The sequence below is a fragment of the Mustela nivalis genome (genome assembly GCF_964662115.1).
Source record: "Mustela nivalis genome assembly, chromosome: 3".
In the NCBI taxonomy this organism is placed as follows: Eukaryota; Metazoa; Chordata; class Mammalia; order Carnivora; family Mustelidae; genus Mustela; species Mustela nivalis.
Genome location: NC_139022.1, coordinates 175,086,239 through 175,158,327, shown reverse-complemented (window position 1 = coordinate 175,158,327; position 72,089 = coordinate 175,086,239).

Genomic DNA, 72,089 nt, shown 5'->3' with positions numbered 1-72,089 from the left:
AAAGGAAGTGCGAGCAGCAGAAATATCTGTTCTTTATCCTAAAATACTAAGAATATTATAATAATAAAGATAATAAGATGATTACCCAAAATAGCTTCCTTAGGAAAAAAAGGGGACTAGTAGAGATAAATGATGTGAACAATAGATAGTAATGTGAGCTGAGAAGGCATTTCTCGATATCATATCCTCCAAATTTTGGATATCGGTAAAGCTTAAGATATTTAGGATTGGGGGGCATCTGGGTGGCTCAATGGGTTAAGCCTCTGCCTTCGGCTCTGATCATGGTCCCAGGGTCCTGGGATCGAGTCCGGCATTGGGCTCTCTGCGCAGTGGGGAGCCTGCTTCCTCCTCTCTCTTTGCCTGTTTCTCTGCCTACTTTGATCTCTGTCAAGTAAATAAATAAAATCTTAAAATAAATAAATAAATATATATATATATATATATAGGATCGGGGCACCTGGGTGGCTCAGTGGGTTAAATGTCTGACTTGGGCTCAGGTCATGATCTCAGGGTCCTGGGACTAAACCCTGCGTCAGGGTTCCCAATCGGCAGGGAGTCGTTTGCCTTTCTCCCTCTCCCTTTGCCCCTTGCCTTTTGTGCACTTTCTGTCTCTCAAATAAATAAATAAAATCCTTAAAAGAGATTTAGGATCATATTAATGAAACAGTTGATATTTTTTTCCTTGATACAAGATGCCGGGCTGGTGTTATCCATCTTAGTTGCACATAGTATCTCTCTGTAAGTGTTTCACGATGAAAAGAAGAAGGAAGCAAGGAAGGAGTGAATGAATGGGGAAGTGGGCACTGTTATGCTTGCATTCTTACCAACAGTGTAAGAGGTTTCCCCTTTCTCCACATCCTTGTCAACATTTTATTGTTTCCGGTCTTGTTATTTCAGCCATTCTGGCTGGTGTAACGTGGTATTTCATTGCGGTTTTGCTTTGTATTTCCTTGATGCCAACTGATATGGAAAAATTTTTTGATGTGTCTATTGGCCATTTGTGAGTCTTCTTTGGAGAAGTGTCTGTTCATGTCTTCTTCCCATTTCTTGACTGGATTATTTTCCATCTCAGGGTGGTGAGTTGAAGCCCTGCATAACAGTTTTGATGAGCCTCTGTATCACTACCCGCTCCTGTCTCCTCCCTTCCACAGACCTGAACCTGCTCTTCCTGACACTTGGTCCAAATGTGGTGCCCGTCCCCACTGTGTGTGTCAGAGAATGAAGATTTAGGGATGTCCAATGTCAAGCCTGGGTCTAAACTCTGGTTTACCTATCTCAGAGCCTCAAATACAAAGTCATCAGCTCCTGGCATTGCCCATATTTCTCCTCCGTTAGAATAAAGGTGTGATTGTCTGTGGACGGCCCCCATAGGGGGTCTGCTCCTGCCACTTTCTCCAGAATGCAGCCTGGAATGAGTGGCGACTTGTAGCCACACTGGAGCACACTAAGAGCCTCACTGGAATCAACAGAGCCTCTGCCGCCCTGTAAGCAGCAGGGACCCAAAGGTTGAAGGAGGAGCCGAGGAGAGGGTTTCTCTAGCTTTCTGAGCATTTAAGAGAAACTGTATGGCTTTTAAGGGTGTGTTGAAGGCACTTGTACAGTGATAGTCATAAAAGAAACCAAAATAACCTGCTTTCTAAGAAGCTGTCTGGTAATTGAGGAGTTAGGAATGCATCTGTCCTCCTCATTTTAGTAGACCTAGCATCTGCTTGCTTGCAAATAATTTCAACAGGTGCAGAAGTATCACTGCATTTTAGAGCCATTATGCAAATTTTTGTGACTACCTTAAGATTGGCCTATAAATGGACTTCAAGGATCCAGCAAAATCCAAACAATATATGCACTCTGGCAGGTGTCTGTGAGTACATGCATTCCCCACCCCCCACCCCACCCCCAGGGAAATAGTGCTTCAACATCATTATCTCAGGGTCTGGGTCAAAAAAGTGTTTCAGGCACAAGTCTGGAGTGACAAAGCACAGACAGACAACAAACACCGTAACTAAATGGAGCGGAGTAAACCCCTTCTTCCAGCAGAAAGCCAATATGCAAATGCAGAAGGAAGGTCAGGAAATTGGCATTTTGCAGCCATCACAGCTCCGGGTGCTTCGAAGCATGACTCATCAAAGAAAGCTAAACTCCTTGATGGAAGTTTGATGAAGAAAGAGTATATGTGCTCAGCCTTAAAGAATCTTCACAGAGATTCCTTCCTACGTATACAAAAGGGAAAGCAGTCACTGCGGCAGAGGACACCTCTTGGACCAAGTCATCAGAGGGCATGTCACTGACAACGAGCCAAGTTGGCCGCACAGCCTTTGAGCTAATGCACAAAGATACCACCTCCTTTCTTGTGCCCTAAATGCACTACCCAAATCCGAACATGGGGGAGCATCACGTTAATGCAAAACCTTGGCTCCGTAATCCCAAAAGATCAATGTCACAAAAGACAAAGTAGATAAGAGAAATGTTTCAGATCAAAGGAGACCCAGGAGTCCTGTTGAGTTCAATGGAAGTGTGATCTGGACTGGACTCTGGATTAGGAAACATTGCTACAGTGTACATTATTGGGACATCTGATGGAATGTAAATATGAATTGTGGTTTATACAGTACCAGGGTATCAATGTGAATTTTCCGACTGATAATTGCGTCCTGGTTTTGGAAGAGATGCTTCACAGAAGTAGTTAGACCTGAAAAGGCTCAGTGTCTCTAATTGACTCTGAAATGCTGCGTCAAATACTAAAAATTTCATCATCATTATTATCACAATAAAGAGAGAAACAAGCATAGCACCAGCGAATGCAAATGAACGGGGCTCGGAACCTCACCGTACTGTTGCTGCAACTTTCCTTGGATGCTGAAATTTTTCAAATAAAAACACTTTAAAGAAAGTAAACAACTTGACCTGGTCCTTCTCCCCCATGTTAGAGGTAAAAATCAGTCTTATAGCAATTAAATAAAACATATCACTTTGGGGAAAGAAGCTGCATTTCCCAAGTCCCCCCAAAACTGCTCTTTCTACCTTCCCAGACAGATGGAAAACTCATATATGTTTATTTTTAAAATTTATTTTAAAATAAATGCAACCTAGGTCACATTGTCCACAGGCTGGCTCTGGTCTTTAATTCCTCTTAATGAATTTAAACACTGTTTCTTTCCTAAGTGGGGAGGATGCGGGATAAGCTCTTTTTACTTTCTTGCTCCCAGTAATTGGGAGACACTAAGCTCATTCTATGTACCCCCAGCTTTCAAGTTCTGCCAAATATATGTAAAGCAGGCAGATTTTGCAGGAACTGAATATTGCTGAATGTTGTCCTTCTTCCTCAAAGAGCCTGTGACAATAACAAAGAATTTAGCTCAAACTCATGACATCCTGCCTGCCCTCCCAAGAGTCAGCCCTTGGGTGTTTGAGAGCCTTGGAACAGTTGACTTGACAAACTGTGCCTCAAAACTCCTACTGTCTCTTGGAAGGGACAAAATGGGCCATGTGTTTCCAGAAAGAATGTTCATACATTCAGTTATGCCTGCAGTAGAGTTTCCAATGGTGGAAACAGGAGTTAGGCTAAACCCGAGCTATTCGGGTGCCTAAGCTAGTTCAAGGTATGTGACAGGACAACATTCCACAACAAGGCCTGCTCAAATTAGGTCAGATACATCAAAGAAGCTGTCCCACTTGTTACTGTAGTTATAATACAGTGTTCAGGGAACAGACTCTAGAACCAGAAAGTGTCCATATTCTGAAATGCCAGTCACTAGCTCTGTGACCCCGGGCAGCTCAGACTAACTCTTCCAGTTCTTCCCTGTAAAATGGAAATAATAACACAGAATTCTTGATTTATGCCTTAAAATGTCAGTAACTGATAGTTTGTCAAACAGTGGTGGTATTTATGTACTTACTTATAGCCTACCTTGTTTCAACAGAAGATCACAATAGAACAGATGGAAAGGAAATAAATGAATCAATCTGAGGGGAATGGCAGCAATTTTTCTTCATAGCTTTATATCCCATCCAAGTCTAGTAAAGGAATAACCAAGAAATTTCTGTGACCACACTTGAATAGTTTTAGCTGATTATGCATCAAGAACCCATTATTATTTAAAATACATTTGAAGAAAACACAAATTTTCTTGGTTTCTTTTTCCCCCATACTAAGCTAACACATAAACCTCCCCATCTTTATGGAACAAAGCCTTCATCTTTTGGGTTTTTTTTTTTTGTTGTTGTTGCTGTTGTTATTATTACTATGTCCAATTAGCCAACATATAGTACCTCACTGGTTATTGATGTAGTGTTCAATGATTCATTAGTTGCGTGTCACATGTAACATCATTAGTTGCAATGAACACTAGCTCATCACAACACATGCCCTTCTTAATGCCCATCACCCAGTTCCCCCATGCCCCCAGTACCCTCCCTTCTGTAACCTTCAGTTTGTTCCCCAGAGTCCAGAATCTCTTATGGTTTGTGTCCTTTCTGATTTCTTCTCATTCATTTTCCGTCTCTTCCCCTATGATCCTCTGTGTTATTCCTTATGTTCCACATGTGAGTGAAACCGTATGATAATTGTCTTTCTCTGTTTGACTTATTTCACTCAGCATAATCTCCTCCAGTTCCATTAGTGTCATTGTAAATGGTGGGTCTTCATCCTTTCCGATGGCTGAGTAATATTCTATTATATATATGAACTACATCTTCTTTAAGCCTTCCGTCTTTTAAGAATTTATAGTGGAGTCATTGTTTCTGGTTCATGCTTTAAATTCTTTATCATTAATTGTTCCAACAAATCACAAGGAAAGGCTCAGAGATGTTGTACTAGTTGTCCTAAATCACGGTGAGAAGATGGTGGATTGGAACCCAGATTTCCGTTATCCCAATGCCTAAGTTCTTTTCAGTTGTCTTGTTGCCTTGACTCTTTCTTTCATTCATTCTCCCTTCACTCTTTCCTTCACCCCCCTGAACCGCTATGCAGAAACCTAGCTTATCCTCAGTGCTCAGGGAGATTGGAGAGGACAGTAGAGAGGACCCCTTCCCCCCATTCTTGTCTCAAGTATCCTCACCTCCCGGTTGCAGCTTGGGGTGGGAGGAGCCTAAGAAACCCATGACAAGAAGTTGGGGAACTAAAGAAAATATAGCCCAAACTTGATATAACTCTTTGAATGAAAACCAGGGGAGCAGTAAGTTTACGAATGAGGTGCTCTTAGACATCCGTGTTTGAACAACTGTTGTCTTTTCTGCTCTGTTCGCCTTTTTCCATCCTCAGGGAAAACCTAACACTTGTCAAGGTAGGACCTGGCTCACTTACCCTGGCACCAGCATTGAGAGGTACAGGCAGGCACTGGTGTGAGAGGTGGGGGTTGCTGGATAAAAGTCATTAATTTGGAATTTTAAGAAGGTAGTGAAAGAATTTGTTAAGAGCAATCTTGATCCAGTGTTTAGCACGCTGCATCAAACTCTTGAACGTTACCTGTGGTGAGCAGAGTAATCCCCTGCTAAAGACATCCACGTCCTCCTGCTGTTTCCTCAAAGGTTAAAACAGAAGTAAAAAGAAAAAAAAAAAAAAAACCCTCAAGATCCAGATTACAGCGTATAGCCCTCCTAATACATGATTTCTTCCTCATGACATTTTATGCCATGATTTATGTTCTCTCGTCCCGCCTACCTTCCCAAATAAAGCCTGAGCTCTTTAAGGAAAAATCTGTCTTATTCATATTCATGCATCACATAGAGCTCAAGACAAATACTGAATTAATAGGCACATGGATTGATTGTAAAAGAACAGCAGATTGCAAGAATTGACAGGGGAATTGGCTTTTTGGAAAGAATTGTCTTTGAACAAATGTAGACCTGCTTATGTTTTTAATGAAATAAATGAAACTCCATAAAAATACCATGCTAAAACTATCAGAGAAACACTGTGAACCCCTGAAAACTCATTTTAAATTTTATTTTATTTTCTCAGTGTTCTAAGATTCATTGTTTATGCACCACACCCAGTGCTCCATGCAATCCATACCCTCCTTAATACCCACCAGCAGGCTCTCCCTACCCCCCACCTCCCTCCCCTCCAAAACCCTCAGTTTGTTTCTCAGAGTCCACAGTCTCTCATGGCTCATCTTCCCCTCCAATTTTCCCCAATTCACTTTTCCTTTCTTTCTCCTAATGTCCTCCATGTTATTCCTTATGCTCCACAAATAAGTGAAACCATATGATAAGCAGAGTACTCTCTGCTTGACTTATTTCACTCAGCATAATCTCCTCCATATTGATAGAAAAGTTGGGGATTCATCCTTTCTGATGGAGGCATAATACTCTATAGTGTATATGCACCACATCTTCCTTATCCATTCATTCTGTTGAAGGGCATCTTGGTTCTTTCCACAGTTTGGCGATTGTGGCCATCGATGACAATTGGGGTACAGTTGGCCCTTCTTTTCACTACATTGGTATCTTTGGCGTAGATATCTAATAGTGCAATGGCAGGATCATAGGGTATCTCTAGCTTTTTTTAAAGATTTTATTTATTTATTTGACAGAGATCAAAAGTAGGCAGAGAGACAGGCAGAGAGAGAGGGGAGAGGGGAGAGGATCCCCGCTGAGCAGAGAGCCCAGTGCGGGGCTTGATCCCAGGACCCCGAGATCATGACATGAGCTGAAGGCAGAGGCTTAACCCACTGAGCCATCTAGGCACCCCTGGTAGCTCTATTTTTAACTTCTTAAGGAATCTTCACACTGTTTTCCAAAGTGGCTGCACCAACCTGACAAAATCCAGCATCCGTTCCTGATTAAAACACTTCAAAGTATAGGGATAGAGGGAACATTCCTTAACTTCATAAAATCTATCTATGAAAAACCATAGTGAATATCATCTTCAATGGGGTAAAGCTGACAGCCTTCCCTTTGAGATCAGGAACATGACAAGAATGCCCACTCTCGCTACTGTTGTTCAACATAGTACTAGAAGTCCTAACAACAGCAATCAGACAGCAAAGAAAAATAAAAGGTATCCAAATTGGTAATGAAGAAATCAAACTCTCTGTCTTTGCAGATGACATGATACTTTATATGGAAAACCCAAAAGACTCCATCCCCAAACTACTAGAAATCATACAGCAATTCAGTACTGTGAAAACTCATTTTTATATGCTTTTTTAACCCCTCATGCGGACCATCCTTAAAAAACTGAGGGAATATTCTTTTGATGGCATTCTAAGAGTCCAAAAAGACTGGGAAATCCAAGGTTTAACTGAGGGATAATGCAAAGCAGCATCCTCATAGTCTTTTGCTGCCACCTATGAAAACATTTCTACCCCACATTAAATAATTCTCTATTTCTATCCACTGAATTGGGGTTTTTGTTTCCACATGTGGCTTCTGGGATGGTCAGCAGCATGTGGTGGATGTGAGTGCTGTCAGCAGGCAATCCCATCATCCTCTGTCCTTTCTGGCTCTGCTCCACTCCCAGGATCACTGGTTTCCACACTGGGCTGCATTTCCCCCCACGCAGCTGGCTCCTGACCTCATTCAGTCCATGGAGGGAAACAAGGAATGGGAAGAACAGTACAGCTGGGGTATTTCTTTTTTTTTTTTTTTTTTAAGATTTTATTTATTTATTTGTCAGAGAGAGAGGGAGAGAGAGCGAGCACAGGCAGACAGAATGGCAGGCAGAGGCAGAGGGAGAAGCAGGCTCCCCGCCGAGCAAGGAGCCCGATGTGGGACTCGATCCCAGGACGCTGGGATCATGACCCAAGCTGAAGGCAGCTGCTTAACCAACTGAGCCACCCAGGCGTCCCAAGCTTGGGTATTTCTCACCCTCTGTCTCAGCCCATGCCCAGCAGACAGGCCTGGGCACATGTCTCCTGCCCTCAGCCTCCTGGACCATCACCTCCCCAGGCTGTCCACTGTCTGCTGCTGCCAATCTCTGCCTCCCCCCACCCCCACAGTCTTCTGCTGGCTTCCTGACTTCCTCCATCATCGGCTTACCAATCTCCTGAATTAAAGTCTTTCTGTCGTACATATTTAGAGTGGTTCTTACTTTCCTGGTTGGACACTAACAAAGACAGCAGCCATAATTCCCCAAAGAAAAGAAGATAGAATGAGGTTGACAAAGGGCTCTAATGGATACATTTCATTACAGGTTGTGTCATTTCTTCCATTTTAAAAGTGAGGAAAGAGGGACTCCTGGGTGGTGGCTCAGTCAGTAAATGCCTGACTCTTGATCTCAGGTCAAGTCTTTTTTTTTTTTTTTAATTCAATTAGCCAAGATATAGTACATCATTAGTTTTTGGTGTACTGCTCAATGATTCATCTGTTGTGTACAAGACCCAGTGCTCATCACATCACATGCCCTCCTTAAAGCTCACCACTCCATTATCCTATCCCCCCACCCTTCTCCCCTCCAGCAACCCTCTGTTTGCTTCTCATGGTTTGTCTCCCTCTCTGATTTCTTCCCATTCAGTTTTCCCTCCCTCCCCCTGAGGTCCTCAGCACTGTTTCTTATGTTCCACATATGAGTGAAACCATATGATAATTGTCTTTCTCTGATTGACATATTTCACTTATATAATATCTTCAGTTCTATCAGTGTAAATGGTAGGTGTTCATACTTTCTCATGGTGGAGTAATATTCCACTGTATGTATATATATAGAGAGAGATAGATAGATACAGCTATATATAGATATAGAAATATAGGTATATCTATATACAGATATATCTTAATATATGTCTTTATCCATTCATCTGTTGAAGGACATCTCAACTTCTTCCAAAGTTTGGTTATTGTGGACGTTGCTGCTACATTGTGAACACTGGGGTGCAGGTGCCTCTTCCTTTTCACTACATCCACATCTTTGGGGTAAATACCCAGTAGTACAATTTCTGGGTTCTAGGAGTGCTCTATTTTTAACTTCCTGAGGCACCTCTACATGGTTTTTCAAAGCGGCTCTACCAGCTTGCATTCTTACCAACAGTGTAAGAGGTTTCCCTTTTCTCCACATCCTTGTTAACATTTTATTGTTTCTGGTCTTGTTATTTCAGCCATTCTGGCTGGTGTAACGTGGTATTTCATTGCGGTTTTGATTTGTATTTCCTTGATGCCAACTGATATGGAAAAATTTTTTGATGTGTCTATTGGCCATTTGTGAGTCTTCTTTGGAGAAGTGTCTGTTCATGTCTTCTTCCCATTTCTTGACTGGATTATTTTCCATCTCAGGGTGGTGAGTTGAAGCCCTGCATTTGGGTGAGTAACATTCCATTGTACACCGGGAGGAGGCTACTTAAAATTTTTTTTTCTTTAAATAAATAAGATTTTAAAAAGATAGTAAGCAACTTGTTAAAAGTGACATGACCAGTTTTTGGTGGGGCCGGCAACGGAGTACACAGTGCGATTTTCTCAGTAATGATGTGAATGTATTAGGGAAAGAGATGGGAGTGTTGTAAGAAAAAACAGGAAGTGGAAAGGCAAGGGAAATGTTTGCTCTTGCTCGTGTTTCAGATCTCACTTTTGCTGTTAATACAACCTCCCTTGAGGTAAGCACCACTTGCACAGTAGAGATGAACACGCTGGCTTGGAGAGATTGGTTCTATACCCAAAGTCACCCCACTACTATGGGACAGAACTAACAAGGAGGTTGGCTCTGCTCTGATTTTCACTGAGGCATGGATTTTGCACTTTGTGAAGATTTATCTCCCTGATTTGTAGAAATACAGATTCAATGTAAGGACATTTCCCTCCATGAGATTTTTCATCTGATTAGTCATTCTTGTGGGCTGCGATGTGGGACACTGTTTCAATTTTCCCCTTCTATGGGCTATCTGTGTTTTTCAACTCATTCATTCACTGAATCTATCCTGAGTCCATTGTATGGGGTCTTAGAGTGCAAGAGCAGACAAGGCCGTTCAAGACAGAGGTCTCCGTGGGTTAAATAATCTTAGATTAATTTCAGCTGCGGATAACAATGGTCAATCAGGGTCTTTAATGCCACTGTACTTGTGTGTTGGTACATTATTTAGCAAAAACAAACAAACAAACAAATAAAAACAAAACAAAACCCCCAAACCAAACCAAACCAAACAACAATCCCTCCCCACCCCAAAAAAAACACTACTTCACTGGGTTGATAAAATTTGGTGAAGAATTTTCTTATTACCTGTTTCTTTGTTGTGCATAATGCTGAAAGCAGTTATGTTCATGATGTGATTTTTTTTAAACCACTTTATTGAGGTATGATTGACACGTGCAAAGCTGTACATGTTTAATGCATACAACCTGATGAGTCTGGGTAAAAACCCATGAAATCATCACCACTATTGGGGCCACAAACATATCCATCACTCCCCAAGTTTCTTCCCACTCTGCGTATTATAATATTTTTTAATGTGTAGTAGGAAGCATAAGGTCTCCCTTTTTAGAAAACATTAAGTGTATAACACACACAGTAATCTAAAGGCTATACTGCATGGTCGATGGTCACAGAGTACAGTTTTCATTACACAACATGAAGAACTTCCAGAGATCAGCTCTACAGCATGATGGGATTTCCAACATGGTAATAAAGCGTACCCCAACCACAATCTCCTTCTCTCTCTCTCTCTCATTTCCTCTAAGGAGCATAGTGGCAGGGATATGACCATCGGGCACTAATTCCACTAAATTCTATAATTTCCCAGCCTATACTCTTAAAATACAAATTCTGGGGTGATCAGCCTGCTGGGTTACCAACTCACCAACATGGTTCTTTTCTATACCCTTCAGTTTATGGCAGCAAATGTCAAAAGAGTCCAAATACATTGACTGCTCGAGAACAAAAGGGGTTATAAATAGGGAGGAAAAGACAAAGAAATACCTTTTTTTTTTTTTTAAGTAGGGTTCAGGGGCACCTGGGTGGCTTAGTCAGTTAGGCTCTGACTTTTGGTTGCGGCTAAGGTCTGACCTCAGAGCTGTGGGATGGAGCAGCAGGCTCTGTGCACAGGGGAATCTGCTTGAGAGTCTCTCCTGTTCCCTCCACCCCTTCCCCCTGCAATGCTCTCTCTCTCTCTCTCTCTAAAGAAAAGTAAAAAAGAAAAATAAAAGTAAAAAAGAAAAAGTAGGGTTCATTGGCTCGAACTTGGGACTGAGAGGTTGTAAACTCTTCTCTCCCTCATCTGCCTCCACCTCACACTCTACATAGACAAGGAGAGTGAAATGCAAACACTCATGTGACTCCTTTTTCCCCATTTGTCACACAGCCTCATAAACAGTCCCTACCCACCAGGAGCTACCGTCTATCACAGGCAGGAGAGAATGAGGCAGCCCTTGCAAGGTTCATCGTTGAATGAACAATTAGGTGGAGCCCTCCACACTCTGCTTCATCTGGTGATTTTGATAAGACATTGATTTTATTGATTTTTTTAATATTTTTATTGTATGTAAAAGTAAAAAAGAAACGATGTTTGGGCATACGATGAGGCAGTAAACACAGACAATGATCAATCCAGGCAGTGGAGAAGGGGGTAACTATTATTCCAGATCAAATAGATCAGCAAGATCACACACCCATGGAGAGATTAATCGGTAAGATCGATGCAAAACTCTGCAGGTGAAAAAAGCTGTCAATACCATTCCAGAGGCGTTTCCACAGACTTTTCTTTTGAAACACCCACTGTTTATTGAAGGAACAGAATTCATCTGCCTTTCTGCATGCTGTGACAGAGAAAGGTGACGTTGTAGGAAGTCTAGAAATATTAGTTCAAAGAGTATGTACTGGGGAGAATCTTTGTCCATGGAAGTCACTGCAGACCTTTGCATCTTAAGATTTTTAGTTAGAAATGGCAATATGGGAAGAATGAATTATTTTACTTAGATGATTAGAGTCTACAGCTGTGTGCGTATGAATATATAATTATAACATTAGATGTGTGTGCAAAGGAAATATTATTTGTAATTGTTGCCATAATTATTTATTTCAATGCCTTCTGTTAACTCATCTGAGATGAAGGATGTGAAACCCCTGGAACTCTTCAATGTCATGTCAATTCATGAGACTCACTGGTCAATTTCAGATGAAGTACACAGTGGTGATGAGCAAAGAAAACTTCCAGAACTCCAGTCAGGACTGAGTCTTTTTAGAACAGGAGCTTGGGGAGAAGTCACCCCTGGTTGCCCATAAGGCAGATCTCCCTTCCAAGCATGATTCATTAATCTCAGCTGGTTGTTATATTTGTGTTAATATTTAAATATTAGTAGTATTCCCACGAAAAATCTGGGTATTTATCTCCTATTGAAAAGCAAGTTTTGGCCACAGGTACTCTCATTTTTCTATGTGGTCATTACTGGCTCTAGCCAAACAGTCTCATTTTGCTGTGGTCCCCAACCTGCCCCTTGTGATTCCCTTAACTACCTGTTCCTCTAGGAATGTAAATCTGTGACCCTTTGCGTAGGGATTGGACTTCAACGCTGCAAGTTTAAAAACTTTAACAAAATTCATAAAAAGTTGGACCAAGCACAAAACATCTATATCTCAGCATCCAGAGAGCCTACCTGGTAAATAAAATGCCTGTTTGTTAACTTGCCATAGCAATATTGACCAAATTATCTTTGTCAAAGGATCTGTGATTTCTGTCCCAAGCACACATGTCAATAAGAGAATCAAGCTGACAATTTTGGTGAGCTCAAAATGCAGTGCTCAGATCATCGTAAAGACAAACTGTTATATTGGGATGTACCATCTCCCTGCAAAATACAAGAAAGGATGTTTGTCTCTTTGTGCTGTATGCTCAGGAAGTGGATTTCAAGATACCTTAGCATAGATACCAAGATCTATGAAGATGGCTTTTAAAAAGGGGGGTGGGTCACTGTCCTGTTCCCCAACCACCACTGTCACCAACACACAGTGCACACTTAGAGCACTTCTCTATTTACACATATTCCATGTGAATTGGCTGTCTGTGTGAGGGGAGAGAGTTTACTTAAACCTGAATTCATCAGGAATCTGGAAGACCACATGATCAGACATTTTTTTTCTTCCAGCTTAATTGAACTAGAATTTACATATGACAACACATACAGTGTGTTGACTGGATACATTGATATATTGCAAAATGATGACCGCTATAGCATTGGCTGGCACTTACATCATGACCCATAGTTACCCTTTCTTTCTTATGGTGAGAACATTTGAGTTCTACCCTCCTAGAAACCGTTCAGCACATCATACAGTATTATCAACTTTAAACACCACGCTGCACGTTGGATCCCCAGAATGTATTCATCCTCACTGGGAGTTCGTGCTGTTTGACCACCACCTCCCCTTTCCTCCCTTACCTTAATCCTTGGTAACCACTGATCTGTTTTATGTTTCCATGAGTCTGGCTTTTTAAGATCCCCATGTGGGTGACATCATATGATATTTGTTGTTCTCCACTCTTCTTGACATTGCTGAAGACATATCATCAGTTGAGAAGGGGTTTTCTGTGCCATAAGATGGATTGCACCATTATACCCCAGCTGTGCTTCCCAAGAACACTCCCTTGGACTCCTGATGGAGATTTGATAAACATCTCCGTCCCATCGGTTACACATAGAAATGTTCTCTTAGAGCAGAATGCTCTGCGGATAACTGGGCCTGCATTTTAAATACTGGTTCCTGCCATGAGTGTTTCAGAGAGTGACCATTTCTTAAATCTCTTGCATCTTAGGGATTATATACATATTCTAGAATATTTATTTGCAGAATGTGCAGAGTTCAATAAGATCATCTTTAAGAGGAGAAAAGCTGCTTTCCACCAGGTGGAAGGGTTAACTTGGTATCTTTTCCACAAGTTGGTTTATGTCTTGCACCAAGAAATTTATAGGAATTTACTGAATTATGAAGCTAGTGGTTGCTTTTAACACACTCAAAGGAAGAAATCCTAAATTTTAAAATGTAAACATGTTTATTTGTACATATAATCAATATGTTTATGGGTATATATTTATATATGTATAAATCTTACATATTTAGATTAATTTATTTTTTGGAGAGAAAGAGCATGGGAGCGGGAGGAGGTGCAGAGGGAGAGAGCGAGTTCTCAGACGCCCTGCGGAGTGTGGAGCCTGATACAGGGCGAGTTCTCAGACGCCCTGCGGAGTGTGGAGCCTGATACAGGGCGAGTTCTCAGACGCCCTGCGGAGTGTGGAGCCTGATACAGGGCGAGTTCTCAGACTCCCTGCGGAGTGTGGAGCCTGATACAGGGCGAGTTCTCAGACGCCCTGCGGAGTGTGGAGCCTGATACAGGGCGAGTTCTCAGACTCCCTGCGGAGTGTGGAGCCTGATACAGGGCGAGTTCTCAGACGCCCTGCGGAGTGTGGAGCCTGATACAGGGCGAGTTCTCAGACGCCCTGCGGAGTGTGGAGCCTGATACAGGGCTGGATCCCACAACCCCGAGATCATGAGGAAATCAAGACTTGGACGCCAAACGGACTGAACCACCCAAGCCCCCCTCTACTTATTTCTTAATGAGAAAATGACGCGCTTTGTGCGCTTTTATTCAAGGTGGTGGTTTGCTGCTGGCAGTAGTAGTAGTGGTGACAAAGGCACTGACATTTCTCAGCCTTTTCAAGGCCTCGGAGAGCAACAGCATGACCTTTAGAAGGGAAGCTGATTCCAGGGTAGCATAAGTAAGGCTCACATCGTCATCTTTCAGATTCGGCCACGTTCGGCTTTTCCTCTGAAAGGTTTTTCAGCTTGTAGTTCTTTTAACCCCTTCAATATCATTCTCTCCCAAACTGTGCATTTGTCTCCATTGCTGTGTCAATGAGGGGGAACTTTGGCAAAAGAAGTACCTGGGGTATCCAAAGGATGCTCCTGGAGCTTCTTTTAAGAATTGAGCAATTATTCACAACATTTTGCCTATAGTATATAGAATGACAGTCAACCTGCTTCAGTATGAGTTCCTGTAAACTAGATACTAAGTAATTTAAATACCTCTTATTCTATGTACTATCAAAAGTTAATACATTTCACACAATAGATAATGACATTCAAATGAATTTTGAAAATTAATATTAATTATTATTTTTTAAAGTTTTTTTTCTTTATCAGAAAAAGAGAGAGAGAGAGAGCATGAGCACAAGCAGGGGGAGGCCAGAGGGAGCAACAGCCCTCTTCTGAGCGGGAAACCCAGGGCAAGGCTCAATCCCAGGATGCCAGGATCACGCCCTGAGCTAAAGGCACACCCAGGGGTGCCAGAATTAATGTTAATTATATAAGTTCATGTTAAAAAGCTTGTTTTCCTCAGACACATTGATTTTCCATTAGCATACCTATTCTCATCAACATCAAACTCATTAGAAGAATGAAGTGTAGCACAGTTGAAGAATTACACCTCAGTCTTTTAAGATATTTTTCCTAATAAAAGTGTCTTTTTTACCATCCACTTTTTAGCAAGGGGAAACAAGTTACTTTTTGAGGTCAAAATGAGAGTTTTTATCCCAAACATATACAGAATCCAAGATATTAATAAAATCGAAGTGACTAAAAGAAGATATTCCCTTCAACCTCACTGAGGAATGTCAGGTAAGAGCCAAAGAGAGTGCTGTTGAAATAACACAAGAACAGCGAGGCTTCCAACAGCTTCATGTTGCCTCACCAGAGGAACTTGGAAACTGGAGGAAAAATGCGAAGTGCATCTCCAACTGCCTTCTCTGGTTTCTTCCTGGCCATTCTTTTGGTTTATTTAACATTGTTTGCTTTAAAAAAAAAAGTCTAGGGAACAGAGATGTGGAGACTTTCTCTTCTAAAAGCCACCCCTGACTCCTTTCAGCTGTTATGCTCCAGATTTGTATTTTCCTTGAGGGAATCCTTGGCATTTTTTTGCTAAAATTCCAAAGGATTCAGAGAAAAACAATATATATGCTGAAAAGTACTTGTTCAGATAAGAGTTGGGGTTTAAGCAAATGATCCATGTTAATATTAGAAAATCCATTCTATTCAGCCACTCTATGTATTCGCACATACAGATTCTTCTAGATGTGTTTAAAGTGGACTAAGTCTTGTGGAAAGCCTTTGTGAAGCTGGTATTTAACTCAGGGATATTAATAAATCAACACCCAGAATCATCAGCCGGACCAAGGGCTTTGGCTTTTTAAGAAAAAAGACTTAGCGTAATCCAAGTCAGCTTTTCTGTCAGGATGTGTCCGCACAGCATGTGACAGACTTGGAAGTAAGTTTCAAACGTTGTGGCCTTTGTTCAGTGGGATTTAGGAATGTTTGAATTACTCTGTGCATTGGGGAAATCAAGTATGATAACTCAGTTGGATACTGCTGGGATTGAAAAAGATAATCCTCTACCAGTATCGGATCCAAATGGAAAATGTGCTAGACGTGAATGTAGATAAGACGAGGAGTTTTATTTGGGTTCATGTCTATCCATTTCTAAATTGACCTACCAACCGTACTGTCACTTCTAAAGGGGGAGAAAATGGGAGTGTGCTGGGAATGTTGGGATCAAGTGGATCTCCTGAGCGAAAGGAGAAGTGGTCTATTTTCTCTTCTTGAGCGCAGCAGAGGAAGACCTTGTGGGAGGGACAGACTCCCAATCCCCCTGGTTCATTCCGTTAGCCTTGTACATCACTACTAGAGTAAAGGGACACATATGTTCTGGTCACCTGAGAGATCAATCGTGTGTAGAGCCCTGAGATATGCACAGCATCATAGGCTATGATCACAGCATCCAGAGAGCAGTCGGGACCATTCTCTGGTGTCCCTGTGGCCAGGACATGTTACTGGGTTTGTTGGGAGAACACCGGTCAGCGACCAGTAGATGAGCTGTGTCAGGAGAAGTGTTCAAGGTAAAGAATGGTGGATTGTGTCACTGGATTTCGGATGATCTAATACCCCCCTGGAAGTACAAACCCTTCTTCTATCAGTAACACGTGGGTAGTCAGTTATGCCGCCATCTTCTTGGGCGACATTTGTGGGTTAAGTCTTGAGGGGAGAATATGACTTATCTGAGAGAGAAGTGGGTGTGATGACAGTTCAGGCAGCAGAATCAGCAGGTCCTGGGAGAGGAAGTGTCTCACCTGCTGTCATGGTGCGGGTTTGTCCATCAAAGACTTTCCTCATTCTTTCTTTCCTTCAGATATCTTGTCTTCTTCCTTCTACTTAACAACAACAACAAAAGGTAACAACTTTGTCCATATAAGAATTTAAGTTTTGCTTTTTTTTTTTTAAATAGAGCCTTAGAAACATTTATTTTGTCACCAAGAAAATCACTGATAATTATCTTAAAGTTACTGATGTTGCCATATTTCAGAGTTTGGGGTTTGGAGTTAAAAAGATCTCAGTGTGATTCTTAACTCTGCCATTTACAGGCAAGGACCGCAGAAAAACCATTTCCCCCACTCTCCTGTCCTCCTCCTCTTTCCCCCTCTTAAGGGGAAAATATTCTCTCAAAATATTCTTTAAAAATATCTTATTTCTTGGGGTACCTGGGTGGCTCAGTGGGTTAAGCCTCTGCCTTCAGCTCAGGTCATGATCTCGGGGTCCTGGGATCGAGCCCCGCATCAGGCTCTCTGCTCAGCGGGGAGCCTGCTTCCTCCTCTCTCTCTGCCTGCCTCTCTGCCTACTTGTGATCTCTCTCTGTCAAATAAATAAATAAATACAATCTATTAAAAAAAAGAATATTTTACTTCTATCTTTTAGGAAATCTCAATTATACAATATGGTGTTATCAGCTATAGTCCTTGTTAATAGAAATGCATTGTTAGTAGAAATATAAGACAGTATAGCCCTTTGGAAAATAGTTTGGTTGTATCTTAAAAATTTGAATATAAATTTACCATATGACTTAGTATTTTGACTCCTAGCTTACCTACCCCAAAGTAATGAAAACATATGTTCACACAAAGACTTCCATGTTAATGTTTATAGCAACATCATTAATAATAAACAAAACGTAGAAAGATCCAGAAGTCCACTGACTGGTGCATGGATGATTTACCCGTGCAACGGGATGGCAGTCAGGAACACAAGGAAACGAAATACTTACACATGTCAGGATATGGATGAACCTGAAAAACACGACATCAAATAAAAGAAGCCAGACACAGAAGACCACATTTTGTATGATTATTTTTAAATGAAATGTCCAAAAAACACAAATCTACAGGGACAGAAATTGCTTTGTTGAGTTCCAAAGGAGGAAGGAACAGAGGTTAACTACCAGTAGGCATGAGGCGTGTAGTTAGAGCAATGGAAATGTTCTAAAACTGGCTTACGCCATCCGTCGTCCACCTTGGAAAATTCACTAAAAGTGATCAACTGTAATTTAAAACAGGTGAATTTCACAGTCTGAAAATCATACCTCGATAACACTGTTTTAAGAAGTTAATATAATCTGGGCACCTGGGAGGCCCAAAGGTTGAGCATCTGACTCTTTTTTTTTTTTTTTAATTTTATTTATTTATTTGAAAGACGGAGATCACAAGTAGGCAGAGAGGCAGGCAGAGAGAGAGAGAGAGGGAAGCAGGCTTCCTGCGGAGCAGGGAGCCTGATGCGGGGCTCGATCCCAGGACCCTGAGATCATGACCCGAGCCAAAGGCAGCAGCCCAAACCACTGAGCCACCCAGGCGCCCCGAGCATCTGACTCTTGATTTTGGTTCAGGTCATGATCTCAGGGTCGTGAGATCAAGCCCCCTGTCTGCCTGTGTTCAGTCAGGATACTGCTTCAGATTTTCTCTCTCTCTGCCTCTCCTCCACTACACTGTCCCTATCGCAAAACAAATGGATAAATCTTAAAAGAAAAAAAAAAAGCCAATGCAATCAATTGAAACTATCAAATCCTATGAGTAAATTCACTGTAAAGATTAGGTAAAAGATTGATATACAAAAATCAATAGTTTTTTAATAAATCAGTAATCACCAATTAGAACCTTTAGTGGGAAAAAAGGCCCCAATCTCAAGAGCAGCAAGTACTTTCTGCTTCAGTTTCGTCACCTATCAACAGAATGATTGTATCTGCCTTGTAAAGCTGTGAGGGTTACGTGAAGTAAAATTTGCCAAGTGTGAGTAACAACGTCTGCCGTATTAGTGAGAGCCCGTAATGTTATAAAATGTTCATATTCATCCACAAGATATGTAAGTGTGAATATTTATTGTAGCATTTCCCAGAAGGGAAAAATTACTCAACATTTATTAATTTAAGAATGATTATATAAATAATGCTGTTACCATGGGTTCTATATAGTTCTTTTTAAAGAATGACATAGATCCCTATGTTTTACCCTGAAAAAGATCTCAGAGATATATTATTAATTGGAAACCACAAATTACAGAATGACAGAAATGGGATGATTCTACTTAAGTTAAAAACATGTTGTGTGTAAAACAAAGAAAAAAAGAGACAGACCAAAAGGCAGACTCTTGACTACAGAGGGGAGGTGGTTAGGGGGGTGGGGGAAAAGTGAGGAGGGTGAGCAGTGTCCTTGTCCGAGGGAGCACTGAGTGATGTTTAGAATTGCTGAATCCATGTATCGTAACGTCTGAAATAATACGACATTGTCTGTGAACTGCCCTGGAATACCACACCTGCCACATGTGTACGCATGATAAATCAGTAAAGCGATGAATTCTGAAATGATACCAACTAATCTGGACTGTTGGGGAAGAGTTGGGGAGGGGTTTTAACTTTTTATTTTGCATGTGTGTGTTGAGTAACTCTTTAAACCTAGGACTATATTCAGTGAGTGCGTATGATCAAACGGGACAGGGGAACAAACGGGCATTCCCACCCACCTCAACGAGCAGGGTGCCGCGACCGAATGGGCCTTGGTATACCAAGAACCGCACAGAGAGCACAAGACGTCTTCCGATGTGTTCAGTGGGTCTTGTGAGTGATGGCCCGTACACTTCTAGGAGCTGACAAGATGGAATCTTGCCTCACGGGTGAATTTCAGAGCCACAAAGAACAGACATCAGACACATTTGGGGAACCCAAAGCTGCGGGGATATTTGTCTGTTTTGTATTTTCCCAAATCGAGTAAAACCATTCCTTTCAACTTGAGTTGCAAAGATGACTTTTGTTCAGAAACTGGAAAATGAGATTCATATTAGAAGAACACAGCTGTCAAGAACTTGCTTATTATACAGAGTTGTCCAGAGTTAAATAGAATATTCTTGCTCCCATATGGGGTGATCTGGAAAGGGAGAATCTAAGAGATACGCAGATATCAACAAAAGCCCAGCTTCCATTTCTCTGGCTTTGATCTAATTTGAAATGTTCTGAGTGGTAGAACTCCTATCCGTCCTCCTGAGAGCCTTTCTATTAATCAAATATTTCCTATAATCAGGAAACATTTCCTGAAATTCAGTCTAAATTTTTATCTTTCCTATGGCATTACGTAATTTAGTTAATTACATTACCCTATTAGCAGATCATAAATGATACTTATCTGGTTACCCATTTAGTTGTTGTTGTATTGTGACCATGCGGACCTATGGCTAATGAGAAACAAAGTGACCACCGCTTTCAAAATGGAAGACACAGAGGAGCAGATAAACAGAAGACGGAGTTCAGTATGATTGTGCGCCTCAACAAAACCCCACCCAGATCTATGCATGAAGAGGACACATATCTGACCAGAAAAGTTCTGCCTCAACAAGCAAACTCTTTGGTTACTTATTTCTGTTCGCCCGAACTCCTCCTGCTGGTTATTAGTAACTGCTAGAGGGGAAGAACAAAGAGAAAATAAGAAGCATCCGTTTTAAGACCCTGAAACCAATAGCAAAAAATTCATTTCCTATTGCTTGCACGTCATACTAACCTTAAGTTTGCTCAGACATGAATGAAAAGTTAGCCTCTGAAAAGGCAGAGAAAAGATACAATTCTCTCGTTATGCTGCACAGGAAGAAAAAGGCCCCAAGGTTATGAGTCACATGGACTGTTCTGGGAGCAGGTGCCTGCAGCAACTGTTTTCCAGTTGGTGGATGATAAAAGCAGGAGATGGGAAAATCAATACTTTGGGCCAGTACTGGTTACAGTTCATTAAGACAGCAAGTTCGGGACAAGGGAAGGAAAAATATGCCTGGCCTCTGAAACATCCAAATCAAGATTCCCCAGGCTCCTTCCTTCTCTCCTGAGTCACCGAGCCTCTTTAGTCTTTGACCCCCAACAACGGGAGAGGTAGCATCACTTAATGGGCGTCTGGGCGTCTTTCACTTGATGAACCAATAAAAAGTCATACTGAGAAATCCTAAAAACCCAACATGCCCCATGAGGTCACAACTGCACCACCATGTGATCCCAACATGCCCCATGAGGTCACAGCTGCACAACCATGGGATCCCAACATGCCCCATGAGGTCACAACTGCACCACCATGAGATCCCACCCATGTTCCCTTCTCTCCTCCACAATTCAACATGCTCCTTGAATTTCATAAAAATCATGGGGAATGCAAGGACATGTGGTTGGCTCAGTCAGATGTTTAACTGACTCTTGATTTTGGCTCAGATCATGATGTCAGGATCGTGAGATCGAGCCCCGCGTCAGGCTCCATGCTTGGTGTGGAGCTTGCTTAAGATTCTCTCTCTCCCACTTCCCTTCTCTCTCTAAAAAAAGAAAATCATGATGAGTGCATTTTTAAAACTACTTGAATACATGTTTTTTAATGTTATTAATTCACAAATTCAGAGAAAGTGACTTAACTCATGAGGTGCCATGAGTCAAAAAGCAGAACTCTTGGGTGGGCAGACCTCTATCAGATTCTGTTATAGAGAAATAAAGAATCTGGGACCACAGTGTCCCGGACAGTGTTTGGTGTTAAAAACAGAGGCCAGCAAACACAGAGGATGCCGGCCCTCAAAGCACTTCTGTGACGTGTATGCGAGTGTTGAGAACCGCATCAGAGATTTCGTGTGCGGGGGACTACATCTTAAAAGGAAAGCCCAGGGTGACTTTGTATTTCCCTTTGTAATCAGCATTAAAGACATTTAAGAAGTATTAAATCGAGGTAGCTTTATTTAATGCTCAAGTCAGTCTAATCTCCTACCTGTCCACCTCCCACTGCCTTCTTCCAGCACATCCACTAGTAAGGATAATTCCTTTTAAATTAATTTCTCTGTGGGCACCGTTTCTTTCCTTGATACCAATGCATCCTGCTCTGTGAGCTCTTAGACTCGAGAGCATTGTAATCAACGAAGGTACAATCAGCTCCACCCAGTGCGGAAATCGGATTATGTAGTGTGGGGGGGAGACTCTGCTCCCCTGAGCTGTGCTCTAGGAGCAAACTCAACAATGGGGACCCTTCTCCCATGTCCAGCCAGGGTATTTGTGGAGCCCGGAGAGGTTGGGACCTCGATTTGGGAGAGTCTGAGTAGAACTTCCCTGGGAGGGTGGGTCCGGGAGCCACCAGAGGGTTCTCCTGAGTGGCTGGGGTGCCTGTGGGAACAGAACACTTCTGGAGGAATCGCGACGCTGGGTCTGGAGGAACCACCCTTCCAGAGATCTCTTGTGGGCCATCTGCAGAATGTCCCAGTGTCCAATTCCTGTCTCCTACTGTCTTTATTCTGTGGCCCGGCCCTACCCTGGGGGACACCTTTCCTGGGGTCCTGTAATCTTAAGTGAAGGACAGTCAGTAACGCATATGTGCGGTGCCTTTCCGGAGTGGATATTTCTAGATTCTGTCTCCACGGCTTGCGACCCTCCATCTTACAGGGCTTATTCCAGGGGACTCTGAGTCTCTGATCTCTTGGTGGCACCATCATCACCAGGGAAGCATTTCCTAAGGTCCTCTTGCCCAACACAGTCTTTACTTTTTCTTAGAGAAGAAATCACTGTCACATGATTTGATGAGCAGAACTTTCATCCGTGTCTTATAAGAGCGTGGTCTCACACTTTTATAAGAAAACATCAAAGAAGCTCCCAACAAAGGCCAACACTGGGCCTTACAAAAGCAGAGCAGAATCACGTTCTCCCTAGATGAGAACAACTCTGTTGTTAGAGACCACCCTTTTCCCCTGGTCATTCTCCCCCGGATCTTCTATCTGCTTCTCATCCACAATCTTCCATCCCGTTTCCTCGTTCCACCCGTCAGGGGGTGGCAGGGGCCAGCTGCATCCGTAAAAATGTCACACACGTCTCGAACAGAATCTTTCCTAGCTTAGCCCTCAGAGTTCCCAGAACACTCAAAAAAAGCGAAAGTCCAGCCCAACCTGATGATTTTGGAAAACCCAATTAAAAAATAAACTGTGATCTGGAGAAAGATGAAATGTATCCAGCAAACACTAATTCAGCTCTGTCACTGGTAAAAACAAAAGGATTCATGGTGAATCAAAATACCTCTTGCTACAGAAATTGTTCTGTCTGCTTGGTTGAACATGGACTGACACCTTCTACAAAGTTTAATTGCCTCTATGGCTTGATCTCTGGGATTGGGTTTGCTGTTTGTTTTATCACAGCAGTAAGGTACACCGTGTATTCTCCTGGCCAGGCATATCTCGTTTCACCAGCTAATTGTTGAGATTGGGGAAAAGGTCAGCTAAGCTTATCTAAACACCGACTACAAATAAAAAATTTTTGAATGAGTTCTTTCCTACAAGATGGCATAAATCAAAATGCATACTAATTATAAAATATCTTAGTCTGCCTAATAATCTCGCCCGAGGAACTCACATTTCAAACATAATATTAAGGCCCTCGTGACATTTTTATTCATGTTTTACAGATTAGAGAGTATGTGTATGTATGTAATCTTATTTACTTTTAACACCATTGGGGGGGGATCATTTGGAGATAGGTAATATTATTTTCTTGTTTTATTACAGATGGCAAAATTGTAGTTTAATCAAGGTACGTAACTGACTCACAAGCATTTAGCCGAAGGGGCAAAGCCAAGTGTATGTTATACCACATTGCCTATCCTGAGTTCTTAGCTTGACCAGTGGGTAGTTCGTGGACTCATAATGAGTGATACACACAAGAGAAACAGATGGACTCTTGATATTGTATCTGAGGCTTGACCCCCCCCCTTTTCTTTACGGGCTGGAACAGCATTACATCACGCCCAAGGCATCAGGAGCCCATAAGCAGCACCGAGCGAGAACCCCAAGTTACAGAGAAAGCGCGGAGGTGCCATCCCCGCTGTGTGTATCTTCGTGGCACATGAGACCAGGAAACAAACCAACGGTTTCGGCCATCTCGAGTATCATGATGCAGGAGGACGCAGATTCTCAAAACTAAGAATTTTTCCATCTCTTTTTTTGTTGCTCAAATTTAACAGATACAGAATTTGAAGGCATTCAATGCAGAGATTAGAGACGGTCATCTTTGTATATTTTCTGAACGACGTTCTTCCGCCCATGAAGCTGCCTGTGTCAGAGGTACACAGAATATTCTGATTGGGTCTGCTCCCACTCCTTGGTTCAGTCGCGGAAGGACGAGGCTTGTTCACCCTCTGTGCCAGTTCTGCTGGAACGTTGGCCTGACTGGGACGCCTGAGTGCTTCATTCAGTTAAGTGTCTGCCTTTGGCTCAGGTCATGATCTTAGGGTCCTGGGTTCAAGTCCCGCATTGGGCTCAACGGGGAGCCTGCTTCTCCCTCTGCCTGCTGCTCCCCTCACTCATTCTCACTCTCTAATCAATACACAAAATCATAAAAAAAAAAAAAAGTTGGCCTGATCCTGAGGGTAAAAACAGCTATCATTTGTTGGAAATTAAGCTCTGAGAAGGTTTGTGAGGACAGGGAGGTTTTTTGTTTTTTTTTTGTTTTGTTTCCTTATATTGCCTCTAAAAGTGCCTGGTAGAAGATACGGTGGGGTATGTACGTTTTGGTTAGAGTAAATATCTAACTATCTGTCTATCTGCTCAAATCTGACCACCCTAATTTTAAGGGGCATGTATGGAGGAGATTTATTATTGCCCCTCATACTCATTCTCCCCATTCCTCCCTGTTCAGAAAGCCTTTCCTTTTTATCAGAGCACCTGACTATTCAGAAGAAACACTGCATTTCTTCCTTTCCCTGGCAGCCAGGTTCTGGACAGTGAATGGGACGGGGAATGTCCTGCCCCCGTTCAGGCCGGTCTGCCTACTGCCTTCCTGCTGCTGGGGGTGCCTGTGCGATGGCTAGAATGCTGGAGCCCATGACGGGGAGCCGCATGTGGGGGACAGTGGGGCAACTGCCCAGATAGTGTCTGGGATCCTGACAACCGCGGTGCTAGGAGCAGCCCCACAAAGATGCCCTCTGGATTCTTTCACACTAGAAATAAATAAGCCCATCCTGAATAAGCCACTGCTACTCGGGGTTTTTACCACTCCCAGGGAAAACAAATCCTAGTGCATACAAAGGAACCATCATACAGATTAGTGATGGGGAAATGAACACGTCTTTCCAAAATAGATTTATAAAGTTAGTGAACAGTTGGGCTAACACAGCATTTTATTTTATTAATATATTCTTAGTTTTGTGTTTCCTGAAAATAAGCCGAATGATGTGTTGCTCGGGCTTGTAGTCAATGCCCGGGGGTCCCTAAGAAACCCAGTCACTCAACTGCATTGGATGGTGGAGGGCATCTACAGAGCACCTCAGTGCGTCTTCTCAATCTGACTCCTGCTTCAGAGCTTTACTCTTGGGTTTGGAGGAAATTCAGAAGACCAGGGCTGTGCTTTTTCAGAGCATGGCAACGGGCCATGCTACAGAATAATGATTTTTCCAGTAATCTGACATGCTTTGTGTGAGCAAACTGAACCCTACCCAGACTGCAAGAACCATCTCGACCCTAGTGACCCCATATGCTTCTGTTGCTCTATCTACCTTGTGATAATTCTTAAGGCCCGTATGGGATTGAAATTAATTTCATATATTTATTTATTTTTTGCTTTCCAAAATTTTAATTTCTTACTCAATAAGCAACTTAGAATAAATTTATTAATTTTTTTTTCTTTGTATTATGTTATGTTGGTCACTATACAGTACTTCATTAGTTTTTGGTGTAGTGTTCCACAATTCATTGTTTGTGTAATTCCATTTAATTTAAGGTAAAACACCATAATAAATAAGTTTTTTTTCACCACCGCCTTTGTCATGATTTTCTTTCCTCCAATCACAAGGGGGTTGTTTCCCATCAGTACTTTTTCCTTGTTGAGAATTACTGGCTTCGTCTTGAGATGTTCAGTTGTATCGTAGACTGCCTGTAGCTTCCTCCAGCTCAGCCTTTTCCTGTTTGAAGCAATCAAGCTCCTCCTCCCCATCTTCTCCATCCTTGTCACACCGGCTCCCTGTCCTCTGTTCCTCATGCTGACGAATCCACCATAACCATCTCAGTAACCTGAGCCAGAAACCTGGGAGTTAGTCAAGACTTCGGGTTCTACATTCACTTGGTCAGCAACTCATCAGCGTCAACCCACCTGGCTCGCTTTTCATTTTTTGGCTGCTCCCTTATTTAATTCCTCATCACTTACCTGGACACAGCCTCCAATCTGAGCCCATGTCAGTCTCTACTCCAGCCTGCAGACCCAGAGTCCTGTCTACGATGGAAGTCGGGACTGTTCACCTCTTAACTCCGAAGCTGAACAAGGCTGAGCAGAGGACCTGGCCACGGCCTCACTCTTTTGCCTCATCAACCAGCCTTCCTTTTGTAGCCTACACTTCTGTCTCTATGGCAGTGTGCAGCTGTGGCCAGCTGGGACATGGACTTTCGGCTTATTAGGTCTGCGGCCACCTCCATATGCTCATTTTTATGTAGATGGCCTTCAGAACTCTGCAGAATGGGATATTTGGGGACATTCTCTTGACCCCTGACCCTGGCTAGGTGTCAAGTATTAATTCATGGAATCTATTCAAGTAGATCGTGAGCAATATCTTAGCTGAGACCTCACTTCCCCTCCGTCTCCAACATCGGTATCCGAGTGACATATAGAGAGCTCTTGAAAGTTAGTTGCTTGAGTGAATACGTACACCTCAATTCAAATCACCCAAGTCCCTTAAGACAGAGCCATGGATTATAAGAATAGGATTCTTCCTCTCCATTCTCCACTTATCTATTCAACTGCAGAAAATTAAAAAAAAAAAAAATGGTCCATGCAGATAGACTAACTCATTTCTAGAGAATATCTGCTTTTCTTAAACACATAGTGCCTTCAAGTTCTACCTGATATTTCTTCTCTCCAAAACCTGGAAAAGGGCAACATTGAAACCGTGTTCTTTTTGTTGTTGTTTGTTTTGTTTTATTTAAAGCTTCTAGCTTTGTGTGCAGATAATTCACAGATAATTAAAAATTGAACATTAAAGAATTTCTTTCTTATGGTCCAACCACACATGGCATAACCAAAATTATTTTAACAGTTGATCAAGTACTACAAATCTAAAGAAAAGAGAGAGCGTGACTAATTCTATATTGAAAAGGAAGTGAAAAGGAGTATGAAAGGAGTTTATACTGCCTACTTTACACAATGTTATGTGTCAGACATTGTGTGGAGGTTCGCCAATGTTGAATTAAATCCTCTGAGACAACCTGTGAAGTAGTTATTATGGTGAAGTAGTTATTATTAGTAGCTAAACTACAGTTTAACAACCAAATACAAGGAGTTTTGGAGAGATATACAACCGTGGAGACAGGCTTACTCTTTCCAGTTAGTACCCGGACCACAGAGCCATTGTGAGTCGTGGGGAGTCCTTCACATTAAAGCCATGGTAGATGCTTGAGATCATAATTGTCTGTGAACATGTTTTTTCTTTAATTCCACTAGCTAAACCACTTGTTTTCATTTAGTCACGCAACCTTTTTAAACCTAAACTTTTTATTTCAGAAAAGCGTTGGCTCTACTGGAAAATGATGAGGGTTGGAGAATTCTCCCACACCCTCTACCACATTTCCCTCTAGTATTAGCATCTTAGCTCAGTGACGTATACTTGCCACAGTGAGCCGATATTGAACCGTTTTTATTAACTGAAGTCCACACTTTTTCCGTATTTCCTTCATTTTCACCTGATGTTCCTTTTTGGTTTGGGACCCCCATCCGGGACCCCACATTACATGGAGTCATCATGTCTAGTTAGGCTCCTCTCCGTGGTGACCATTTCTCAGACTTCCCTTCATCAGACGACCTTGACTGCCTTGGTCAGTATTTCACAGAACATTCCTCATTTGGTATTCATCTGTTTTTCACACAGTTGGTATTTGTCTGTTTTTCACATAGCTCTTCCACCAGTGAAACATGAGGATGGAACCGAACGTGAAACGGGCAGCTTCCGTATCCCCAGTGCCCATGCTCGCATGTGCAGAGGAGCTTACATCGTGGACCTTCTGGAAGCCATACAGAATATAAAGACGGACAAACACTGTACCAGGGACTATTGTAGCTTGGCCCAGTAGGGACACGTTTCAGAGAGAGCCTGAGCAAGGGCGGGCGTAGGCAGTCAGCAGCCTTTTCCTTTCAAACACGTTAGGGCAACCATATGTGCTCAACAAGAAACATGACAGTTCCTCACAGCTGTTATCAATCCAAACACGCATTCGGACTTTTAAGTCCTTTCTTCTCCCATTTCTTATTACATGCCTATAATGCTACTGAACGTCAACGGCTGGGTGCTGAGTAAGAGAGCTCTTTTAATGTTCCATTGCTCTCAGTTTTAAACAACTCAGAATTTTTGAGTGCTGGTGATTGCCCTTTGGGTTTGGAATCTCTAGAAATGAGAGGTGAAGGAAATGTTCAAAGACTGTGGCAGTGAGTTCAGGATATCCTGCTTGTCCTGAGGGTTTGGGGGACTCTATGGATTAATGGCTAGAACTCAAGGAAGAAGTAAAGTAGGGCAGTGTCACGCATGCTAGCAAGACAGAAGCTAACCTGCTCAATGGCAGAGAGCTGGCTTTCAATAAACATTTGCCGATTTGAAGACACAACTGCCCCGATTTTATAACAACAACAGCAAATAATAAGACAAACACTTATTGAAAACGTGCTATGGTTCAGTCTCTGTGCCAAGTGCCTTCCAGGTATGCTTTTCTTTAATCCTTATGAAACCGGTGCATGGCAGGTGCTGTAAGTTTTCCCATTTTAAAATGAGGAAGGGGAAGCTTGCGGAAGCAGAAATGACTTGCGGAAGGTCACACAGCCAGTAAGGGGTGAAGCTTCTGGGAGCCGCACTCCTTCCCAGAGAATATTGTTTACTCTCCAGGTAGGACCAAGGCAGCTGATCAAGAGCACAAACGAAGGGCGAGGGAAACTCCTTGGAAAATCTCACAGCACAGAGATGAACACTTCCTTCCAGCTCCAGAACTAGGGAGCCATACCGTTAGCCGAAAATGGCTCCGGAGCTTTACTCAGCTTCCAACATCACCATCCAAAGACCCAATTGACCTGCTTTTCACAGAACATGTGTGTCCCACCCCAAATCCTGGATCATTCTCTGTACACAGTCTTGAAATTTAACTGTTCTCAATTTTTGTAAAAGACAAACAAAACTTCTTGTAACATTCCATCATTAGCTGAGTGTCTGTTCTCTGACCCATTTTAAAGTCCGATGTGAGAGGATCAGATGCCTGGCAGGACAGCCCAAGGCTCTGAAGAACCCAAATCTTTCATGTCGTAGACTACAACCTAACCCATATTTGCTTGTCACACAGAAAATTGTATTTTCCATTTTCTGCTTGCTTAGCATAAACTGTTGGCTGGTTTTCACATCTCACTAGGGTTAATAATATTATTAACCTTGCAGTTCAGTCTTAATGGAATACAAAGGGTGGTAATTCTTACTACTATCAAAACCCTAAATTGATGGGCTCCGAATCTAGGCTAGTTGAGTAATGGCCGTCCCCACCCATAAAACTTGGAGAGCTGTTTTGCACACTGCAGCGGGTGAGCTGTGATAAGTGAGTTTCCACACTTGGAAACATTATGCAAATTTTAATAGCCAGTGCAATCATTTGTAATAAATTTGGCAAAACGAGATGCTCTTTGTTTAATATTCGAGTGCATTTAAAAAACCTGGCATCAACACAGGAGGAAAATTTGCTCTTGAGATTCAGTAGAGAGATTCAGTGTCACAAAATCATTCCAGAAATTTCAAAACGGTTTCTTTGTGTGCAATGCCAAGAAGTGCCTCCCTTTAAAACCTTCCTATGAAGCTTCATCCCAAGTCTCCTATATATTGTTCTAAGTTGCACAGACATCTCTATTGTCTGGAATGTTGGAGCTCAAAATTATGTTTCTTTTGAAGCACTACCAGTTACCTTCGGTGTTCTGTAGATCTTCCTATATGTGCCCATTTTTGTCAAATTGCCATTCGTAAGAGGAAGGTACAAGGTTGTGCTTAGTTTTACAGTTCTGAGCTCGTAAAGATTAAACTGGGCTTCCTTTCTGAGAGCGCAGACTGGCTGCTTTTGTTTTCTTCTTTCTGTCCTTGCCCATCCTTCATAATGCCCCGTCCTCCACAGAAGCCTCATGGCCCACATGGGTGAGGTACTGAAGTCAAGCCTGAAATGTGCACTTTCCTCCTACTGTAGCTACACACACACACACACACACACACGAATCAATTTGCATTAAATGATTTAAAACCCAAAAGTGTGTTTGATTTAGCTACAGATGCTTTTTTTCTGGGCTTCTGAGTATAATCAGATATAGTGATCTGTTCAAGATAGAAACACTTTACAAAGAGGGAAAAAAGCAAATAATAGGCAAGACAGGGAACTAAAGTCAGCAGAGATGCGTGGAGTCCAGCGTGCAGGCAGAGCGCGGCCCCGCAGAGAAGCAGGAGGGAAAGAACAGCACCCGCTCGTCACAGGAAGTTTGGCTCGACGGTGATGGGGACGGAGATTTCTCGTTTTTTCTGTTTTCTCAGTGAGATCAGGAACAGGACCATCAGCTGAGGCTAAGGAGAGAAGTTGGTGTTGAGGTTTAAGAAGAACAGGCCTGAACTAGTTTCTCTGGGCCTGTGAAAACAATTCTTAAAGGAAATATAGCGTGACTTCTGGGCAGTGCTAAGGATCTATTTAGAATTTGTGGTCATAAATGAAAAAGCAAAAGCACTCATCATCACGAGGCATTTTTCTCAGTCCACATCAAGCTTTTCAGGTGCAGGCGCAAAGAATATGGAGAATTGGATTTAATCACTGTCGAGATTCTGCCAGGTAAATCTGGAAAAATCACAAGTTGGTACCATGGCATCCAAGTCTTGGGAGGAGGACACAGAAATAAAAAGTCAAACCAAAACCCTGAAGACCCCAATACCAACAGAGACTATTAGAATTGGGGTACAATGGAGAGTGGTCAGGTTCAATTAATAAAAATACAGGATTCAAGTTAACTTGAATTTTCAAATAAAATAAATAATATTTTAGTATGATTGCTCCCCAAATGTTGTATGGACATGGTTATTTTTTTTAAAATTACCTGAAAATGTGTGTCTAATATTCAAATTTAACTGGGAATCCTGTATTTGATCTGAAGACTCTGGCCCAAGAGAAATTGAGTTGGGAGGTCATTGTCTGAGAACCAAAGTCCTTACTGAGAGGACAGGCAGTGATCTGAACACTGGCTCCCAAGACGAAGGTGTAGGGGTGGCCTGGTCATGGCGGAGAGGCTTAGTGGAGTGCTGGGAGCACTCCAGGAACTAGAAGTCCAAGGCTGAGAATTTAACGGACAGGAAGAGTGAGAGATGAATCAGAAAATAGTCCTGCTTCTCATTTATTCTTAGAAAGCATGGGCTATGGGTTACGCGCCCCAGTGGCTCAGTGTGAGACTCTTGATTTTGGCTCAGGTGGTGATCTCGGGGTCCTGAGATCAAGTCCATACTCCCCACTGGACGTGGATTCTGCCCCAGATTCTTTGTCTCCCTCTGCCTGCTGCTATAAATAAAAAATAAAATAAAATAAAATAAAATAAAATATAAAATTGCAGGATATAAATGAGCAGATTTTATATTTTATAACATTTTTTGCACTAAATGGTTTCGTTCTTTGCTGACCTTGGCACCCTGTCACAGACTGCAATCAGGGTTTGTGTTTTAAGCAGACAGCACCTCCCCATTTTGTACAAGCATAGGCAGTTTGCTCAGGAGAAACTTGTCTCTCTCTCTGTGGCTTTAATCCAACAAAAGCATTTAGGATCCAACCACTGTGATTCCATACACGTCCTGCAGGCCCTTGTCCCACTGGAGCTCAAAGCTCAGATTTGGGAGACAGAGGACAGCAGGAAAGGTGCCGGTGACCCTTGGCGGAGTGTGGTTATTTGCGTTTTGGTGATTATTTGTTGAGTAACCATTTACAGAAATAAATGGAAATGCCACGTGATCTCAGGAGCTGTGGGTGCCAGGGAGGGGGGCCTCTGTCCTTCAGTGTTCTTTTCTAAGCAAAAGTTGTGACTGAGATACACTTTCTGGATTCAAGCTAAGAATTCCAATCTTTCCTTTTATGTCCCCAGTAGCTGAGTCCTCCCTTCCAGGGCGGTGCCGCACGGAAGCACCCACACCCAATGCGGACGGGGAAAGGCCCGTCTTTGTTCCATGGCCACTAACCCAGGACTCATCTGCAGTCCCAGGGAGATGAGAACCAGGAGCTCCAGGTGGTTCGGTGCCCCCAGGCCACACCGGGGTTTCCGCTCTGGTCTCCTTGGCTTGGAGGACAGCATGGAAAGTGTGTGTGTCCCTGTCCCACTGCCCCGCAGCCCCTCACCAGCCTCTGCGGGGTCCAGAGTTGCACCCCGCCAGCTGGCCTCGTGGTGTTGGTCTGCGGGGCCCCATCCTAGGCCCTGTGCCTGCTCCCTCCGCTGATGGACAGGGGGGTATGGTGGGGGGTGGAGGGAGGGGTGGCCGGGCTGTGACCCGCGTGGGACTTGATCCCTCTGTGGTGCCTCTGGGTTGCTTGCAGGTGTATGTGTGTATGTTGGGGGGAGGGGCCCGTGTGCACCCCCGTCCGGACGGGGGTGCAACCTCACCACAGCCATGGATCCTCGACCCCGGGGTGGGGGCGTCCCACGGGATGCTCTCAGAGCCGCGCTCCACGTCGAGCTGCACAGTGGAGCTCAGAAGCAGCATATGCTCCGTAGGAGAAATATTCTTATTCTTATGAGAATAAATGCCTGGAAGACAGTAGGGAGGGAAAGGAGAATGGAAAACCAAGCCCGGAAAGCCAGGCTTCTCTCCCCAGCCCTATTTTTAGATTTGAGTTGCTTATTAAGGAGCCGCGTTCTGTAAGGCCCGGCTGGGCGCTGTGAGCCCCATGCTGGCGCGCGCTCCCCCATCTCGGCTCCCCCGGGTCCCACCGCTGCGACCAAGCTCTCAGGTGCCCGCCCCGCTTCCTGTTCCAGATGCGATTTCTGGGACTAAGTGTCCTATTCCTGAAAAACACGGAGTTATTTGATCTTCAGTCACTGCGTGGAACTGCCATATCTCCGACGACATAAATCACTTAAAATTGGCTTTGACCATCAGCTGGAACCAAGCAGTGCTTCCTTCTGCTCACCCCCCATTTTGGAGCTCAAGTGTACTGTAATTAAGGCCATTATGGGCCACTTGGTTTGGGAGGAAAGGGGGAGACACTGAACAAGTGGTGAGTGAAGTGGCTGAAATTTCAGAACCGCTCCAGCAGCCGGCAGCTCTGGGACATTATCACCATTTTTTTTTTAATATTTTATTTATTTGACACAGAGAGAGAGAGAACACAAGCAGGAGGAGTGGCAGGCAGAGGGAGAGGGAGAAGCAGGGCTCTCCGCAGAGCAGGGAACCTGATGTGGGGCTCGATCCCAGGGCCCTGAGATCATGACCTGAGCCAAAGGCCGTTGCTCAACCAACTGAGCCACCTGGGGTCCTGACATTAGCACCATTTTAAAGGATGCTTTATTCGCACGTTCCTCCTGACCATTCAAAGCAAGTTTCTCCCCTCAGGAGACCCATACCTGGTTTCCATTGATTTTACAAGTTACGAATACAGCCGCTTTCCAAAATCAGCACTTAGGCTTTGCTCAGTTTCATAGGGATCATCTGGAAATCAAGTACAAAGTTTACGCGTTTAATGGAAATTACGCTTGCGATAAGAGGCCACGACTTGGCCTTGTGTCCGTGGACAGATGCTTTGCTTCCCCCGCGTCCCTGTCCAGCTTCAGTTAATGCTTTCAGGAAGGTTGAGTGAGCAGGGTTAATTACTCCTGCTCCGAGCCAGGAGCTGCAGAGTCAGAAACCTGAGCCACGGTGTTCACAAATCACAAGAAAGGAAAGGCAGACGCAGAAGACGCGGGAGCAAGGGGGGCCCAAGGGCGCGCCAGCTCTCAGGAGGTGGAGGAGCCGCTTACCTTCCAGATTTGCTGCCACCTCCCAAACATCACCAAGACCATAAAATCCCTCTTCCCTTGTCAAGAATAGGCCCAAGATTTACAATTTGGGAAAATGGTGGTGTTTGATCCCCATTGTCTAGCGTTCCGAGTTCACTAGGTAACCAAGTGGGAAATGTGTTCAGCATTTAGATATGCATCGTACCTGCAAAGTCTTGAGTGGCTCTCTTTTTCATAAAGCGGGTCTTGCATGAAACAGGGTGGCTCGGAACCTCGCACAGAATGACTCTGACAGCCAGGCGTCGATTTCCAGTGAACCCAGAGAACACGCAATCGAGCTGCAGACTTCATCCGTTTCATTCAGGGGGTGAAGCAGTACCCTTGTAGGTTTCTGTATGACAGGGAGGGCGATAGCTCTGTGTGTGTGTGTGTGTGTGTGTGTGTGTGTGTGAGACTTATTACCCTCCGTATCACACTGCAAACTTGAGAGGGGATTTTACTCGTCTGTGAGCTCCCTGCTGCCCCGGGTCACTGGAGCAGCGACCCTGTGAAGCCCACTGAGGCTCTAGAGAGGCACATCTTAGCACATATCTGTCAATATGTCAGCGTTTGGTTCTGTTTTCTGCAGGCACCCACTGCGCACGGGATGACCATCCCCACGGCGATAATGTTCCAGAATTTTCTCACTCAGGCGGCCTTCACTTGTCCCCTGGGCCTCCTAAATCTGAGGCAGCAAGGCTCAGGTCCCCCAGGGAGGCCATTGGGGCCACTCTGGTGAGGCGCCCACCCTACCCCGCCGGTGACCACTGTGTCCCCCATGTCCTCCCTTAAGTGACTGCGCATGTCCTCTTATTTTTCTCTCCTGATGGCTGAAGCTGACATCCTCTCTCCGCAGCCTTCACTCTAGATACTGGACTGAGGCTTCTGCTCCCCTTAATGGTGGCAGCAGGGAAAGTGCGAGCTTTCCTGTGGTCGGATTTCAAACCTCCTCCACTGCGTTCGCAGCTCAGGAAGACATCTCTGCCCTTCTCCGGAGCTCAGTTCTTCATTTGGCTCAAATGGAGACCAGAGCTGCCTTCTGGGTGATGGTGAGAATTCACGGGGTCCGACGCGGCCAGCGCTCAGTCCTAGCCGGACTTCAGTAGGTAAAATTAAAATTGGCTTTGACCATCAGCTGGAACCAAGCGGTGCTTCCTTCTGCACCTTCTGCACAGGAAGGGGAGGCCCCTTCCTGGGTGTCCACTCCCGAGTCCCGTTTAACACCAGGATCAGCCTGGGCTGCCGAAACCAACTGCCACAGTCCTGGCGGCTTGAAACGACACACGTTTTTTCTCTCACAGATTTGAAGCTAGAAGTCAAGTCAAGTCAAGGTGCCGACAGGCTCCAGACTTCTCTCTGAGGACTGCAGGGAAGAATTCCTTCTTGCTCTTTGAGCTTCTGCGGTGGTGGGCAATCCCCGGCCTCCTGCCGCCGGTCTCTGCCTCTGCCCTGACTGACCTTCTTCCCTATCTCTGGAAGGACACAAGTCATCAGATCTGGGACCCAAACTAACGCAGCATCATCTTGACTTCATTAATTACCTCTTCAAAGACCTCATTTCCAAGTGAGATCCCATTCTCAGGCTCCAGGTGGATATGAATTTTGGGGGAACAGTATTCAACGCACAAAAACACTATAGCTTTGGACAATTTTTTTTTTTAGAAGGATAAGACATTAATTTTCCTTGAAAGGTCCAAAACACTTTCAAAGCATGTGTCTTTTATAAACACCTACCTTATAGATTTTTTCTGCAAAATACTCCGCTTGACATTTTCATCATTACGAAGGAACGGCGGCCTACGGTTGTTCTGATAGTACAGAACGTGTTTTGCACCTTTGTGCCGTCCAGCTGCTTTGCGGCACAGCTTTCCACCGAGTGTGGATGTGATTATCAGGTTACAAATCTGCGGGGAGGTTTTGAGACCATTCAAATCCTGTGATCTGCTCTATGTCCAGCCCTTTCAAAAGATACATTGTGTTCAAACTGTGTTCTAAGTACAAAAGATCTAAAGTTTGGCATTCCTGGTTTTTACTCCAAGACATACTTTTTTAAAAATAAAATTTTGAGGGGTTATGGACATTGGGGAGGGTATGTGCTTTGGTGAAAGTGCTGTGAAGTGTGTAAATCTGGAGATTCACAGACCTGTACCCCTGGGGATAAAAATATATGTTTATAAAAAATAAAAAAATTATTTAAAAAAATAAATAAATAAAAATAAAATTTTGAAAAAACCCAGCCGCTAAGTGGCTGTTTCAATATGAAGCAAGTTTAGTATTTATCATAAATTAGATTTTTTAAACTCTAAATAAGAAATATTTAAAATCAGAGCCATAGAATCTCAAGGATCAAATGGTCCCAGAGATAGTGACTCGCATCCTCTCAGTTTACAGTTGGGAAAACTGCCACGCAGGAGGGTCAGGAGATGACTGTCGCATGATAGACAGCTGGTTACTTGCAGAAGCCACGTTACTGTTCAACCTCCAGTTGTGAGTCCCTCCTCCCATACCAATATCAGATCTGTAGGTTGCATTTTTAGAGAATTCTTCCAGATGGTATCACTGTCTTAAAAGTCTCCCCCAGTTCCAGACTTGGGATACTGATCATGCTTCTTGCTTCCTGATTTGTCACTTGGCAACGCCAATTTTTAACAGATACACTTGAATATAAAAGATTCAGAAACCATTTGGCTTACTTAATGATGATTCTTGTGTAGTCATAATACAAATCAATGCTGTGCCAGAAAAAAAGAAACTTGATACCATATTAAAATATTTATTGAGCAATGCTCTAGGATGGGAATTTTGATGTTTGATTTCTAGATGAAGATGATCTAGAATGACCTCTCCAAGATTCACAGCCAGGGCTTATCAATCAGTCATTAAAACACTGCATGCTGAATTTAACAAGACGAGCAAGAACGTGTATAATGTTAGCCGAGATGGGAAATGTCAAGAAAGGATTTACATATTATCTGAGGCAACCACATAATTGTTGGAAGTATAGAAATAAATGTTAGGTTATGAAAGCATCAGGCAAGCTGAGTGCCCAGAAGTCATAGTTTGACCATAGCTCATTTAACTGATTCATTCAAAAGGCTTTTGGGGGTCTTACTCTTGTCTAGGCACTATTGGGCACAAGGCATAGAGCAAAGAAGACATGATGTCCGCCATCAAATGGAGTGGATCCTTCTATCCTGATTTAGGATTTGATCGGCTCTGAAAAATTGATAATCCAACTCCACACATTAGTCTGCCAGAATGAGGAGCCTGCCACCTGGATTTCCATTTGGTGGACAGCCACAGGATAGAGGGTCCACGGGAAGGAAATCTGGACTACGGGTGAGGAAGCATGAGGAAGGAGTGTCTGGGCACATGAATGAGGAGAGCAGGACCTCTGCCATATTTGCAGGCTGATGACTTTAATGATGCTAATTTTTCTTAAATTGATGCCAGGATTGATTGAGACATAACAAGACCCAAATCTCAAAGAGCTATTTAAGAGCAGAAACTAAAAGGAGATTCTGTAAAGAACCCATTGTCCAGTTCACCACTGTGTTGTTTTCTATTGCTGTATGGGCAAAAACTTAGTAGCTCAGAACAGCACAAATTTACTAACTTTTTCCTTTGGCAGAAACAATAAGAAAATTACCTAATGACTTGTTCTAAGGAACAGAAGGCCCCCCCAACTTGTGCCAGCGTCAACAAAATACTATTAACCACACCGGGGACACTAAATATACACAGATCCACACCCTTATCTCATATTTCAAGTTCATTAAGTTACTTGAAAGTTCTAGAGATGCACTGAACACTGTTTCTACAATGGACAATGCTTCTGTTGGACACTTACGAAGTTCTAAGAGAGTAGATGTCATGTTAAGTGTTCTTAACACACACACACTCACACACACACGTATACACACATGCATACAGAGACACGTTCACAGACATAAACACACACAACCCATAGAAAGACACAGGAAAGATTTGGACGTGATGCATGTTTATTCCCTTGGCCCTGGAGGTGATATCATGACTGCATGTGTTTGCCCAAACTCAACTCAAATTGTACACATTAAATATGTGCAGTGTTCTGTATATACATTATAACTCAGTGAAGCTGTGTTTGGAGAAGCTTGTCATTGTCATAATTCTAGGATCATTAATTTCTGCTATCAAATACTCTTATGTTTACATTCTCCCTTCACACAGTCCTCTCTGATTTATGCTTTTATCTGCTATGACACTAATACACCTTTCATACCTTCCTCCCCCCAAAAGTTAGAAAACTCACCCATTTCCATGTGTTCTTATGCAAGAACATTTCCTCTGAGAAAACCACCCATTTGAGCTTGAATGAGAAAAAACTATTTAAGACACTCACTGGGGTCCACTAAAGCCTTTTTCACACCTCTCAGTCACTTTGATGATTTCTGATGGTGATATAGGTATGGGCTTTCATGAGATGTAGCTGCAGCATACCGCTGCTATTGCCTCTGGCCCCAGAGTCCCTGAGTTCAAATCCTACCCCAACAGACCAGCTGTGGAACTTCAAGTTATCCACGCTCTCAGGAAGAACACACGATCAACCTATTTGTTGCTATTATTTCTTCCATAGCTAGAAAGGTAAAGGATGTGTGAGTCAGTAAGATAAATGTAGTTACCTTTCTAAAAGCAAAAACTTGTGTTGTTGGAGGTATTCTTAGCTTCAAAAATGTATCAAGTGAAATAAATCAAGCAGAGAAAGTCAATTATCATATGGTTTCACTTACTTGTGGAGCATAAGAAATAGCATGGAGGACACTAGGAGAAGGAAAGGAAAAGTGAATTGGGGGAAATCGGGGTGGGGGAGATGAACCATGAGAGACTGTGGGCTCTGAGAAACAAACAGGGTTTCGGAGGGGAGGGGAGTGGGGGTTGGGTGAGCCTGGTGATGGGTATTGAGGAGGGCACGGATTGCATGGAGCACTGGGTGTGGTGCATAAACAATGAATCTTGGAGCACTACATCAAAAACTAATGAGGTACTGTATGGTGACTGACATAACATAATTAAAAATATATCACATCTAGGAACCTTGGCTTATCAGGCCTGTATTCTTCCTTCCGTACCTTGGGGGAAAACAGATAATGTTTCTCTTTCTTTAGATAGTAGCTTCTAAGTCTTGAATGGCTCAGGGGGTTATTTACAGACACACTCAGAGGATGATCCTAAGTTACCACTGAAGGGTGCTGAGATCAGACAAGACAAAAATTCTTCATAAAGACATTCTTGTACAATCCAGGTGTGGAGTTCATGTCACTCTTCTCCTCTGTACAATGAGATGAGCAAATGTACCTATCTCTTAGAGAACTCATGAGGGTCAAGGGGCCAAGAAACATGAAGTTCATACCTTGACTCAGAGTATCTGCTCTTCCAGTGTTACCTGCTCCTATTACCAACATCTTCATCCTCAATGTCATCCTCATCCTCTCCATCATGCTCACCAGTGCCATCTTTACTACCACCGACACCATCACCACCGCCATTACCATCATCACCAGCATCCTCAATCACCATCGTCACCATCATCGCCATCATCACCACGACCATCACCATCACTAACACCATCTCATCATCTAGCATTTGTCAGGCTTTCTTTCTGACTCCAAAGGTGTTCTCCTTTTTTCCAGGGAGCTCCATGTTGACCCTCCGTCTTTAAGCACCACACAAATTCCTACAGCTCTGACTGCTATTCAGACCCCTTCTACCAATACCTCTGGCATCATCTCTCAATGATTATCCGCCAACAAAGCCATTTTGACCTTTTTTTTTCCATTTTGACCTTTTATTCTCTTTTTTTATTTGCTCTGTCCCCCAAAATTGCATTCATCATAAACTTCAATGAGCTCATTTGTTAAAGGTATCTATTTCAGTCTTTTCTCTTTTTCACTTACCAATAGGATATTCACTTTGGATATCCTACATGTAGAAAAATGTATGTCAGATAGATTTCAGTATTATTTCTCCAAACTAAAATTTTCAACCTGGGTTCACTGATTTCTGTTCATTAAGAAATGTAAGGAAAAAAAAAAAAGAAATGTAAGACATAATGTAAGTGGTCACAGTGGAAAAGAGCCAGAATATTCTGTGAAGCTGTGTTAGGAAGATCTAAGGACATTCCTACTGCCCAGGACCATTGTCTCAGCCCATGGAAGAGAAATTGCAATGGTGAACAGTGAGAATCACGGAGTCAAACAAGACTCCTGGGACTACTGGGACAGGCTAGGCTTTGTTCCTAATCCATGGCAGTGACCCTTCAAGACTGGTAACAAAGGTATCAACAAACTTACTTTGTAAAGATTGGGAGTGGGACCAGGAAAGGGAGGCTGATGTCTCATTTCCTCTCAGTCTGCAGCTTACTGCTAGTGTAGCAGGCTGAACTCCCATCCCTTGCTGATACAGGGATGATTGGGTTTCCTGTGGATCAAGTGGCCTTGGTGGGAAATGGACTGGCTTAGAATGTTTTTCCAGGGCTCCAGCAAGAGGATCATTTGTAGCAGGCCAGCAAAACCAGAACTAGGGGTCACTGGAAGAAGGCAAGTCAAGTGCAATGTTCTACATCAAGGAGATGTGCAATGGGGCCCCTTATAGAATCTCTGGAAACAAATCACACCATGCCACAAGACTGCAAGCAAGCAGATGCTGGCATAAAGATGGCCTCAGTGCCAGTCTGGGTTACCAGAGAAGCAGGGAGCACAGGAGAACACTACTTCCCTGTCTTCCCTCCCTCTTTTTAGTTTCAGCCTGGGAAAGGAGGAGGAGGGGCCAACCCACAATTCGTCTTTTCACCCTAAGGAATAGCATGGGTATTAGTCTGCTCCAGCTGCTATAACAAAATACCACAGACATAATTTATGTCTCATAGACTGGAAGCTAGAAGTGCAGGGTCAGGTTGTCAGCAGGGCTGGTTTCTCCAGAGGCCTCTCTCCTTCCCTTGTAGATAGCTCCTTTCTCACTCTGTCCTCACATAGACTTTCTTCTGTGAACAAGCATCCCTGATGTCTCCTCCTCTTCTTACAGAGACGCTTGTCCTATAGGACTCCAGCTTTATGACCTCATTTAACCTTAATTCTCTCTTTAAAGACCCTATCTCCAATACAGTTATTTTGAGGGTTAGGATGTCAATTTATGAATTGGAGTGGGACACAATTCATCCCATAATATCACTTAAAGAACCGTCATAGACCTATCATGAGTAGTCCTTATAGTGAACTTGATTATAACACCGAATGATGACAGGGTATCAAGAAGGAGACTCATCCCAACTCTTAGACCCAAGTCACAGCACTTAGTGCCAACCCTCATATCCCCCATCCAAAAATACTCTGAACTTCCTTCTATTTATTTTACTTGCATGAAGATGGGACTGTGCCCACTGATTTAGTTCAATCAGGAGCAAGCTCTGGAGGGTGGGCGGCCACAGGCAAGGGTAGGAGAGTGGAACAGTTGCTGGGGACATCACGGGCAGTGACCATATGATTTGCTTAAACATTTAATATCATCTATGCCCTGTTTCATTCCGAAGTTGATTTGCACACAGGTTTCATTGTCTAATTAGATCAGCTAGGGCATTGTGATGCTCTTCTCCTTAACTAAGCAGCTCTTGAATCTATCTGTAATGTCAGCCAGTTTACTGTTTTTAATTTGTTCACCCGTGTTCAGAAGCAAGAAGTTACCTAAAGTTCTTTGGAAAGAACCGCTCTGCATAGAGGGACTTAAGTATTCTCTCTTTGAATAATATCCCTGCAAGAGATGGTGATGCTAGTGTGGCAGTAAGCCTTTCGTCTTGTGATGCCCACAAGAAAGGACCAAATAAGGCCCCTTGGCCCTGTCATCAGTGTGATTGTCATGGAGTCTTCGGAAGGCCCCAAGACGTAGGCCTGGAGCCCACCCATCAGCGAACTGTGCTCCCCACTCTGCCTCCTACTTTGTGCGTGACAGGGAGAGGAGTGTGGCACTATCGTATAAAACCGATGAGTCCAAAAAGATCAAGGCTGAGTATGGAAGAAGAACCTCGGGCAATACCCACCTGCAGCTTGGAATCCAACACTCTCCAACGCAATGGCCCCTGTGTTCTGCAGGATCATGCGCTGCCTGTGGGCCCTCATGCAGGCATCTTCTGAAGCCCAGACCCAACCTTCTGTGTCCTAAAGAGCTGTGTGCACAGCTTCTGCCTCATCACTCCTCTGCTTTGGCCATTCCTCAGCCTGAAGTGATTTGTCCCCTTCCTGGTTACCTCTGGTCTCCTCCACAACCTCAGAGACCTGTTCCACAATGTGTGGCCCCAGGTGGCCTCCCCAACCCTGCTGACTGAGGTGGAAACCCACCCTCCCATGGCTCCAGTGGCCCCTCGTCTCTCTCTGTTCTTGAAATCCTCTGGCTGACGCATCTGTGACCTCTAGTGACCTGAGAACCCTCACAGGCAGGGCGTGTCACACCTGTGCACCTGGAAGACTCTCTCGGGCATGTGATGAACGTTCCAATAGTGGCCAAGACAAGATGTATCAGAAAGGCATCCTTGGAACTGAATGACTGAGCTGGTCCCTCGCCATGACGGCTGCATGGAAGAAGTAAGGACTAAGACCCAGCTCATGTTTAGCTGGACAATGAGAGCGTTTGTGAAACCCTCGTTCTATAATATTTTGAAACCCATTCCAGGAAGTCCCTTTGCTCGTTCCTCAGAGAGGTGCAGACATCATATGAGAGCAGGTGTGTCAGGGCTGCACAGAGCCCGCAGTGCCTCTGGACCACGCCTGTGGGCTATGCATGCGGAAGGACCACGGGTGGACAATTGGGAGAGTTCAGCTGCCTGTGGTATTCTGCAGGAATGAGCTTCACTTCCATGGACACATTCTGGCTTCTTCTGCTCTACAGCTGCACATGCTCCTATGGCTGGGTGACATTGTTTCCTCTAATTATAGAATTTTTATATAAATAGAGCTCAGCTGGTGGTTCAATTTGAGTTATAATGCTAAGATTTTTAACATGACTGTAGGAGTCTGGTACCAAAAAAAAAAAGTTTAAAATATTTCCGTGGAAATGCAGCTATCAAAGGAATAAGTTCATATACAAATATCGACAAGTCATTTTCTTGTCTAAGTGCAATCTTCTTTGGGAAAGGACAAAAGGTGTCCGGAGGTATCATTTTGCTGGCTTAATTGTGTGTGTTCTAGGTTTAAGGGCACTCTAACGCATCACTGGGAAGGATGGCCATGTCTCCCCCACTGTAACTGACCATCTGAATGCGTATGGGTCTGGAATGCCAAAAAGACCAGGCACCGGAGAGAGAGGGCACAATCTGTCCATTGTTACTTCCCACGAGGTAACTGGCCCGATCCTTCATCTAAAAAGTGGGATAACTGAATTGGGAACAATCTTTTTTCACTCTCAGATTTGAGTTCTCTCTCTATTTGGCTGGGACCAGAAATCTGCTTCCCATGCACATGCTGGTGTTCAGTTGTACAAAACAGAGACTAAAAAAAAGTTAACCTAATTTTGACAACCAGAGCCGTCACGTTCTCCATGCTGCTACAGCACACCAGAATGACAGTAGGAAAGCACCCCAGCCTGGTTGCTGATGTCATTTTCTGAATGGCCACACCCCACCCAACGTCGCTTCTGTCCAATCGACCCACCACACTGTTGCAGGTGATCTTTGCTTTTTCTTTTTAAATCGTGAAATATTTCAAATATGAAACATAATAGTCACCCACAAACCCAAGGACGTGGGCTCAATAAGTCTTCAAGTTTGGAAAGTTAGTGGTAGAGTCCTACCAGTTTTCTTAGAAGAAATAAAATAATAAAGAGCCATTAATACCCCTGTCCTTCTCTCCCACCTGTAATTCCCTCCAGGGTTTAAGATATATCATTCCAACACGTGTGTATGTTTACATACACACACACATGCATATGTAAAGTATGAACGATATATATTATATATGAACATATATACGAATATGCTTAGATCCATGATAGTGATTGTGATTATATAAACGCATATATTTATATAGACATATGTAGAGAATTCAAGACATTCTATAAATTTTTAAGCTTTTTTCTTTGTGATACCCAATAATTTATGAGCCGTGCATACAATAGAATACTTAATAGAAGAGAAAGTAAATAAAGAAGCGTAACACTTATCACCGGTGTGACTCAACAGATTTTATCTGGTTTTAAAATTTACATTCCTTTTTCATTCCAGGACCCAAAACAGGGACACACATTAAATTTAGTTGTCACGCCTTCATACTTTCTTCAGTCCTCACGGGTTCTCAACATTCCTTGTGTATTAGTTTTAGATGTATAGCATATTGATTCAACCATACTAACTCAATACTTTTGAAAAGTAGCAGTTTTATTTTTAAAGAACTTCCTTTGATTTGATTTGTTTGTTTCAAAATTGCTTACCAATAGCCTGTGAGAAACCAAATTACTAACTGGGGGGAATTTTTTAATTTTCTCTCTCTCTCTCTCTCTCTCTCTTTTTTTTTTTTTGTTTTTCATAGTTTCTTAAGGTGGAAGCTTAGGGTTTTTTTTAAGATTTTATTTATTTATTTGACAGAGAGTGACAGTGAGAGAGGGAACACAGGCAGGGGGAGTGGGAGAGGGAGAAGCAGGTTTGCTGCTGAGCAGGGAGCCCAATGCAGGGCTCGATCCCAAGACCCTGGGACCATGACCTGAGCCAAGGCGGACGCTTAATGGCAGAGCCACCCAGGCACCCCCTTTCTTCTCTAATATGAGTAGTTTTTACTTTTGCATCAGAGCGTTCAACATCAGCTTGCCAGTGATCATTAGTCTCAGTTCCCCGTCCGTCATGTCTGCGTCAGATCTGAATTCAGCTTTGTTTATCATTTGTCTCTTAGGAGCGCATGGCTCTTCTCTCTCCTTTATGTTTATGCTTCGTAGGTTTTGCTGGAAGATTCCTATGGTAGAAACTAGGAAATGGTTTCATGCTCAGAAATGGGCACATCTTTCCTTTTACTTGTTTTTTCCTGTGGCGTTTTGAGTTAATCTAGTCAAACAGTCTCTGCAAAAGACCAACTAAGAAGTGTTTTAAAACCCATGAGTTGTGAGTTCTCCGCCAACTGTGCCATTGTAGCTTGAAAGCAGCCTCTGACAAATAAGGGAGACGAGTGGGTGTGGTTGTGTCCCCAAAACGTCCATCACCAAGGGAGCAGTGGGCTGGGCATGGCTTCTGGGCTGTGGCTTATTGACCCCTGATTTACTTAGGGCTTGAGTTGGGTCTGACTGAGGTTGTTCCAATCATTACCTTCAGCGCACGGCAGGTCTAGATTTTTGTAGCAATACCTTGTGTTTTGTATGGGGGCTGGTGTTCTAGAGGCTTCTCCTCATGTCTGCTCCCTATTCAGGTTTTAGGCTTCCTTTTCTCTGACAAAGGCTCTTGTATCTTTCCCAGCAGTATTTCACGAGTACTTTTGACCAAGGCTTGTGATCTCTTGGGGGTGGAAGTGGTTCTCTGATGTTCCGGCCAACCCTGTCTTAAAGGTGCTTGTGTTCCTGAAGCTCAGGGACAAAGACTTCATGAGTGGGTTTCCTCTGATTGTATTCCTGTCCCCTTCGTCCAACTGCAACACTGTTGTGTTGCTTACCCCATGCCCAGTGGATCCAGACTTTTATTCCATGGGGAAAATGGGCAGCGGCATCCAGGGGGAGTTTGGTGCCCCTGCCACAGTGGCTTTCTTGGGACTCCCCAGTCTCTCCCCCAGCATGTGCTAGGGGTGTGTGGTAAAAAGCCTCCTGCCCCAATTGTCCCCTCCCCCAGAGGCTGCCTGCACTTGGCCTTCACCAGTTTATAGAAAGTTCTAGAGAAATTCTACCTACCAGGGTCCAGCCTCTTCTGACCCAGATCAACAACAACTAGAGTTTTGGGTCTTCCTATAGGCACTGGTCTCTGCAAATCTGGGTTTATTTGGTTGCTCTGTGACCTTTGCTCTCTGATGGGTGCAACTTGATGTGGAGTTTGTATAATTGTAAAAATATGAGGGACATTTTTTCCAGCTCTTTACATCCCCAGATAGGAATCAGAACTGTCAAAACTTTAGTTTCACAGTTACAAGTAGATTTTTTTTTTCCATCTAGATGTTTCGATATTGTAGGAGGTAGAGAGCTAAATTTTTGTTCCCTTATGGTTAATTTTTTTTCTTAGCACATTTTTTTCTTTTTAAAAAAAATGGGCTTTTTAATGGTTTTTATAACTTACCTTCATGTTCTTAATGATTTAAAGCCTATTTATTCAAACATATTTCAATTTGGTATTTTACAATTTCAGTCCTACAGGATTTTCATAGAGTTTACCATGGGTGTTGTAAAACTTGGAGACGGCACTTGTTTAATTGTCAGTCCTCAGATCCTCAATGGATAAAGCGTGCCTCCATTTAGTTTTGGCGTCCATTTGATTCTTCCAGATGGTTCAGCGGGATGACTGGCCTAGGACCAAGTTTTATATTAATCCCGCTAATTACATTTTCCTTCACCTCGTGTGTACAGTAAATTTGGACCCCTCACTCAGGCAAAATTCTGGCCTGGAATTTTCATTTCTCCAAGAGACAGTACGCAGAGGCAAGGCAGGCACAAGCCATTCCCCATCTAGATGGACAGGGTGTCCCAGCCCCCCGCCCCGGGCTTAGGCCTCTGGCATCTTTGGTCTGTGCCGCGGCTTTAAACCTGCTTCCCCTCCGCGACCAGGCACCAGACACGAGGACGATGGCTGAGCCAGCTCTGGACACGTCTCCGCTTCTTTGTCCCATCGAGCTTCGAGGGCTTTGTGTCCTCGGTTCTTTCTCAGAAACACCCTCACTTAAAACTAGAAATGCAGGGGCGCCTGCGGGGTTCAATGGTTAAGTGTCTGCCGTCAGCTCGGCCCGATCTCAGGGTCCTGGGATGGATCCCGCGGGCACCGGACTCCACGGGACTCTGCTCCTCCCTCTGACCCTCCCCCCTCTCGTGCGCGCTCTCCCAAATAAATAAATAAAAATTTAAAAGTACAATTTAAAAAAAAAAAAACCCACCGATACCACCTGGGTGGCTCAGTCAGTTGGGTGTCCAACTCTTTATTTTGGTTTAGGTCACGATCTGGGGGTCCTGGGATCGAGCCCACCGCCCTGTGCTCCGCGGGGCGTCTGCCTGAGGATTCTCGCTCTTCTGTCCCTTCCCCCCACTCGCCCTCTCCCTGTCTTTCCCTAAAAATAAATGAAAGTAAATAAATCTTTAGAAAAATGGAAACACACATATGCATTACTTTGATTAAAAATCAAAACAAAACAAAAATCCCAAAAAACAAACTATCTCTAAAATGTTCCTGGCCAGACGCCGTGTTGCTCCGGACAGGAGCCCACAGGAGAGCATCCCGGGGCCTCCCTCCCGGCTGCCGCGTTCCGGGGTCCAGCCTCTGCTTGCGCCCGTCGTCCCAGCAACCCACCGCGGGCGCTCCTGGTCCCCCACGTTGGTGTCACTTGCTGCAGCTTCCGAAGCTGCTCCGCGGCTGCTCCCGTCTGGGCGTCTGTGGCGCTGGGAGTCCTGATCTGGATGAGGCTCGCCGCCCGCCACGCGCGCAGGACGACCCCGGCCGCCGCAGCCCCCCACCCTCCCGTGGGACCTGCACAGCCCCACGCGTGCAGAGATGGGTTTCCAAGGCAACTCTCTGCCAGAGGCAACGTTTTCGGGGTGGGAGCGAGGGGGCCACTCTCTTCTGTCCTCTGACCTGGTCCCCAGCCCCATGTCCCGGCCGCCCTGCCCCACACCCTGCCCGAGTCTGGCCGGACTCGGGGACGGCGCCGGCCTCACTCGGGACTGCGCGGAGCCCGAAAACGCACAGCAGCAGTCGGAAGACGCGGCGCCGGTCCCTGCTTCCCAGCGAACTCGCAAGAGAACCTTCTGCAGCCTCTAGGTAACCTGTGGTTTCTGTTTCTGCTGGGCAAAAGGCAGCACGAAATGTTCACCTTGACTTACGGAAGGCATGATAAAGCAGTTAAGAAGAAATGAAGACGTACTACCAGATAGAAATTGTTAGTATTAACCTGCAAACTGCAATCTTCTTGCCTTTTTCCCAAAGTGTGTGATGATTTTGAAGTCATCGCCACCCTCTGCCTATCTTCCTTAAACCGTGGTTTGCATAAGGAAATCACATTCTTCTTTCCACAGCCAGGTATCCCTGCCGGACTCTTGTGTCTGCCTTTCTCGTTTCTACATTGGGTGGAGGGGGTGAAACATGGTGCGTTTCACTAGGGATAGGAGCCGTCTCTCTGCAACCTCTGCAGGGCCCTCCCCAAAGTCACCAGGACTAATTGTCCCACCCCCAGGAGGCTGCAAATGGTCCCACCACAGCCTCCTCATTCTGTGCCATTCTTGTGCACACACGTATGGAGCTGCTGTCCCCAGAGTGCCTCGGACTGTCAGAGGCCTCCTCCACAAACCCACACCACTGGCCTCTGTTTATGAGCCATCCTTGTGCATCAGGGAAAGAATCTGACATCGTACCTGGGAGGCATCAGCTGACACCGCAGTCTCGAGCTGTTCTTGTAGGTGCTTCTGGACTGGGTTTAACATGCCTCCGCAGGGCAGGTCCAGTGAGTGTGGGACTCAACCGAGATGGGTTTCATGGGGGTGAGCTCATCCCCGAGATGTTCCGGCTGCCTTCGGGATGAGCTCCATTGGGCCTCGGGAATGACACGCTCCCATTCCAGGAGCAGAAGCACTGGAGAAGGAGGTACCCAGGTAGGGTCTTGGTTGGTGCTTCATCTGTGGGGGTGAGGTATGTACCAGGCTGGAACAATGGTGTGAACACTCACCCCAAATCTGCCCATGTCAGAAATTTCCTGCTGGGAGTTTTGCATTAAATCTGTAGATCAGTTCCGAGAGAATTTAAATCTCTCTTCTGTTGAATCTCTCAACCCACAAACACAATGTATGTCTATTTCTTTCAAGCTTCTTTGATTTTTTTCACCAGGCTCTGCAGTCTTCAACACAAAGATCTTGTATGTGTTTAAGTGTGTATCTCACTGATTACTTTTTACTGAAACAAAATCAGCAACTAGTTGGAATGAGTGACCAGAATTCTATCAATGTTAAAATCACTAAATCAAAACTGTAACAAGATTTCAAAACATCAGTTCTTCAACCTGACTGTTCACAGTGATCAGGACTTGTTCTAGATACCAGGGCCCAGGCTATACACTTAGATAATTGTGAGCTCTGAGTCCTGTATCAGTCTATCTCCCTGTCATCGTCTATCATCTACCTACCAATCCATCATCTATTTGTACACCTGTTGTCGTCTTCTACCGCACATCTACTCGTCCCCCTACTGATTTATCCATCCATTTCCCCATCATCCATCTGTCGCCAACTTCAATCTTAAAAGCACTTTTATCGGCAGTTCCGGATAAATGAAGGGATAATTTGCATTTCATTCACTTATCTTCTGTCGCTGGTACTATTTTGCTTTCCCAAACCTTTACACCTCATCTAAATTATCAGTATGTACATTTTTCAAAAACACACACTTAATTGGAAAGTAAAGGTCATTCGCCTCCACATTTTGACAGCAAGGACCTTAGCTAAGTCAGCGTTAATGTTCTCTGAGTTCACAGGAAGATGCGTCCAGTGAGTGAATGCTTCTCCCATGTTCAAGATCATGAACACAGTAGAAATGACACTGTAATTCAAATATGTAAACATTCACGGAGTGTTCATTTAGTAAGTAACTCTCTTGAATGAGACACTGTATCTTAAACAACATAAGATTAATTAGGAATAATAGAGACTGATTTTTTTTTGTGTTACACAGTGTATTCCTGATGGTCATGATTTCTTAAATCCTGGCAGAGATGTTACTAGTTCCGTTACTGAGGATCTACAACATGTGAATGTTGTATGAATGAAAGGAGGCTTACTATAGAGGAATAGGAAAGAGTAAAAAATAGATTCGTTAAAATCCAAAAGCTTCTGCACAGCAAAGGAAACAGTCAAAAAAACAAAGAGGTAACCCACGGAATGGGAGAAGATATTTGCAAATGACAGTACAGACAAAAGGTTGATATCCAGGATCTATAATGAACTCCTCAAACTCAACACACACAAAACAGATAATCACATCAAAAAATGGGCAGAAGATATGGACAGACACTTCTCCAATGAAGACATACAAATGGCTGTCAGACACATGAAAAAATGTTCATCATCACTAGCCGTCAGGGAGATTCAAATTAAAACTACATTGAAATATCACCTTACACCAGTTAGAATGGCCAAAATTAGCAAGACAGGAAACAACATGTGTTGGAGGGGATGTGGAGAAAGGGGAACCCTCTTCCACTGTTGGTGGGAATGCAAGTTGGTGCAGCCTCTTTGGAGAACAGTGTGGAGATTCCTCAAGAAATTAAAAATAGAACTTCCCTATGACCCTGTCATTGCACTCCTGGGTATTTACCCCAAAGATACAGATGTAGTGAACAGAAGGGCCATCTGTACCCCAATGTTTATAGCAGCAATGGCCACAGTCGCCAAACTGTGGAAAGAACCAAGATGCTGTTCAATGGATGAATGGATAAGGAAGATGTGGTCCATATACACTATGGAGTATGATGCCTCCATCAGAAAGGATGAATCCCCAACTTTTGTAGCAACATGGATAAGAGATTATGCTGAGTGAAATAAGTCAAGCAGAGAGAGTCAATTATCATATGGTTTCACTTATTTGTGGAGCATAACAAAAAGCATGGAGGACATGGGGAGTTAGAGAGAAGGGGGTTGGGGTAAATTGGAAGGGGAGGTGAGTCATGAGAAACTATGGACTCTGAAAAACAATCTGAGGGGTTTGAAGGGGCGGGGCGTGGGAGGTCGGGGTACCAGGTGGTGGGTATTATAGAGGGCACGGATTGCATGGAGCACTGGGTGTGGTGAAAAAATAATGATACTGTTATGCTGAAAATAAATAAATTTAAAAAAAATCCAGTAGGATTGAGAAGAGAAAAAACCATAATAGGCACGCTGAGAACATTCTTTTTTTTTTTTTTTTTTGAGTAAATTCCCTATCACCCAGTATAAAAAACTTCTAACATTGTTCCAATGTTTTCTTTTATAACCCATGCCAATGCAAATTGCAGTACATGCGTGACTTCATAACCCTCATTGTGGCCAATACTGGAACAAATTAAATTTGTATTACCACAGCCACCTCTCCTAAACTTCCTGATACTTTAGGAAATGGACTGAATCCTGGAAAAAAGCAGTTGCTCAAGATACATTGTGTGTGTGTGTGTGTGTGTGTGTGTGTGTGTGTGTGTGTTTTGTTTTGATTTATTTTGTTTTTGTTTTTGTTTTTTTCAGGTTAAAAACTAAACTATCTTTTGACAGAGAGAGCACAAGCAGGGGGAGCAGCAGGCAGAGGGAGAAGCGGACTCCCCACTGAGCAGGAAGCCCTGATGTGGGGCTCGATCCCAGGACTCTGGGATCATGACCTGAGCCAAGGGCTAGATGCTTGACTGACTGAGCCACCCAAGTGCCTAAAAGCTAAACTATCTTAAACCGAGAGAGGTATAGAGCTTTGTTTTCCTGGAGAACTCAGACATATTTTGATGCCTTCTAATTTAAAAATAAATGTTGTATTACATTGTAAACTACTAACTTTATTATTCAGACATTGCCCGCCCTCTTCTAGATTTCTTAATTACAAACTTATGATCACCTATCAATTAAGCACTTCAAGTATAAGATGACTCTTATTAGTAAAGAAACTGACCCTTGAACTACATCCACACTCCAGCACAAGTTTTGCAGTGGAGTCAAGGGATGCATGTAGGTAGGACTGTTTCTATGTGCTGGCATTGTGATTCCCTCAAGGCCAGCATGGTGCCATTAATTTTGACTTGCTAACCCCCAGCATCAGCTTCACAACTGACAGAAGGTACTAAATTCCTATCTGTTGAGCGGAGCAAGCCCGGATGGGTGAAAACCAGCAGGCATTGGAGTCACACAGACATACACAAATGTCTGTACAAACAAAGCAGAAGTCAAGAGACAAGAACACAATGGTAGGGTATTCACAGAAGGTGGAGACAACAAATGATCAACAAAGGTTAGGAAGAGCTTGATGGAGGAAATGGCATTCTTACCTAACATTGAATGTGTTCTGAGAGATAGAACAATAGGTTCTGACAACCTTGGAAAGAAAGAGTACAACAGAGATAGTTTTATTGATGGCTGTAGCTGAGAGGAAGTCGGCCAAGGGTCAGGGCCAGAAGAACCAAGCCGTGAAGAGGAACTGCAAGAAAAGGCAACTGGACTCAGCAGTGCTGAGATGCAAAGAGAGGAGATGGACGGAATTAATATGCTAGCACAAGTCTTGTCTGTTGCCTCCGACAGGTGGTCCCTGAGCACCCAGTGCCAGCCTGGAGACAGGAGGGAGAAAGGAAGCCTTCCACTCTGCCCACCACATCGCACAGTTTGGTGGGTGAGACAGGTGACCGGTCGTCTCTCAGTTGAGTCACATAAAGCTGCTGAAGCTGGGAATGGTAAGAGGCAGTTTGCATTTCTCAACATTCCCCGGGCTGGAAGGGCAAGAAGGGCAAGAAGAGGAGGGGCGCCCAGGAGGCTCCACCCAGGAGGCTCCACCCAGGAGGCTCCACCCAGGAGGCTCCACCCAGGAGGCTCCTGGCGGCCCAAGCAAGATGGGAAAGAGGGGCACAGAGAAGCATCTTTGTACAGAAGGTACATTCTCGACATAATCAGCAGGTCTTGGTAAGGTACATGAGAAGATGGCGTGCTTCAGAGCATGGGGCCTGAGAAACTTGGGGTGCCATTTGCTGGTGAGGAAAAGTCTGGAAAGGAGCGATTTGTGGCAAGAGAAAAGAATAACAATGCTACTGGAAACAGCTGGCCTCTCAGTTAAGACCTGCAAATCTGGACGGCTCTGGGTGCTTGGCATGTTTTCTTCCTACAACCCCACTGCCATCTGAATTTTACAAAAAAGAAAACTGAGGTAAAATGAAGATAAGTAATTTGCTTAAGATCACACAGCCAATGAGTGGCGGAGTCAGGTGCTAACTCAGAAAGGCTGAGTGTGTTTTAGGAAGTGACTACTTTGAGGTGCATGTGGGACGCGGGAGTGGAGAGGTCAGCTCAGCGCGTAGATGTGGGTCAGGAGCTCAGAGATCATCTTCAGGGGAGGTAGGCAGTTGGAAATCTCTGGAATGAGTGAAGGTTAAGGACATGAGACAGGTGTTGTGGAGTCTTCTCCACAGCTTGAGACCTAAGGTCTCTCTCCAGGGTGAGAAGGAAGGTGTTTAAGAACAGGGCAATTAGAAGCAACAGGCCCCTGCCCAGGGAAAGTTGGAGATGTAGGGTGTAATGGAGCTGGAGCCCATGGGCTGCAGAACACAGGGGTGGGCACCTGGGAGCCGTGATCTCTCGTGAGCATCTTGCAAAGACCTGCCTGTGCAGGGACGGACCATGAGCAGAGGAGCGCCTTCCCCCACGACTCCCTCCACGCTGCCGCGTCCACGAGTCTTGGCAACTGCGCCCTGTCTTCCGCCACAGGTGAGGTCACCTTGCAGACTCCTAAGGCTTTTAAAGCACCACGAACCTATTTATATAATATATTTATGCAAATAGGAAACATACTATATCATCAAGTGTAAGAGCATTCAAACAAATGCAATCTGACATTCCATTTCAAGGTGCACTTAAGGTGTCCTGACCCTTGTTTTTGAAAGCTACAAGTATTCATGACAGATAGTTCTCCTGGGTCAAGACACAATAGGACTTATGGTCCTATCTTTATCCCCACAAGAAGAAGAAAATCAATTATGGCAGAGTGGAGAAGAAGGGATGTTATTTGAAATACTGGAAATGAAAAAAATCCCTAACAGAACTTAGCATTATCAGCCTGCGGAGGTATGTAGGGGCCTCTGCGCAGGTGACCTCATGTGCTGGAGGAAAAATGGGATTGAGCTGTGTGTTAGGTGTCACCAATAATGAGTTTCCTCTCCCACACTAGCACTGGCCCTGGACCACGGGGACCACCGGCACATTGCACCGTGGAGCCCCCCGGGCTCTGCTTTGTGATGTCACCTTGCCATATGGGACTCCCTGGTTCCTCCTCTTGGGCTGACAGGTGGAGCACGTGCCCGGCAACTCGTCTGCTGCCACAGGGATCAGTTCTGGCCACCAGCACGGAACTAATGGAATTCAGTTTTGAGGTGACCACAGCTCTGTGCCAGCAATCTTCTTTCTCTCTCACTATTTGCCTAGCCGGAAGTCAAGAAATCCACAATTACAAAGGAGGGGGACACACCAGATGGCTGAATTATAGGAAGATGAGGCTGCCGGAGCTGTGCCAACCACAGCAGGAGCAAAATTGTGCCACACTATGGAGAGCTCTGATTTTCCTTACTGCAACATTGCCCATCATGAGCCAGGCAACTATAGTTTGAAGCTGCAAATTTGACCCTGTGATACTCTGCTACAGTAGCCAACACATGAGGTTATATGTCACTGTGTTATTGGGTCTTCCCTGTGCTATCATACTGCAACATTATATTATCACACAAACACACACAAAGCACTGATTACATTGATGTATATTACAGGACACACTTGACGGGCGGCCCAATTTTCAGTAGCTCTGCCTTGCCTCTCTGGTTTATGATTCTAAAAATACTCGAAAAGTTCCTTTAACGTTACCACCAAACACTGCATAAAGAAGGGAATCTATAAAACTGCTGGCAGGTTCATCAGTAATATCCATCATTCATTCATTCATTCATTCATTCCACAAACATTCCTTGAATTTCAATCATGCGCATATGAAGACCCTAGAGAGGAATCCATGTACCCTGAGGGGATGACAACCACTTGTAATTATCATTATCATGGAACAAAATAGCAGCGCCAAGTATAAATAATTTGAGGGAATGCAGAGAGGTAGTATTGTAGCCCGGAGTGGGTGGATGCAAGAAAGTCAGGAAGTTTCCTGGAGGACATATTTTCTGAGCTGAGGTTTTAATGGTTGGGTGAGAGTAACCAAGCAAGGGAGTTAAGGAGACCCAGGGAGCTGCCGGGAGCCCGGGACCCATGCGGGCAACAACCGGGGGTTTGATGCTGGGGTTGTAAATTTCCCGTAGGGCGGAGGAGGGAGGGCTGGCAAGGTGACAGGAGGGCCGGATCAAACAGAAGGTGGGTTAGAAGCTTGATTGTTTTTATTTTACAAGCAAAATGAAGTCACCGGAGAAAAGGTTTGCCCGGGATTACAGCAACAGTAAGATAATGGACTTTCAACAGACTGTTCTGTCAGTGCGGAAGGAGGGAGAGAAGGAATGGCCCCGAATCAAGGAGAAGGTGTGAGCCACAGTCTGGGGCCAGGGGGCTGGAGAGCGAGCAGTTGTGAAAAACCCCAGAGGAGGGAAACCTACAGGAATCGTAGGTAGAAGGATGTAAGGAAGGATGAATGCCTCTCAGGTTCTGATACAAAGGTAGAAGAAGAAAATCGCAATCATCCATAGTCCACTCACACTACAGCCACTACAAAGATCTGATAGGTAGCCCCTGCTGCAAGCATCCGAAAGCACAGAGAACAGCAATCCCTGGGGTGGTTTGCAATAACAACAGTTATTGCAATAACAACAGTCCTCAACCAACCGTCACTGTCTGTTACCAACAGCGGGTTTTCTAGGTTCGACGTCTGCCAGCCCCAGGAACCTCCCAGCAGCTGGTGGGCAAGAGCCCCAGTGTTTCAGCGGGACCAGCTCTCTGGTAAATGATCCTTAATAACAGGCCAGATAGTGGGATATTCTACAAAGTATTTTACTTTATTGAGGTACAAGATTCTCAGATTCCTTTGCTGTGTACCTCTTCCAGCCTGAGAATTCTTGCTAACGGTTCATTATTTCTTTTATTATATCTAAGATGCAAGGAATTGTCGAAGTGACTTATGGTTTATAATTAGAAGCTATGATGAAAACTGCTCTAACATGATCCTGGGGCTCTCTCTTCAACGTGGAATTATTTCTATAAAAGTGTCAGTGGGTGATTATGTTGGCCTTCTCTCTAGAAACTACTTCTTCACTTACAGGACTGCTCAAATTTAATGGGAAGAATCCCTAAAGACCCAGCTCTGTTAATTAAATGAAATGAAACCATCTTACACCATGACTGTTGGGCATTCACTCACAGACTATCCAAAGGAGATAAGAATGAGAAGAATCAGCAGCCCATTGCATTTTAAGATCCAAAATAAAAAGAATTTTTAAAAAATATTTTATAATTCCCTTAATAAAAGTCTTAGGAATTTTTCTAAATTTTGACTTATCATATATAAAAATTAGCTCCCAGTATTATAAATGACAGCTCCCTATAAAAATTTGTATTATTATTTTAAGAAAGATAAGCACAGACCAATGTTAAACCTTTTCAGTGCTTCGCTGATTTCTGTAAAAGAGCACAAGAAAAATGGCATCTCCCAAAGCAGCTTGTCTCTTGATAGCCCTCGAATGAGAAGAGTGGTTTACATGCAGGAATGCTGGGTGAAATAAGTCTAGCAGAGAGTTATCAATTATCATATGGCTTCTCTTACTTGTGGAGCATAAGAAATACCGCGGGGGATGTGGAGGGGTGGAAAGGAGAAGTGAGTTGGGGGAAATCGGAGGGGGAGACGAACCATGCGACTGTGGACTCCGAGAAACAAACTGAGGGTTTGGGGTGGGGGTGGGAGGTTGGGTGAGCCTGGTGGTGGGTATTCAGGAGGGCACGGATTGCATGGAGCACTGGGTGTGGTGCATAAACAATGAATCTTGGAACACTGAAAATAAAATAAAATTAAATTAGATTAAAAAAAATAATGAAAGGGAATGAAGAAGCCACTTGCTCTGAGAAAAGTCTGCCTATTTAGACTACTATGTGTTTGATCGGATTACTTAGTCCTGTGATACTTGGCATTTTTATTTGTCAGGATTTAGGAAAACCAATAACCAGTTAGAGGAGGGCGAGTGTCAGGCCCTCAGCTACTTGCACATCTGTCATTTTCTCCCTTTCACCACTTGGTGTTGGGGTGAAAGGCAATGGGCTGGCCGGAGGCTCCATGGTTTGGGTCTCCCAGGGGGCTGCAGTGTTCTTCTCAAAGGGGTGCTGGGGATGGGGGAGTGGGGTTTTTGTCCGGAGAAGGATTAAGATTGGAACTGTGATCGTCGTTGACAGTTGCCTCTGATGTGTCTTCTTCACGACTGAGAAACCCTCTCTCCCCACAGCTGGGTCATTTATTCCTCAGGATGCGCAAGAGAATGCAGACTTGTGCCCCCATCAAATTTTCAGATCCCACGAAGAATGATTTGTATCAGAAAGAACAAGAAAAGAAAATCACCAAGATTGCTTTTTTTTTTTTTAAAAAGATTTTATTTATTTGACAGAGATCACAAGTAGGCAGAGAGGCAGACAGAGGGGTTGCGGGGGGGTGGTAAGCAGGCTCCCCGCTGAGCAGAGGGCCTGATGCGGGGCTCGATCCCAGGACCCTGAGATCATGACCTGAGTCGAAGGCAGAGGCTTTAACCCACCAAGCCACCCAGGCGCGCCCCACCAAGATTGCTTTTAACCTGAGTCCGCCACCACGAGAAAATATTTATATGGACGCTTCTATCTTCTTACTTCCTGTTTGACAGCTCTGCAGACCTGCAAATAATTCTTCACTGTGTTTTCCTCCCTGGTTAGAGACTCGCCACAGGGGTGGAAAACCTCTTGTAGAAACCAAAGAGCTGAGCAGGCGCTGGGCAAATTTGGGGAGCAGTTCGGGTACCCATCCTTGCCTCTCTGCCGCGGGGCTTCAGCCATCTGAGAGCAGGTCCCAGAGAAATAGAACGAACTTCTTGGTGCGCGTTGTTTTGAACTAAGGAATCCACCAGCCATCGGAAGAGTTATTTTAGAGGATAAAAGAGAATAGAACACCATGGTCTAAGACTCTTACAATTAACAAAAACGTGGACCTGTTACCCATCTTTTAGAATTAAAGACATCAATTAGACTATTGTTACCCAGTTGGTGGCCAACTTGGATAAAAGGCTTTAAGAAATGAAATGCTGTATTTCCACAATAGAGACATTAAAACTCTGAAACCCACATATTCAAAATGGACTTTGACAAACAACTTTATGAAGTAATTCTATGCAGAATGGAATTTTTGTGCTTATTATATATGAAAAAGAACTATGTTCTTGTCATTTTTTTTCTGACTTCAGCTCTTAAAACAGTCTCCTTATAAGGCTTTACTGCTTAGAATTTGATCTCCTTCTGCATCAACAGACCTGCCCTTGCCTGTCAAGAATTCCTCCAACCAAACAGGAGAGCTTAACTTTTTCAAGACTTCTAGCATATTAGAGAGCATACAGTCTACTAAACATAGTATTTTTAATAATAATAATAGTAGTAATAATAAGTTTCAGGCAGGTCTATGAAACCTGTGATATTCTGGCTCTAAAAATGTAAGGCTATTTGATTTTTGGTTCGTTTTGAATCTGCTGTGCTGTTGAGCATGAACTCCCAGGTACTAAGTTTTTGTTCTGGTTCCCATGAAATAGACCCAACTTCCTTAGGAGAGGTTTGCTCACCTCCTGCTTTCACAGAATAAATAACAAAGATTAAAGAAGCCGTCTAGATAAAGGATTGTAACCCATCATCCGGGAAGTTTAATTCTCAACATGATAAAATGCTTTGTGGAAGATATTAAAGTAGGAAGCCTAGTTTCTCTCTATTTGGGAGATAAGAGGGAAATGGGAAGGAAGCAAGGCTTGTGGCCGTTGAGAAGAAAGAAGGTGGAGCTATGTAGAGTGGCCGTAGTTCCACCGAGCAGCACAACAGGACAAAGGAAGTCAGACGAAGAGGCGAGGCGTCCTACGGAGGGAAGAGATGGCAAGGATGCCCACCCCTACCTGCACTGGTGAAACACGCCGATGGGGACCCAGAAGCTCTCATTCTTCAGAAGCCACAGGAAATGTAAGTTCTAGAGTGCTACACACCAGGAAATACGGTCCCACCATTTAGTGGACAAAAATCCCAGACTCCCGCCGACTGGAAACCAGAAACAAGATTTCCCATGATAAATCTAGAAGGTTTGATTAAAATCATATACAAAATGATAGCCCAATTTTGCATGGCACTTTAAAAGAGCCCATGACAAAGAAATCTCACGTTTTCTTTCTTTTTTTTTTTTTTAAGATTTTATTTATTTATTTGACAGACAGAAATCACAATTAGGCAGAGAGAGAGGAGGAAGCAGGCTCCCCACTGAGCAGATGGCCTGATGCAGGGCTCGATTCCAGGACTCTGGGATCATGACCTGAGCTGAAGGCAGAGGCTTTAACCCACTGAGCCACCCAGGTGCCCCACATGTTTTCTTTAAAGAGTCATGTTGATATGTTAGACAGGTGTCACAGGCATCAATTACCTGTATTTCTTTAAAGCCTCTTAAAGGACAAAATCAAGAAACATATGCAGGTTCAAAACTCATGGAAGTTGAGCTGAAATCAGTAAGAAGCTGTTGACTCACATGTACAAATACAAAGATCCGGCCCCACTCTCCTCCCCGCCCCCACCCCCAGCAAAAACCTTATAATAAACAAGCACAGAACTAAGACATGAACTCCCTTCCCCCTCCTGGGTAACGCCGTGCAGTCCCCGCTAGCCACCTCAGGTGACAGAGTCCTTAAAATGGCCTGGTCCAAACTGAGCTAGCTGTATGTAAAATCCACACAAGATTTCAGAGACTTAGAGTGAATAAAATAATTACTATCCTGTGGAGCATAAGGAATAGCATGGAGGACATTAGGTGAAGGAAAGGAAAAGTGAGTTGAGGGAAATCGGCGGAGACAAACCATGAGAGACTGTGGACTCTGAGAAACAGACTGAGGGTTTGGACGGGAGGCAGTGGGGGATGGGTGAGCCAGGTGGTGGGTACTGAGGAGGGCTCGGATTGCAGGGAGCACTGGGTGTGGTGCATAAACCATGACTCTTGGAACACTGAAATAATAAAATCAAGTTAATAAAAAACAATTAATATCCTATTAATTTTTAAATTTTGATGATATGCAGAAATGATAATATTTTAGATGTACCAATTTAAGTAAAGAATATTATTAATATGAATTTTGAATTTCTGAATGTAATTACTAGAAAATGTAAAATCCCATCTGTGGCTCAGACGTGCTGGTTGAAAAACTTCTGAGACTTGCGGGGAAGGAGCTTGGCCTCTGTGCACCCCACATGGCCTCTTCACTGGGCTGAGAACATCAGGTTGGCTACTTCTATGAACTTTACTTTACCTTGAAGATCTGTTTTGCTCAACAAATTGTTATTTTTATACAATTCCAGATTTTCAAAAATATCTTAAAATTGAAATATTCTCTAGAGTGTTCATGAGATGTGTATGACATTCAAAGGCTACTATAACTTTGGGGTTAAAGAAACAGATTTCTGGCACCCTTGGAAAGCTGTACTCCCAAAGATTACCACAATCCCGACCCCTGTAAACATCAGTTCACACTGAGTTTTTGTTTTGTGTTGATCTTGTTTGCTTTGCTTTTACCTCATATGAATGGAATTATAGAGTATGTGATTTTATTCATGTGATCTTTTTCACTTAGTAATATATTTGAGAGCTTCCCATATTCTTCATTTACCAATAAATAATTTTTTTTTCTTTATCCAATAGTCCTCTGGGTATTAGTTTTTACTCACTCACTTGTTGGAGAGTATCTCAGTTTTTTCCCTACTTTTTGACTCATAGGTATAAAGTTTCTATGAACATTTCAATAAATGCCTTTTAGAATACACTTACATTCATTTACATATATTTAAGAGTAGATTTATTCCAAGGTATCTTACGGGTTTTGGTGCTATTGTAAAGTGAATCGATTGTCTAACTTGGATGGGACTGGAGGAGATTATGCTGAGTGAAATAAGTCAAACAGAGAAAGTCAATTATCCATATAGTTTCACTTATTTGTGGAGCATAAGGAATAGCATGGAGGACGTTAGGAGAAGGGAAAACATGCAGGGAGAGAAACCGGAGTGGGAGACGAACCATGAGGCACTATGGACTCGGGGAAACAAATGGAGTTTTTAGAAGCGGGGGATGGGTGAGCCTGTGATGGGTATTAAGGAGGGCTCGGATCGCAGGGAGCGCTGGGTGTTGTACGCAAACAATGAATCGTGGAACACTGCATCAAAAACTAATGATGTACTGTATGGTAATTAACATAACACAATTAAAAATGTAGAATCTCTGGGTCAATTAATGTTAATATCATTTTTAATGGCAATTGCCAGACAGGTTTCCAAACAGCTTGAGTATTTCCCACTCCTGAGGGCACTAGCAAGAGCTCAAGCACTTACGATTCTTGCAAACATTTGTCTTTGTAATCATGGCCTTCTGGTGGTGTGGGGCTCTGACCCCTGTACCTTTAGTTTGCATTTCCCTAATGAGTATTGATGCCAAACTGGTTTTTTTTTTAATTTATTATTGTATTTCATCATTTATTTAGGTTTTCTTTATTTGTCCCAATGATATTCTGTGGTTTTCATTAATGAGATCTGCCACATTTTGGTTAAAATGAGCACCGAGTGTGGTGCATAAATAATGAATTCTGGAACACTGAAAAGGAATTTAAAAAATAAATAATTTTTTTAAAATTAAAAATAAATAAATAAAATGAATCTGTAGGTTTTTTAATATTTTTATTCAATTGAGAATATTATTTGAAATTTAAAATATTTATTTTTTCAATCATTTATTGATGAACTTCAAAATACACATTATTTGTATATGTTGACCTTGTAGCCTCTGGCTTTGCTAAATTTTCATATTGGTTTTAGCTGGTTTTAGATTATTTGGATATCTATGTGCATAGTCATATCATTTGAAAACAAAAGAAGTTTTGTTTATTTCTTTCTGATGTTTATACATTTTATTCTGTCCATGTTTGACTGCACTGGCTAAGATAACCTATACACGGTTGGGGTGCCTGGGTGGCACAGTCAGTTGAGCCTCTGGCTCTTGGTTTCAGCTCAGGTTGTGATCTCATGGTTATGAGATTGATAGAGGCCGCCTTGCAGGCTCTGTGTTCAGCAGGGACTTTGCTCAAGACTCTCCCCTCTCCCTCTGCTTCTCCCGCTCATGCTCTCCTTCTCGCTCAAATAAATAAATACATCTTAAAAAAAAAAAAAAAAAGATTACCTATACAAGGTTGAAGAAAATGAATGATAGTGAACATTCTTATCTTTTCATCAATTTAGGGAGAAAATTACTGAATATCTCATCATTAACTGTGATGTTAGCTCTAGATCTATTGGACATGACCCTGTATCAGATTTCTTATGCCTATATTTTATGAGAATTTTATGATGATTGGGTATTAAATTTTATCAACTTCCTTTTCTATATCTATTAAGATTAATTTATACATCTTCTCTCTTATCCGTCCAGAAGGTGAATTATACTGATTAAATTTCAAATGCAGAACTAAGTTGCTATTCATGGAATAAACCTTGCTTGATCATGAATTGTTATCCTTTTAATTTATCCCTAGATCTGATTTGTTAATATTTTATTAAAAATTTTGCACCTATTCACAAGATATTAATCTGTAATTTTCTCTACTTACAATGTCCTTGTCAGATTTTGCTATGAAGCAAAATTTTGCATTATGAAATAAGTTAGGAATTGGCTCATATTTTCTTTCTAAACATTTTTTAATTAAAGAAGCAATATGGACACAGGAATATAGGGAGTTTTAAATTTCTTTTTGTGATATATATTTTTTAAGATTTTATTTATTTATTTGGCAGACAGAGATCACAAGCAGGCAGAGAGGCAGGCAGAGAGAGGGGGAAGCAGGCTCCCCACCGAACTGAAAGCCCGATGAAGGGTTCAATCTCAGGACCTTGGGATCATGACCAGAGCCAAAGGCAGAGGCTTTAACCCACTGAGCAACACAGGTGCTCCTTTTTTTTTTTGCCAAATTTTTGAAGAAAGACTATGAACCAACTAGCCCTAGTTAATTTCTATAGAACAATAAAACACAATAGAATACAACTTCTTCTCAATTACACATGAGAACTTACAAAGATAAGCCATAATCTTGACTATAAAACAAGTCTCAATTAATTTTATAAGATCCGAGTCACATAAAATATCTTCTTTGGGGGTGACTGGTTAGCTCAGTGACTGACTGTTGATTTCAGCTGGGCAGTTGTGGGATCAAGCCCTGTGTGGGCTCCATGCTCAGTGTGGAGTTTGCTTGAGATTCTCTCTTTCTCCTTCCCTCTGTCCTTCCCCACACTCACATGGCACACACACTCTCTCTTTCAATAAGAGAAAATCATATATATATGTATATATACATATATATATATATGCTTTTCCAACATATTTGAAATCTCAATAACATACTCCAATGTGGTTCAAAGAAGTCTAAAGGGAAATTAGAAAGTATTTTAGTCTGAATGAAAAGAAAAACTGAGGGACACCTGGTGGCTCAGTCGGTTAAGTGACTGTCTTCAGCTCAGGTCATGATCCCAGGGTCCTGGGATCAAGCCCCACATCAAGCTCCCTGCTCAGCAGGGAGTCTGCTTCTCCCTCCCCTCTGCCTGCCTCTCTGCCTACTTGTGCTCTGGATCTCACTGTCAAATAAATAAATAAAATCTTAAAGAAAAGAAAAGAATAGAAAAGAAAAACTGAGGGAGTGGTGTGGCTCAGCCAGTTAAGAGCCTGTCTTCAGCTCAGGTCATGATGCCAGGGTCCTGGAATCGAGCCCCAAATCGGGCTCCCTGCTCAGCAGATATTTTATGTCTCCCTCTCCCTCTGCAGCCCTCCCTGCTTGCACTCAATCTCTCTCTCAAATAATAAATAAATCTTTAAAAAAGAATAAAAGAAAAATTGAATACACCAAAATTTGTAACATGCCACAAGTAACATTAGAAGAGAAAAAATAAGATTTCAAATCAATAATCTCAGTTTCCACTCTAAGAAATTAGAAGAATAAATCGAATGTAAGCTGGTTAAATAATGTACATGGAAGTGAAAATTAATGAAATGAAAAATAAAAAAAAGTAAAAAATCAAATGAAACCAAAGGTCGTTCTTGAAAAGATTAATAAAGATGATAAACCTCTAGCCAGACAGATGAGAAGGAAGAGAGCAAAGGAAGGCAGGAAAGAGAATACAAAAACACATTATCAATATTGGAAACCAGGAAGCTGACATCATAACAGATTCTACAGATGTAAAAATGATAGAATGAACATCTTAAGCTTATAACTTCATCAACTGAGATAAAATAAGCAAATACCTTTAAAGATAAACTCCAGAAATTTAACTTTAACCCACTGAGCCACCCAGGTGCTCCTTTCTTTTGCCAAATTTTTGAAGAAAGACTATGAACCAACTAGCCCTAGTTAATTTCTATAGAACAATAAAACACAACAGAATACACCTTCTTCTTGAGAAGAAATAAGAAGAAAAAAGATAGCCCTGTATCTTTTGAAGAAATTGAATTTGTCCTTAAAATTCTCCCCTGCCCCCCAAAATTCTAACCCTGGTGTCTTCACTGGTGAAATCTACCCAACACATAGAAAACACAGAGAATCTTACGGGATCTACAGATAAAGTTACTAGAACTTCTATGTGAGTTCAGCAACAGATTAGAAAAATGAATACACAAAAATCAATAATATTTCTATACACTAGCAACAAAAAATATAAATTAAATTTAAAATACCATTTATAGAAGTGTTGCAAGTATAAAATACCCAGACATAAGTCCAATAAAGTAGTCTAGTCCGATGAAAACTACAAGTTATTGTGAGAAGGAAAGGAAATCCTACATAAGTAAGGGGGCAAGCATGAGTGGATGCTGGCTGGAGTTCAGGGACCCGATGCAATTTTTAAATTTTTTAAAAATTTTTGAAATTTTTATTATTTTCTAAATAATAAGCTGTGTAAAATGTTGAGTTTGTTGCTAGCAGGCTTTTGGGCTAACAGGTTTCAGCCTGCAGCAAAGAAACAACCTGAAGGTTTGTTGGGGTATTTTAAAAATAATTAGGTGTGTGAAACTTTGAGTTTGGTGCTGGAGGGTTTCTGAGCAAACAGGTCTCAGCCTGCAGTGAAGACATAAACTGCCTATGGGCCAATACTCAGAGGTCATTTTTGGTTCATTTAGGTAACAAAGACTCACTATGATGAAGATGTCTATTCTCCCAAACTATTCTGTGGATTCATCACAATCCCTATCAAAAGTCCAACAGGTTGATTGTAACAATTGTCAAGCTGATTATAAAATTCATATGGAAATGCAAAGGACTTACAGAAGTCATAAGTAATGTAGAGTAAAAAACAAAGCTATAGAACTTAAATTATCCCAGCTTCAAGTCTTATGATAATTAGTAAAGTTGTTTTTTAAAATGTTATATGTTTATTGATTTTTATTTAGTTGATCACATACACATATCTGAAAATAGTTGCTTCAGCTCTGTACCCTCCAGACTTCCATTCTACGACCATGTTTGCTTATATGCTTTGAAGCTCTTTGTAAGATACATGTCTATTTAGGATTACTACATCCTCTGGTTCAGTGTCTTCTACTTCTTGACTTAAGAGTCTTTGTCTGTTAGGAGTATGATCTCGGTAGCTATCTGATGAGATGTACTTTTCATTCCTTAAACTTTCACCCTGAGCTCTCATACAAACAGTGTATCTGCTGTGAGGGTCACATAGTTTGAGCTACACTTTTGTATCCAAGTGAAAATGTGTGTCTGGGACTTGTGAATCCATTTGTGTTATACTTTATTCCTGATATGGTTAAGCTTCAGTTTGCTTTCTTGTTATTTGTTTCCAAACTGTCTCATCTCTTCTTTGTTCTTTTGATTTTTCTTTTTTCCAATTTAGAAAATACCTATTAAATTCTGCTTTATCTCTTCCTCAGCCTTTTTGTATCAATTTAGTACTAAATTGACTAGGGAAAAAAACTGGCTATCTTCCTTGCCTATGAAAGCAACAGATAATTATAGGGAAAAACACATTAAAATACAGAGGGAAATGGATAGGTTTTAACAGTATTATTTCCTGAAAATAGGACTTTGTTGAACTTTCAACAGTTTTGCATGATTCCCATATTTATCTCTTCAAATATCACTTCTGGCCTCCACTCTTCCTAGTCTTTTTTCCCTGGTATTCCAATCATCTAAATGTCCTGAGAGTATAGTTGTATGGCATTAGAATGTATATGTTTTCTTTCAGTCACAATGGGAGAACCATATCTTACTTCCTAGACATATGTGGAAATCCTTTCATGTAAAACTGAAATAGGGTCTTACCTTATTTACTTCCCTAATACCTTATTTGAGCAGAGCAGATTAAATAATTCCTTTCGAAAGCCAACCTTTAGGATTTTTAAATGGTACTTTGAGAAAATGCCTATTTCTGTCAGCAGAATGATACCTATTCTGGAACGTGCTGGAAGGAACCAGAAGCAAATTTCTTTGGGCATACTTAGAATTTTTGCATGATTCAAATCATTTCAGAAAGACTTCAATATTCTAAGAAGAAAACAAAATGTCATTAATTATAAGGTTCATGGTCATGGGATTGGCATGATAGTTCATGATAGTAATATATTGTAAAAGCATAGAGGTATCAAACAATAGCATATATTTTTCATGCAATTTGAATGCTATAAAATAAGAGCATCCTGCCAGCAAATTTCACCAGTGTATCTTAAATAAGCCCTGTTTCTATTAATTTTGGGAAATAGCACTGTGTCTCCATTTTCTTTGTAGCAAATAGTCCATTTTTCATTGCTATTAAAGCTCCTTAGACAAAACCTCTTTTGTAACCAGAACATCAAGGCAACACTATCAAAGTAGACAAATAACATATATTGCAAAGTCCTGTTTTCAGGAAATAATACTGTTAAAACATAGCCATTTCCCCCTCTGTATTTTAATGTGTTTTCCCCTGTAATTATCTGTTGGCTTTCATAGGCAGGGAAAAATAGCCAGTTTTTTTCCTAGTCAATTTAGTAGTTGTGTTTTTTCCCCTTAAATCACTTATAAAGATGGTAGTCCCCACAATATAAAAGCATAGAGTTCAAAAGTTGTCTTAACTTTAAATCGTTACTTTTGAGTTATTGGGGTGATTAGGTTGATGTACGTCTTTACCACAGTGAAAATCCTTTCAACTGTGCACAGGTCAGATGTGGTTTGTAGGAACATAATAGCGATTTCAGTCACCTGATTTTAGAAGTAGGTATTGAATTCCATGAGCAGGAAGTTCTACTAATGGGATGACTTTAAAGAACAACACTATGATTGGCTTTTTTTCTCACTGCCAATGTATTACACTTCTAACACAAGAAAGTTGTAAAACACAGAGGCACAGAAGAAATATAAATGACAAAAGTCCTGCGTAAACCGCCATTCTAAGATAATTCTTATGGTATATATCTATGGAGATTATACAAACTGTGGACACAAATGAACAAACTTTTTTGAATCTCTAAAAGAAGGAAAGACAGTGCAGGCCACTTCCCCAGGGAAATGTGCTCTTCGCAGGGAAGAAAGTGTTCCAGAAAATGAGCAGCTTTTACAGAGTTGTATACTTTTTTTTTTTACATCTTGTAAAATCTCAAAAGATTATAGATTAACATATGGGTGAGAATCATGAGTTTAAACATCAAGGAATGCAGAGTAGCAGCACTGGTGGGTATCTCAAGGTCAGGGTGGTTTTCCTATAGGCTACTCATTCACAAAGATGTACAATGCATGTGTGGCAGGACCATGAGGAAGTGGAGATGCAATGTGGGGGGTTTGGGGGGTAGGAAAAGAATAAATCAAAGAAGATGGAATCGGGAGGGAGACAAACCATAAGAGACTCGTAATATCACAAAACAAACTGAGGGTTGCTGGGGATAGGGGATCTGGTGAGGTGGGTGGGATTATGGACATTGGGGAGGGTATATGCTATGGTGAGTGCTGTGAAGTGTGTAAACCTGGTAATTCAGAGACCTGTACCCCTGGGGCTAATAACACATTATATGTTTATAAAAAAATGGAAAATATTTAAAATAAATAAATAAATAAAAATAAGACAGTTTAAAAAAAAGGCTTTTGCTTTAAGCAAAGTTTATGTATAGCCATGTTGACTTAGAAAGAAATCTAAAATGGCGTCCATTGTATATCAGGCATTTAGAGAAGCTTTATCTCATCAAAGCATAGATATACACATATTTTAGATGTCATACTCTACACATCACTTTGTAGCTGCTGTGTCCTCCTTTTGCAACTTATGAGGAGTGTTTTCCCATGTTGATAAGTCTTTTCCTTAGGATATTTGTAATGACTATTTTGAAATTTATCATATGCACATACCAAGTTGGTTTAACCAAATTCTTATTTTGGAACATCAAAGTTTGGCTATGATTTACCAAACCTTTGACATTTTCCATTCAAATCCCAAAGCTAAAACTGTTCATTAGAGAAAGTTAATAGTGTATTTTTAAGAACGAAAGATAACACAAATAGTCTCCTTTTTCAAAATTCTCAATAATGATCATAAAGAAGACTGAAAAAACAAAACCTAACAAAAACCCAATTTTAAAAATTAAACCAGTGGTACTCCTCAGGGACAATTTTTGATTTCCAGGGGATATTTGGCAATGACTGAAAACATTTTTGATGGTCACGAGAAGAGGGATAAAAGGCATCTAGGACATAGAAGCCAGGGATGATTCTAAACACCCATAAATGCACGGGACAGACTCCCACAACCAAGAATTATTTCATCCAGAATATCAGTAAGCCTGGAGACTAAACCTTGTCCACATGTACAGAGACTGGTTTACATCCTCTCAGTGGCATGAACTTGCATCATAGCTGTGCTTGAGAAGTCACAGCTGCTGAAAATTCCCCACCAGTCTCGTCTACTGGGATCCACACCAGTGGGGGCAGAGGGTGGTTTGTAGCAGTGCTCAAAGTGTTGGATTTCTGAAAATGCAGATATGCCCATAGAAGCAGATTATCAAACTGGGGCTGAGAGAGAACCACTTTCCGAAGGCCTGTTCCTTGGGTAGATACTGTGGGAACCATGTCCTTCCCCAGCGCAACACCATTTCCACAAGGAAAATGAGGTAGAAATTCTTTCTGTTTTTCTGATCTGGGCTCAGCAAGATGTCATGACTTTGGCTTTTGAACCTAATGTGTATTTACAGTCTCTATCCTGTAGCACCCAATTTGCTTAAAATAGCTTGGTTTCCTGAACTGAAGGTATTCTAACCAAGACTTTTAAAGATTTAAATTTGACGCAAATGTTACGGTTAAAGATTTAAATTTGACGCAAATGTTACGGCTTTCCTCCCCTAGCTTTCTGTCTATCCCATACTTTTCATTTTATTCTCAACGTCCAAGACATTTTCTCAGCTGCATGGATTTTATCTCTTTTGTGTAGCTCAAATTATGCGGTGCTCACAGCAGAGAGACACAAACCCAGCTCATCTTACTCTCCTCTTGTCTTTTAGAGCAGCTAATAACTTACTATTATTGCTTCCCTTCCAATTTAGCTCTCCATACAAAACCAGAACAATCATTTTCAAATGCAAATGAGAAGATGTTATCGCCCTGCTTAAAAACACACAAATGCTCCACTTACCGCTGTGAAATATCGAGCAGGAATCTGCGTGTGGCCTGCAAGACCCTGGTGGCCTTGCTCTCCACACACCTCCTCAAGGTTGGGTCCCGTGGCTTTCCCTGCAGACTTCCAATGCATGGTCCTCCGTCAGCTCCTCAAAAGGAAGTGCCACTCTTTCCTGCCCCGAGACATTAGCACACAGTATTGGTTCTGATCCACTCAGCTTAATTCCTGCATTTCTTTTTTTTTTTAAGATTTTATTTATTTATTTATTTGACAGACAGAGATCACAAGTAGGCAGAGAGGCAGAGAGAGAGGAGGAAGCAAGCTCCCCGCTGAGCAGAGAGCCCGATGCAGGGCTTGATCCCAGGACCCTGGGATCATGACCTTAGCCGAAGGCAGACGCTTTAACCCACTGAGCCACCCAGGAACCCCTAATTCAGGCATTTCATCTTCAGAGAAGCCGTCCCTGACACACTGTCCCACTGGGTTATGAGTCTTCATTTTCACAGGCCAGAGATTAGTATTTATCATATACACTTACCAGAATGATGAGAAGCATTTCTAGAGTCTATAAAGCTAATGCCTCTCCCTCATTCCAGATAAAATTATCTTTCTGTGCTGCAAAATCCATAGGTGTCTACCAAGAATCTATCTGCATTCCAAGTATACTAGAATGGCTAATTTTGAACTGGGATTTTGTAGCTTAAAAAAATAATTATACTCTTAACAAAAGTATAACTAAGCAAAAAAAAAAAAATAGTATAACTAACCAATTACAGAGAGAGTATCATGGAGAATTGTCAAATATCAATACCTTTAGGTTGTAAGACTTTATTCCTATATTGATTTAGGGAATCAGAAAATAATATCTGTAGCTTATTAAATTACCACCTTACTAAAAGCATTCAGCAAGCTGTATTTTGATATTATCCTAGTGACTTTTTGAGTTTGGCACCAAAGGGCTTTTGCTGTAACTGTCCCAGTCTACCAAAAGAACTAAACAATGTAGGGTCAATATATAGAAGCCATCTTACCTCATTTATTTAAAAAAAAAACTATAAATATGCCTGTGCTAGTTTCTTTTTCCTTCTACTTCTTTAAAAGACATAATTATATGGTAGCAATTGTAGTAACATGCTCTCAGGTTGTACATATCTTTGTACATACATATATCTATGTACAGATGTATTTAATACCAGTAGCACACAAAGAAAGGGAAGAATATATGTGGGTTTATATATTTATATCTTCCTGGAGTTAAGTTAATATGAATCTAAAGAAGTTGCTGAAAAGTAAGCCTTAGAGCAGTCACTAAGAAAAGAATTCAAAAATACAGTAACAAAAATCATTAAAGGAATTAAATTATTGCCCTAAAAGTATTCAGTTAATTCAAAAGAAAGCAATAAAGGAGGAAGAGAGGAACAACAACAACAATAAAAAAAGACTTGATGTACAGAAAACAAAAAAGAAAAAGGCAAACATAAACCAAAAATTATAACATTAAATGTAAATGCATGAAACAACCCAATCAAAAGTCAGAGATTGTTGTATCATACTAAATTAAAAAAAAAATAAGGACCAACTAACCATCTACAGGAGACACATTTTAATTCAAAGACACAAATAGGCTTAAAACAAAGTGATGAGTATAGATATCCTATGCAAACAGCAACCATAAAAGATCTGGAGTACACAGAGGAAATAAATGTTAACCAAACAAAAAATATTGCTAGAGATAAAGAAGGAAATTTTATAGAGGAAAAAGGATCAAATCCACGAGTGAGATGTAACCACAGTAAACCGGTGTTTATAAAAGCAAAGTTGCCAGAATACATGAAACACAAAAAACAACAAAATGAAGGGAGAAATAAACAAGTCAACAATAACAGTTGGAAACTTTAATGCTTCACTTTCAATGACGGGCAGAAAAAGATAGGCAGAAGACCAAAACAGTAAACTAAATGGATCTGACCAACTTGTGTAGAACGTTCTACTGAAACACAGCAAAACATACATTTTCTCAAGGGCACATGAGACATTCTCCAGGATAGACCTTTTTAAAACCATTAAGACAAGCGAAATAAATGTACATGATTGAAGTCATGCAAAGCGAAT